At 39.7% G+C, this 68888-nt stretch overlaps 1 protein-coding gene across 1 annotated transcript; it reads right to left on the bottom strand.

Annotated features, from left to right (window-relative positions):
* Positions 1 to 9402: 9402 nt before the first annotated feature.
* LOC111231160 (netrin-G1-like) lies at positions 9403 to 64056 on the bottom strand. The gene is made up of 6 exons (XM_022758179.1): positions 63799 to 64056; positions 40715 to 41358; positions 21736 to 21908; positions 18098 to 18124; positions 16724 to 16768; positions 9403 to 9641 (listed from the first exon to the last, which is right to left on the bottom strand). Exons 1-6 carry the CDS (start codon positions 64042 to 64044, stop codon positions 9403 to 9405), a joined length of 1374 nt encoding a protein of 457 aa, XP_022613900.1. The 5' UTR covers positions 64045 to 64056.
* Between the last annotated feature and the right edge of the window lie 4832 nt (positions 64057 to 68888).

Raw genomic sequence — 68888 nt, 5'->3', positions numbered from 1 at the left:
AATACGGTGAGCTCTCAGTTCCTCTCAAAAGGGCTCGACTCTCCGAAAGACTTTATCTGTAAGATTTATATTCAGCTGCTGACTTGTGACCATCAACCTCCTTACAAAATCATAAAACTACAGCTCCAGAGTTTTTCTGTATTCAGACATGCGACATAAAAAGCTGCCTTGCAGAAGAAAAGAGGAATATAGAAAAAGGTAACTCGCTCTGTCACAAAACCCACAGCAGCTGTTGACAGTGACATTCAGTATCTAACGGCCACAATAAGATAAAATCAGGATTTGACTTGAGAGAAAACACCTTAAAACTACCTGCGCGTACAGCTGTCCACTCCTGCAGAACACAGTCAATTGTTTCAACAATGTATTTACACAGTGCTGTTACTTTGCTGAAAATAGTCTTGCTGGATGGAGGATATATTTTAACTATAAAGACAATATTTCTCTCACCTTCACCATGCCTTTCCCTTAATCTAACTTAATTGAACAGTTATTCCAATGCGGAGAAATCATTTAGAAATACATACAATTTTTCTTGAGATGGCAAGAGATAACATCGATGATCAATGAGCTGAGCAACGGATCGGCAAGATATTTCAAAAAGCAGCATCCAACAATTGATTAGCTCATGGAATGTGCAAAGAATGATGATTGGCCAGACACAGTGATGTGAGAAAATGTGAATAAGAGGAGCAGAAATGCTGAAAAAGATGGAAATGCAGGTTGGGACAGGCAGAAAAAATAGTCACCCCCGGACTGCTCATCTTGTTTAGATGTAAGGACTTGTTGGGAAAATGTGAGCGTAGTTTTTGGTTAATGTAAGGCGCCATTGCTATAGGACTGTCGACCACTTTGATCCAGAGCCAATGGATAGCCATTAAACTTCTTTATGAACATTTATTTCAGCATGAATGTTGAGTGGACTGTCATGAAATTTGGTAGATATTCAAGGTTCCCAGAGGATGAATTCTAAACAGAGAAAGTGTTATTTAGTGCAGCCAGTGGGTCAAATCTATCAAGTATCCACATCTGATCAATAAATAAACTAGAATTTAAAGGTCAAAATTCAACTTTTTCGAATACTTGCCAAATACCTGCAAAATCCATCAACCTCAACTGCCCTTTGTGTTTAGTGCACATGAGCAAATATTACATTGCGTACACAATAAACAAAGATAAACATACATGCACAAACTTGTTAGTATTGCCATTGTGAACATGTTAGCATGTCTGTTCCACTCAGAGCACCACTGAGCCTAAGTATGGCTGCAAACTCCTAATTTTGTTAGTTTTTGGATGTAAAGTCGCTGCATTATCATTAATAGAAATACAATCAAGCAGTATTGTCCAGGAATTGAGATGAGTTTATCCGGAGAAAGAAGGAATGAAGAAGAGAAGGCAAGGACATGACCACCCTCCCTCCTCGCCTGGATGGTGTTGCTAAGTCTCTGTGAGGACTCTATCAGTGCAACCCAGCAATTAAGATCTCACAGATCAAAGCAGACTAAATGAGCTAATCCTCAGAGAACCGCTGCTCTCTCCTCCTCTGTCTATCTCTCTCTTTTCCTTTCTAGCCCTCCCTCACCCTCGTTACTTCCTCTTGACTCATGGCTCCATGTGCTGACTGTGCTTTGATGCTTGACAGTGGTGGGTCCCCTAAATGTAAAATGGTGAATAAATGTGCATTAATGGGTAACACTTTCATATCCTTAATGCCAATTTGCACAGGCTGGGGAGCATATTTTCAAAGGTCTTAAGACATAATTTGTGATCATGAATCTGTAGCCACGTTATCTGATGCCCACATGCAGCGCAGCTGAGCAGAGAAGCCTCACACAGACTCAGGGAGCCCATATCAGCAGAGAGACTTTTTGTACAGCGTTTGATACCAAGCAATATTAACACATCTAGGCCTGCATTAAAACCCACAGTGCAACAAGCCCCGTCTGAGTGTGGCGAGTCGGAACCGGCACTGGTGTGAAAGCGAGTGACAGCTTTGAGCTCCATAGTTGTTCAAAGGAGCGTGACACCGCTAGCTACTTAACAGGTCAGTCATTATCACAGAAAAAAAGTCGAGCATCTGCCTGTGACTCCCGGGGACGGGTTTAACGAGGTGGCGCTGCTCGTAGTGGCGGCTGCGTTGGCAAGGTCTGACTGTCTCTCACCCCTCCTGCTCCTTCTTTCTCCCCCTCTGTCTCTCTCCTTTTCACCAATCCCTTCCTCCAGGTCTGCCAAACAGGGGGTGTTTATGTTTACTGCTGCCTCTTCCCATCAGGGAACCATTGTTTCATGGCGGGCTTTGTAATGAAAGCGTCTGTCTTCCCCCCTTTATTTCCCCCTACTGTAACTTGAATCTCGTTCCTTTTGTTGTCTGCCTCTAAACTACCTCTCCTCACGTCCCTGTCAGTCTGTCTCTCTGGCTATCTTTCTGTCTGTCTGTGTCTTCTCTAACTGCTTCTTTGTGTCAGCTCTTTGTTTTGGGATTTTGGGCCACCACTGCCACCTGTGCCTCTTTTTCCTGCAATACACGAGACAACAGTCCTTGTATTAATTAGTGTCTCAGTCACCACTGGTTTGTAACAAATGTGGAACATGTTCTTTGCCCAGCTATTGAGATATCCACTTCTGCTGCATACAAGTGAGGTGAGTAGTTTTTACCGAAACAGTGAGGACTGTGGAGCATCCAGATGAATGGGATGAAATTTACTTTTGTATTTTGTAGATAAAGGGCAACACACACCGGCACCATATGACGTGCATCAACACACGGGCACATGGTGTTACCTACTTATGTACTGATGAGTGGGCTGATGTGAGTGAACACATCAGGATACACCGCTGTCCTGTTTTGCTGTAGCTCTGTTGCATTGGCTCCTCAGAAAAGCAGCAATTGTGTCACATTCCCTCCACCAATCGACACATCTTGGCAACTTTGCCATGACAACTTCATTCCTCTTTGTGCCAGAGGCACCAAATGGCTAATGTGAGGTGCCCTGAATATTTCAATGTTTTGAGCACCACAAACAATATCCAATTTCACCTGCACTGCATCAGGGTGGAGGCAGAAATCTCACAGAAGTCACAGAAACAACTAGAGAAGTGATGCAGTGTTTTTTCTTTTTAGTAAATCCACTGGTTTAGGGCTGTGAAGAGAGAGTTAAAGGTGCTGTATCTGCAATGCAAAGTGTAATTAATTAACATGCCAAAATTAAGTGCAGCTTAACGACCTCTATATTCATTTCTTTTAATCAATAGTTTATACCTTGAACTCATCTCTTAACATTTTACTGAATCAAAATGTGAAGTTTATATTACCAATTCAAGCCTGAACTGAAATAAACAGCATCCTTTCTGGTGCTCTTGGTGTGGGCCTATCAAGCAAACCCAACCTCTCTGGTGCCTGCTGTAAGAATTATAGAGAAACAATATTATTTGTTAAAACTGGCCTAGATATGATTTTCAGGACACGTTCTATCTAGGAATTGATAGCAGTCTGCATGTGCTTGGGAACAGGTGATAATCTTTTACAGATTCTACAGGTTTGTTATTTTTCTTCTCCCATTCGGAGTTGTTTATGATGAAATCCAGGGACCAACATAAACCCCCACATCCCTCCCAGCATGTGAAAAAAATGAGGATAAACCATTTTCTTCCAAGCACCGGGAACTCTGGAACAGACTGTGAATGGTATCTTTTATTTATGGACGGCGTCGGTTTGATACATAAATAATTTCTTCAACAGGGTGTCAGGGGCTTGCAGTGCCAATCCCAGCCGGGGCTGATTTGCAATTTAGGTGTGGCACTGAAGGCCAGAAGTGCTGGATTTGGCATTGAGAAAAAATAGACAAGAGCTGTGATCGTGTGTGACACTGAATAGGATTACCATCTGTAGCCGAAGAGCCGATTGCTGCCCTAGATTGTATTGAAATGAGAGGACATCAGATTGGTTTGTGGTCGTGACAAGAAAGCAGATTTTTTTTTTTTTTTTTTTTTTTAGAGCTTTCGTTTAGTGCCAGAATCTAAACTGTCCTGCTTAAAGCTGCCTCTGAATTTTGAATGTATATTTTTTAATTCCATTTTTTTCGTCCAATAACTGACACTCACCTAGACTCCATCATATCCCACAAAAGTTTACAGTGGGAGTCCTCAGCAGTATAAGGATAGTCACAGATGGCATAGGTGACTTGTGCCTTGTGATTGTGATTTCAATAAGAGCCTTTTTCATGTTTCTTCAGCTAATGGCTTAGGGCAGAGTGGAAAGTTTGCTTCCTGTTAAGTCAGTTCCAAGAACTCTGAAAGAGCAGCAGGGACAAAGGTATTTCCATCATGTTCCAGCAGAGGCAGCTTAACTTCCTCTTTGTTCTGTCTATTGATTCTAGTGTACTCTGGCTATGTGCGCCAAGCCAGCGAACCACCCACCAGCTGTCCTTGCGATGTCAGGGATGTGAATAGGAGTTTGATAAAGCCACAGATGGCGTGCTGCTCCCACCCCTCCATAAGTGCCATTCCTGATGTGTTGCTACATAAATACACATAAAAGCACATGAGGTGCACTTTTAAATGTGTGTGTTCTTCTTATATGTTGTCAACCTCTTTTTTTACTGGTCCAAAGAACTCTTATTGAATACACATCTATTTTAAAAAAGTGAATCACAATTCTTGCTTCTCTCTCAAAAGCAGCACTGATGCCAATATTTCTATTCATGTCCTTGTAAATTTTAATTTGATCTTTTTATTGAAAAATAGTGCTGATGCTGTATTTGGAATAAGATGAACTGTTATATCATATTTCAATTCAATTCAACATTTAAAAATCTGTCCCATTGCTTTCTAACTGACTTAACAGAAATTAGTTTTAACTCGGTGCAGCAAGGACTAGGTGTAACTTTGTCTTCAAATGGTGGATATCTCTTGCAAGGAAACTTTCTGAACAAACAAACAAACAAACAAAAACAAAAAAACACCAAACTGACACACAAATAAATAAATAAAATAACTTCCACTGTCAAGCAGCAGGCAGCTTTCACTCTGAGAATACTGCTGCTGCTCAAAGGAAAAGGTCTTTTTGCAAACTGCAACTCTCCATATGGAGCCACACTTGTAGTTTTATTTCTTTAGTTTTTTCTCTTATACAGTGACAGTTGAGCCAGAAAACTTATAGCTAAATTGTACATGTGAAAAGTATAAGGGCCTGCAACCTCCAACTTTAGATCCTTAGCTGTAAATCATTGTTCAAAACATCCCTGAAATTCATGATTTAAATAGAAGGTATATGTAATTTCTTTTTAACATTTGATTTGAAAACAGCCGGGGGAAGAAATGTGAACCTTCATATTCTCATTTTTAGCATAAGAATTATTGATATTCAAATGGTTAAAAAAAAAAAAAAAAGCGAAGCTGGTGATTCTATATAGCAACGCTCATCATATATGCACTGCAGTAGTATTACTCACAACATTGACTGACAGAAAAGTTTAGCTTTCTGTCCCTGAACACCACAGAGTTGTGCTTTGAGTTCTACCGCTGGGCATTTCAAAGAGTGTCTATTGATGAGCTGAATATGGATATTGGATTTCTAATAAGCTGAGTGCTCCAGTCATGTTGCTGAGCCACTTCTTTCCCAGATACTGAATACCCCTTGTCTTATGTAACTTTCTGTTGGTGCCACCAGTGCTGACTGTGGCAGAACACAAGGACTGCTCATGTCTAAAAATGTCCTCCTAATACCCCCTCCTGAGTCTTAGAAGTGAAAGGGGGAAGGACAAGGAGTTGCTGCAACACAGAACAGCAGGGAACATAACTAGAGAACAAAATCCTCAGGTCTTTGTGCACTGAATAAAAATAAAAAAAAACCCAAAAAAGAGTCATTTTCATAAAATGTTCCACTGCTGCCATGTTTAGGTTTAAATATCAGTAGTTTTTAGCTATTTATATATTGAAAAATGCATTCATGCAAGTGTTCAATACCAATGTGTATATAGTTGCTAGCTTTGCTTTTTCTGTCTCTAATTCTGGTGTCAATAAAAGGCAAGTTATATATTACCATGCTCATATTCCCACTGTTAGCGGGCCATGTAGAGGAATTATGGTGCTCATTTTCCCTCCGTTGCTAAGAATATCAATGTTGGCAGTGTGTTGCACCTGCTCTTGAGGCAGAGCAATGGTCTCCATCGAGTTGTTCATCAGCCCCTTGTGCCATAATCTGCATTTAAGTGCAAAAGACTTGGATTTAACCTTAAAACTTTTTTTTTGCTGATGGCTAAATACAGCCCAAAGCCAGGAGCAAGTGTCATAAAATACCAGTTTTATTGCACTAACATGTCGTAAAGGTAATTGTCTTTACACGCACACACGCACGCAGGGCACGCGCACACGCACACACGCACACACACACACACACACACACACACACACACACACACACACACACACACACACACACACACACAAGGGCCCTAAAACTCTGCTCTAAAATTTGTTTTAGTCCAACTGTCACCACAAACAGTCTCAAGTGTGCCACTTCACATTCTGCAGAGCAAGTTCAGAGAAAGCTCAACCTTGAACAAAACTATTAAATCACAGATGGTGGTACAAACTGTAATAAAAACCGAAAAAAACAGCTTAGCTAGCAAGCTATTTAAGCTAAGGTTAGATACATTAGCTGATCAAAAGCACTGTCTCTGGCTGACTTTTCTTCTGTCAAGGACCATGTAGAAGAGTCTCAAATATACACTTGAAATATATAATATATAAATATATAATATATATTAATATTATATTGATGGTTACATGATAATATGCCAAAAGATGAAAATGAAACATGAAAATAAAGAAACAGTATTGCAGTGTAACTCTAGCCTAACCCGGTTTAGCTGATTTGCTTTTATACTTATTAGCTATGTACTTGGACAAGCAAGACAGAGGTCACAAGCTTTATTGGTGGTATTTTTAAACAGTATGTTTCACTCTACACATTACAAGACAGAATGACTATGGTCTGTTTTTGGTGAACTTAACTATTGCGGGTTGCTGGCGCATAGACTTCCCCCAACGCAATCGAGAGCCACTAAACGTTGCCCTAAACTGTGATAGCATCCCGGACTGGGTTTACTCAGTAGCGAGTGGAAATGCTACAGCGAATGTGTTATTGTGAACTGAGCTTAAATACGAAATGTTCCTTGGCTTTGAAAGTAATGCTTAGTTATATTAAGCGAATTAGCTGGACATGCTAACCTTTGTTGTGTTAGGACAGATAAACATGGTATTACTGAATTCCTCAGACTTGTTCTGTGCTTTTGGTTTTTGATTCATAAACACAACTTCAACGTGAAATCCATAGCTTGACAGTTCTGCTGTACCCAGTTATGATTGCTAAGTTTCATTAGACATTTACCATTTGGTGGAGAAGCTTAATAAATGGAAGTTTTCAAGGATTTAATGATGTTGTTGATTTATTTTGTAATTGAAATTAATTGACAATCATATTTGTGTTTTTGTGTTTTCTCCAGCAGATTTATGTTGACCATGAGCTTTTGTTTTTTTCTTCCAAAAATGTATTATTTTCTGAATAACTAACATCCATTCCTGTCCAATTATCATGCACAGTGTATTAACCCGTTTCAAATACCTCCTCTCAGTTTCCAAAAGTTGCTTTGCAAGGAAATCGTCTCTCTCAAAAAAGCCATTCGCTACTTTTTTCATTGACAGTGTCGTTTAATGAGAGGCACTTACAGTAGACTCTAACACAATTAGGTGTTTCATGACAACCTCGGGAGGAAAATTAATCTCTCAAATGAAATTGGTCTCAGTGCTCAATATGTCACCCAGTGGGATGCGACTTCATTTCTATTCATTGACCCTCCATGAATTAAAGCTCATTTCCCGAATGTGTCGCTTCGCTGAGGCTCCCGCAGCAGGATGCAGGCTTTCAACCGTACCAGCTCAGAAAACCTTCCCCTCTTCCCATTTGATTCAGGGATTAGATCTGATTACAGATTTGAGCTGGACAACCTCTGCGACAGCCGCGCAATCTCCTTTTTTTCCAAGTCTTCTTCTTGTTAAATTTACATAAAGCTGATGGGATTTTGGCTTGAGATTCTTCTGGTTTCTCCCACGTTTCATGAGCACAAGAAGGATGGTGTTACAGCACATTAGAAAAAAAAAAACAAACAACCTTAGTCATTGCACCAGGAAGTTATTTGTTGACTGATATATTGTTACCAGCAACTGTTGCTTCAGTGAGTTGGTCAAAGATTGGCATTGATAGCTTTCATAAATCTTTTGAAATGACATTCAGCTATTGTCATTGGCTTATACCTATCTACAAACAATACACTGTTTCACATGTTGTCTCAAATGTCATGTAACTACTTAATAAAATTTCTACTTTTCAACAACAAGACAAAGACATGTTTTTCTTTTTCCCTTTGGTGGAAGTGTATTGTGTAGGTGTGTATGTAAACATAGTTTTGACAGCAGCTCTCAAATGAAGAGAACCATGTGCCACACAAGCAAAGAAATAATACAACCAAACTCCTTACGCACTCATAGTCCACATCTAGGACAGGTCGGCAGCAATAGAAAACAAGTAATACATCTTTTTGTTTTGCGTAGTCATGAAAATATCTGTTTTTATACAAAAATTAAATACAGTTACAGTATGTTACAACTTTTTTTTTCCCGTACAGGTGAGCTCAAGCATGACTACAAAGCCTCTGAGAAAGAAAAAAAAAGTACTAGATTGGTACTTGTCAAAGGGCTTGATAATAATACATGTGCAGCATTTGGCAAAACAACAGACACCCTTCAGCAAAGGAAAATCACCAGAGTCACCAAAGCACAGGAAGGAGACAGTGAGGGCCGGGGGAAGGGACGAGTGAGGGAAGGGGAGAGAGGAGAGGAGAGAAGAAGAACAAGAAGAAGGTAACAAGTAAGGAAGGAGGCAGTGAGGCAAGATGTTCTAAGATGTCCCCGTCCACATTATTATTTTTTCATAACTTCAGATGATAACTTAGAAATCATGTGTCTAGTTTTGTACAGTTTGCTCTCAGAGTGTGGGGTAGCTCTATCTGAGTCTCCAGTCTGCCTTTAATGAAGTATCAGCCAATGACATAATCACAAAGTGAGGGCTCCAACCGTTTCCTCTGTGACATTATAAGACAGCAGTGACTTCACCAAGCCTTTCACAAATCCCTCTATCATTCAGTATAACAGATCAGTGCACAACCTGTTCGTAACTCTGTCACCCACCACTGTGGCCTTGGATATACAAAAGAGTTGCTTATATTGTATACTGAGCAAATTATCCATGCCCTTTGTCCTTCATGTCCTTAAGGTTGAGAATTCAGTCTCATCATGTGTGGTCTAAGGGTTTGGTTGAGGATGGGAGGCTGTTCAGGTCTCTCAGCAAAGGGAAACAATCAGCAGCGGGAGCACTACGAGGGTGAGGGCGAGCTGGCAGCCGATGGGGGGATGATGGAAGGAGGCCCGTCCAGACAATTGGTCATCACACTCCCCGGGGCCCTGGCAGCGAGCTCTCTCGCACAGGACGCCCGTGAAGCCAGGGGAACAATGGCACCGCTGATGGTGGTGGCACGTGCCACCGTTCTGACAGCGTTGCATCGCGTTGTCACACACTCGAGCTGCAGAGACAAAGCAGAGAGGGCAGGGGAGACAGGAGGGGGTGATTAATAGATCACTCAGTGATAGGGCGGCAGAGAACATCAACGGGCAGGTTCACAGGGCACAAGCTGCCTCTTCTTGTCCTGTCTGCATCGCTCTGTGTCCTTAGAGCACAGCTGACACATTAGGGAGGGTGAAGCCAAGGACTTTTGCGAACAAGTGCAGAGAGGAAGAGGAGACGAATAACCAGGACGCATACTGTATGAATACCAACATGCAGCTCGCAGCCTGTGAAAACCCTTTCCATGAATGATTGTTTATGACAAAAGAAAACAGACAGACATTTTATGGATTTATGGATATTTTTAGGAGCACTGAAGGGACTTCAGAGCAAATAATCCTGGCAAAACAAAAGAGCAAACAAACCATGGCAGTGATGAGGTGAAATTAATGATTAGTGAATCAAAGGATGCCAGAGTATTATGAAACAGCCCCTCAGTGCAGGACAGTAGAATAAAATGTTGTTTCCCTCTGGCACAATGACACTCAAAGAACAGAAAGAGGAGAAGACATGGGACGGATACCTGGCTCCACCACACCGACGCTTTGATATGCAAATAGGCATTTCCAGGTAATTCGACAACTGCTGTTATTTTCTTCTCTGCAGTTAACATTATGACAAACAATAGAACTCTGTCAGAAGAAATGGATGTAATATCCAGGACTGCATTGTTCTAGTGTCCACTGAACATTTCTTTGTTTTGATATAGACTGATTAAGACTACATAAGCTAATATTCACATTTCCAGACAAAAACTCACGACTCAATTATCCCAGGAAGCCTCTCTGCTGGCAGAGGTGAAATCCTGGAAGAGGTAATATTTGCCAAGAGATTTCAGTGTAATTGGATATCTCTCCCTGCATAAATAGTAATCACATTCTTGGTTTTCAGTAATGTGGCTCATGCATCAGAATAAACTCAACAAATAATCATCGCTGCTGCCAAAACTGATTAAAAACGCGTTGGTATTACATTTAACTTCATAATATTCCCACCCACTTCACACAGACACCACTGCTGCTTTAAATGGAAATTCCACCAGGGTTTTCTATCATCATTTTGGGATTTTCAATAATTTAGTTTCGTACTGTAATTTACTCTTTTGGTGGATCCGCTTTCCACGCCTCTTTACTTTTTGACCAGCCTGAGAAGATTTGGTGTGATAGCTTTGTTGTGTTCAACTATTCTTGTGTGTTTATGGAAAGATCAATAATGATAGTACTATAAGAAAAAATATCACAATCATTCAAACTCCTCACTTAAAATGCAGCTGTGGCTGTGGCTGTGTTGCATGATAGATTTCTCCCTGTATGATTGTTGAACACTGGTGCAAAATAATGAGACTGGCAAGAAGCCACTTCTCTTTGATTCGGAGACTGACATCGAAACCTGACATTTACCACTGATGTTTTAGATAGATTAAAAATTTTCTGCCACGAAACTTCCTTGAATCGATGCAGGGAATATGATATTGTGATGTTTATATTTAGCTGAAACACACACACACACACACACACACACACACACACACACACACACACACACACACACACACACACACAAACGCACACAGACACTCACACAACAGACTCTGATATGCAAATTATATCATGAATAAGCTGTTTGTTTACATCCTTTTTCCTTTAAAGGGCAAATCAAATCAATACTAAACAAGAAAAATAATTATGGTGCAGATGTATTTGAGCATAAGGAACAGATTTTTGGTAATTTTCATAATGAGAGGCAGTATTGCAGATGTAAAAGGGGTTGGATTAGAATGACTATTATTATTGGATGTTTAAGAAGCTGGTATCAGCCATTGCTGAAAAAGTAAACTCCTGTCATTCCCTTAAAAGGCAGTGTCCTCCCTGCCATGATCACTGTACTGTACTGATATTTTGGGGGTTTGCAGAAAAGCACAACATTTTGTGTACATGTTTTTGATGTACAGTAAGAATGTAATACTTAAAATGAATCAATATTTTCATCATAAAATGGATTATGAAGTGAACCTCTGCAACTACCCTCAGCACTATGGAGCATTATCGCATCTTTCAGCTCTTTGTTTTAGTTTTGTGACTGGAAACCTGACTGTTTGGTTCACTTTTGCAGGTCTCATGGTGTTATTTTCAGCAACAGCAGGAGGCAGCAGCAGGAAAGCTTTAAAAACCCACTTTACACTACCTGCTCAGCACCAAACAGGAGACAGACAAAATTAGCAACTAGCTGGTGAATGCAGTGCAGCATTCGGCTGCTCAGGAGATATTAGAGGCTAAAAACAAGCTAGAAGGAGAAGGAACGTTGCATTTTGCCAGGTGGCCAGACACATGACTACAAATAAATGCTAATGTTGCTCCATAACTGCTGGATGTGTAAATAAACAACTGTTTACCATATCAGCTTAAAGGAACTATTTTAAAGTTTTGCTACTGCTACATAGCCATCGTTAGCAGTAACAGCTGTTTCCTCACCCATCTTGGCAAGAGCTTCAGCGTTTACAAGATAAGAGGTTATAATACGCCCTCTGGGCAGTGGGCAGGGCTAGTTCTTCAGAGCAGACTAGATGCTACATTGACTCGGTATCGGAAAGTGACAAGACACACCAACTGGGCCAGGGCTAGATGGTTAGCATACTGACATCAGTACAAGAAAGGAAGTGATAGAAATTGATGCAAAACAAGAAGGTTACTTTCCACTGCTTGGAGAGTAATGGAATGAAGTTTGATGCTGAACTTACAACGTTTCAACCAGACCTGTAAGTAAACAGCTGTTGATGCTAATGTTGGCCATGTAGCAAAAGCAAAACTTACAAATAGCCCCTTCTCTTAATCCTCTTAAGCTTGTTTCTGCTGCTCCCTAAAAAAAACGGTGATTGCACGACTTAACTAGAAGAGTACTCAGCCAGCACAGACTGTCTTTGTCAAACAACACACCAGACTTCATAGAATTTTTTTTTAAATTCACAACAAATTATCCAGATCTGTCCCAGAATTTGATGGATTCATCCCTGGCCCATGCCCCATCCCGCCATCAAATTTGGTGCAAATCGGCTAAGTACTTTTTGCGTAATCCTGCTGACAAATAAACAAAATGGTCTTTGACTTTTGGACCCCACTTAAGCCCAGTTGAAATGTCTCAGCTGTCTCATACCCACCAAAATGTTCACTTTACCAGTGGAAAAGTGTCTGTACTGAAACTTTGTATTCATGTAAACAGACTCCTGAATCACTGCTGCTCTGTCCTCAGTGGGTTCAAACATTAATGGCCTCCTGGCTACACCCCAAAAAATCAGGTTTTCTTATTTTACAGCTAATGGAAAACACCTGCGCTGTGTGTTTTGGTAATCATTTCCATGGGATCAACTGAGTCTCCATTGTCTAGTCTACACATTAAATTTGTGCCTGTGGCTGAGGGATAATCTGTGTCCTCCAGCAGACCCTCAGGACCACTGTCTTTCTAAAAGCATCTGTAGCCCAATTAGTTTGCTTATGCAGAGGCTTAAGCCTGGGGTGTCTTAGTGGAACCACACAGTCTGCTGCCATGGCAAAATACAGTGTAAAATAAATCAATTATTCTCTGTCACTCACTTTGTGAGACATAATAAAAAGTTTATCAATTGGTATCGTTAATTGCTATCTTTTATGGATGAAGTGAACATGTCTGTAAAACTTTGTGATGTATGCTCTATAATATTATGCATTTATACTTCAAATACTTGCAATTATCAGCATAGCTAATTTAAATGTATACCTTTTCATCTAATTGCAACTGTAAAATATAAAATTTCATTATTATCAGATATACAGTTTATGGAGTCATAAAGACTGTCTGATAATTTAGTATTGCACTTCCATAAAATTGATTGAGGACTTACCATGGATGAATCTGAAAACGAATCTTCAAAATTAAAGCAACAGAGCCTGAAGTATCCTTACATTTGGTGCTAAATATAGGTCAAGCCACCAAAACGCTGGATACTACATTTCCCATAATGCAAATAATGCTAATAGTGTATTTTGTTTGACACTCCTTGTGAAAAATACCCATGTTTTTTTAAAATCGATGTCTCCAGTTTGTAACACAGGCTTTCTGCTAAAAATATAAATGACCTTGATGACATCATTAGGGGTTATTATTCCAGACTTTGGGAGAAGTCCCTCCAGAGACACAGAAAACATTATACAACTGTTTTGCAGGCTGAATAGTACACTGAACTAAGCTTGATATGGGATGTCGGTGGGATGTCCCTTTAATAATATATAATGATAAAATACAAGATCATGCATATTATCATATTTTGAATGATTTTCCACACACAACTTCATCTTATATTGGGATGTCAACAACCTTGCCCCTGTAGGACATCAAAGACTGTAGAAATTGTGCTGGCTGCATGTGAGAACACAGCAATTCGAGTCCTGGCTAAGCACTAGCTTACTCTCTCTGAAACATATGTGCACCTCACACCTCCGTCAGATGTGTGACATTTAGCAGTATAACTGTTATGACAGATCCATCCCTGGGCCTTGGTGTTGCACGAAGCAACATGGAGAAAATTCACCATAACAACAGTATAACAGTGATAGACAGTGAAGACAAAGAACTGAATTACATTTCACTGCTGCTTGTGTGACTTGAAGTGTGATGTAATTGTTTTTTTTTAACCTTTGTTTTTTAAAAACTTAATTTTGTCTTGACCTACTGTACCACAACAATTATTGTGTCAATTTCATGTTTCTGGAATATTGGACATACTGCTCCTTCTATTGTGACTTTTGTATAGGATCTAACAGTCTGTTTATGTCCTAAACATACTCAGGCAGTTCTCTAATCCTCTCATCTCAGATGAGAGGATGTCCTCACATACTCTGATGTCTCTTGATGTCCTCAGATACTCTGCAACTGAAGTCTCTGAGATACAGAAAATCACAGTGTGATAACAAGCTGAAAGTCACAAATCGATGTCCTGTACTATAGCTCCTGTCTCTCCTTTTTGTGGAAGATCTGGATTTTATGAGGTGAAAAAAAGAGCTTATCGAATGTCCAACTTTTTTAAATATGTCTGTTCATATTTACAGATCTCATATTACCTAAATCAATCAACTCAGTTGTGTTGCAGTCACAAATTATATTTTAGAATTTAAGATCCCCTTTTTACAAGAAAGACCATACAGTGACAGCAGCACCTTCATTTAATTACAAACAGGGAAAAAAAAATCATGTTTATAGTGATTTATTTCATATTTTTAAAGGGCCTTTATAACTATAGATTCACCAGTGCAATTAAGTATAAATGGAGACAGTTTTCAGATACAGGATCTGCTAATTATATGCTCTGAGACAGAATAGTGTTGCTTCAATTACATTGGATCAATACCTTTTGCCATGATGTCAGGGTAAGCTGAAACCTGCATTCAGCAATGCCTCCTGTTATCATATTAACATGAAGGCTTCATCATTAGTCATGACTCGAAGCTCTGAAGTTCAGTATAAATTGTCAGCTGCATAGTAGCACTTGACAGTGGCAGGGAATAGGTCTGCATCTAAAGATGGAAAGTGTAGGATTTTTCTTTTTATTCACGAACAACCCCTGTGTTCAGAACTGCTCGTCAACTCAGAATTGGAAGATTAAATGTTAAATTAATGTTAGTTTAGCACAACGACTTGAAAAAGGGAAACTGTTTAGTGTGCCTCTCCAGAGCTCCAACACCAATTAAGATTACTAATCAACACGCTGAAGCTTGATGGTTCAATCTGTATATGAACAAATACGAAAACAAGTTGCGGTTTTACTGGGTTGTATGTGTTGTATGTGTTGTGTGTTCTTGGCAGGGCACAATAACTTCCTGGAGTTTCTGCTAATTGCTTGGCTCATCATGCCATTCATGCTTTCAGTCTTTATGCTAAACTAAGCTAGGCAAGAACGCTAATAAAGGTATTTCACAAAATATCTCACTTTTCTTTTAAACTGCTAGTTTTTAAGATAATTTCAATATACTTTCAATTTATCATTATTGGTGTGCACACAGGTTTACTTAAATTTTACATGTTACTGCCAGAGGTAACTGATTACTTTTTTCTCCACTGTCACAAATCAAGAGGTGTCACAAGGTGGTTTTGTTTGCATTTCCCAGCAGTCATATTTACAATGAGACCTTGTCCAGGTTGATTTTCAAAGATTGTTATTCAGCCATGGTACTAAAGTGGAAACAAATAGTTGATTAGTTGTGGTTGACAGACAGAAAATTAATTGGCAAACACTCCAAACATTATCTGCTTCCAGAGCTACTTTTCTCTATTTCATATTTTCCTTTTCTCTGTTGCATTTTTCCTCCAAAGACACCTACTGACATGGGACCTTTAGAAAGCTTTTGGAAGACTGGTATAGGTTAGATTGATCAGTACCTGGTTTCTTTTCACCTCTGACTGCAGCAAACATTGAATTATTTTCATAGATGCATCCCGTCCCCAGCTTTATGTGTCCGGGAAAGAGAGGGAAACGCCTTTCCTTGAACGTGGAAAACCCTGAAAGTCCTCTTTTTTGCGACTTAACACTCACTACACAGGATATCTGGGCCTGAGGATTAGCTGGAGATAGCTGGAGATCAATCTACATAACCCCCCCCTGGAGCCTCTTCTCTCCTTCCCTCTCCTTCTCCTCTTTCCTTTTTTCCTTGTGAACATGGCAGAAAGGGTGTACCCCCAGAGAGCATTCTGGGTAATTAAAAAGAGGGCATGATCAAAGAGGTTAGGAGGCTGTGGACTCAGTGATCACGAGGCATGTGGTCCGTTCCCTACAGTGTTCTCACAACAAAAGAGCTACCTTGTAAGGACCAGCGTGTGTTTGTGTGCATGCAGGATGAAAGCATCTGGGCTTTGGGAAAACAACCTACCGCATAGGCCAATTTGAATATTCTACATTACACCCACCCCCCACCCCCCACCCCCACCTCCACACCCCCAAACTGCCAATCAATAAGCAATCAATTCTTTCTTTGTATTGTTAATGTCATGCTGAAGTTACAAAGCCTATAAGCCTACCTTGGTTACGATTTGCAACACCAAGAGATGAGGCATTTGCTCGATCTGTGTAAAAATGGGAAAGGTTATATATTACACTGAGTAGTCATATAATTCATGCTGTTATGTTGTTAAAGCACAGGGACAGCATGCATAGATGCTTGTTTTTTTTTTTTGTTTTTTGTTTTTTCTTTACAATAATTGGTTTGTTATCTGGGCTGATTTGCCTCAGAATTATTGGAAACATTCGGACAGTGTTTGGAGCACTGAATGGGTTAATGTAGAATAGTGTGCATGCAGCTTAAATAAGTGATTTTTCCACAAGACAAAGGCAGAGTATGTACATGTGGTAGCTGCTTTTGTTATCCCGTATGAGAAGTCACCTTCAGGCATCAGCATGCGTGGGGATGCATGGTGGGAACCACATCTTCATAAAAGATTTTTTTTCTTTTTTTCCTCTGGCTTAGGGCAAATATCTGTCTGTGCGCTTAGAGCAAATATTCTAGTGTGGAAGGGAGAAATCATTCTCAGGAGTGCCTGCTGATACACTGGCCCAAACATGAAGGACTTATGAATGTGATGTACGATATGAACTAGCAAGTCATTTAACCTTAAACCATACTAGTGTTTGAGGAAGTTTTAGTTCATGTACATCAATACTCAAAGTAACTGCTGGCCATTTTGCAAACCATGCTGCGCAGTTTTTTCTCCCCTAAAACAATGGATGGTTGGAAAGTTTCCCTCCTCTGCATTCATTACTTTACAATATGAAAATCAAAAAGCCTCTTAAGACCTGCATGTGGTGTGTAATACAACATAGAATTTTCATAGTTCAATCATATTAAGTTACCTGCCCCTTGATTTTAATACTGTATGGAAATGATGGAAATCAGCTTATGGTTTCCATTTATTTTCTAGAAACGGACATCAATAACATTTCCAAAAATATGAAACAGTACCACATGGCTTGTAAAACTGTTAGCAGGAATGTGAAGTATATATGAATTGTCATAACTGGCTAAAACTTGAAAAATTTGGTATAATTCTTTATAGTTGTATTTTGTTTCTCAAAACTGGATAGACATTTGGTCTAGTCTCAAGAATATTCTAGGAACAATTATCACTATTAAAAATGCACTGGAGAAACTTTTTTTCACACCATGCACTGGTTCACTTCCATTCATAAAAACTGGATTTTAAGATGTAATTCTACATTAATTATTTGTTAGGATTCTTTTTTTTTTTCTCACACTATGTAAAACATACTGATGAACGATAATGGTAATGTCAGGCACAATTTCTCACAGCAACACCATCAGTCAAACAGGAGTTAGTCATCACTGAGGGAGGAAACCATTCATCAGCATGCCAATTTAAAAAGCGTGATCAACTTACGCACTGGTCCGTGATTGCTGGGAATACCTGCAGAAAGAGCAAAGACACAATGTTTCATTAAAGTGTGGCTCTATTTCATTTTACTCCTAAAACTTCAGTCGTGAAACTACAAGAGAAAGCATCTTTGTTTGTAGCTTTTTTTCATTGGATAATTAAAGCCAACCAACACTTATCCAATTGGTCTCTGCTGTGTCCACTGATTAGCAGCAGCCATGGCTTCCCAGAGAACCTGACAAATGCATGGTCCAACACCCGCCTTCCTCTGATGATAATAACAGGTCTGCCAGTGATGAAATGTCAACAGAATCAAAACTCCAAATATGGACAAAGTCTTTTTTTTTTTTTTTAATCAGCGTTTTCACTGTTTGGAATAAATATTTTGTCAACACTCCGTTTTCTTTATCTGCTATTGGCTTCTCTTCAAAGGTAGATTATAGTGATTTTCCTGTATTGTCCTTGAAACATTGAATCTCTGTGTGAAATGAGTCAAACAGAATCTGAAAATAATTTAGTGTTCATTGTAATCGTCTTAGTTAGTGGGATTTCCAGTAGAAAACAGTGATAAAGTAACAAAAATATGTTAAAACCTTTACATATGGTTGTCCTAACACTCACCTGTGTGTTGAAGAAAAATGAATATGCATATTCTCAGGAAGTGAACTAGGTCCTTTTCTGTGGCCTGGAGCTGACTGATGCAGCCTTTGTCTGAATCACATATGTTATCAGTATCTGGCTGTGGATCCACCATCTTTGTGCCATGTTAATGTCATCAGCAGGCAAATCCTACCCCACTATTAGTGCAATTTCCGATCCTTTTCATGAGCTTTATCGCTTTGTCCTTCTGTGATTATGTTTCTGTGGGCCTTTCATATTGTTTGCACCCCATTCATCACTTCATTACCAGTTTGGGGGCTGTCACAGCAACTGTTGGCAAGAGCGCAACACTGCAGCAGCAGGAAAAGCACAGATTTTTAAGCTCCAATTTGCAAGAAACCAAGCAAGCTACAATTCTCAACCAATAGCTGTTCTGTGTGAGAAATGGAGGGCAAACAATATTGCCCTTTGAAGCCAAAACACATTCTTCAGTCTGATCAAACTCTCAGCCCTAACCCCTCTTAACCTGTGAACCTGCTTTGGAACACAAGATGAGTTGTGTTCCCTGCAAAGTGGACTGTCAACATAATTCTCCAAGTGATTCCTCTTCTGCTCTGCCGGCAACTTACAGATTTTTATTACACACCTCCTTTTTTTTAAGGGAAGCTTGGATTTGAATCACTCTCACTCACTCTCTGCTGGTGACAGCTATGGCCCATAGAAACACCGGGCTCCATTTTGGGCTCTAATTTATTAGACGAAGGGTCACGTATGTCCATATATCTACATGTGAAGGGATTTGAATATGTAATAGACCTTGCCCTCTTTTTACCTATGAGATAAATGACTTTCATGATTAAAGAGGAAGACTTGATGACAGATGAAAGCTATTAAACCATAATTACATTTTGCACGTTCAGCATATTTGTCTTGATACGAGGGGCTGTATGTTTAATATCCTCATAGGAAATATGAGCTTCACATAATGGATAAAGGCATGTTACAAGGCCTGGGCTTTACTTATGAGAGAAATAAGAATAATTCAAGACAAAAATTGTGTTCATTCAACACCTGGGGGACCAATATCCTTACGTCACTTCCATGTGCAACATTATTGCATTTTATGCCACTGCCAAACAAGTGCTAATATTGCTTTTGATATGGCTAGACCTTGGTTTCATCGGTTCAGTGCAGATGCGGCCAAGTGTTGGATTTTTTAATAACGGCCTGTCAATCTGACATTGAGCACCACATTACATGGGGACTCATAACACAGGAGAGGTGCAAGGGCAAATCCAGCAATATCTCCTTAGAGTTCGCAAACGTTCCCACAAACAAACCCCCACACACACACAATTGAAATGCGTTGCATGAGCGCAGCGGCAGACACACGCTGTTATGTGCACATACATGCACAGACCGCCACAGACTCATGAGACGCGTACTCATGCCAATCCTCCAATTCATCATCGAACAATCAGCCCAAAGAAAAGCAAGAAAAGGCACTGTTACTGCACAGATTTACTCATACCAAATCAGTGGATCAATAGCAATATCATATCTCTGTATAAATCTAATCAGAGCACCACGTCTGAGAATTCAAGTCAGCCAATCAAACTGAGCATCTGAAAAACCTGCTGTCAATCCCAGCAGACTGCTACCATGAGAGTTCCTGACTGCAAGGCTGAATCAGTGAGAAAGGAGGACCAGAGGGCTAGATCTTCCACCATCTGGCCTCGCCTGGCCGTCCACCACCACATCCCTGAGTGGCTGTATTAGATTTATTGAGGCAATGAGCCCCCTGCCTCAGGCATGGGATTTGATAAATGTGACTCAACTCCCGTCCAAGATTATAATGGGGATAATGCAAAAGAGCACCTTCTGCCTCAGAGATAGCATGCGAACAGGCAGAAAAATATCCAGCATTAGTGCACACTTGTCATGGAGTTGAAGAAGGAATGTTAAGTTCAGTGTTAAAGTATCAGAAGGGATGCTGTTCACGTTACTTTATCACTGAATGAGCAGAGATCCTTATAGCTAAATAACAAAACAGGTCATTTTACCTTTTTGTGCCTTTTACTCAATATGTGACTGAAAAGGGTTTTTTTTCTAAACTTCCAATCTTATTGTCAAGAATGTGTTAAGATGAAGTAGCTAAAACAACTTGGTTAGTTGAGTTTGAAGGTTCATTCTCAACCTGATGAAAAAAAAAAAAAAAAAAATTCTCAACACAAGGTCCAACATTATTATTCCCAAAGCGTTCAATGAAAATCAATACTTAGGTCATGTGATGACAGCTAGCAACTACATGACAGCTGAGCAACTCCATTCACTGAGGAAGGTCTGGAGATGACATTGAAAGCTTTGGAAACAACAAGAAGGTTTGGACTTTGTGCCTCAGAAGTGTTTCTTTAGCTACTTGGTTAAAGTAAAAAAAAAAAAAAGATTCTGGTTTTGGTTAAAATGTTGGCATGAATTTGCTCCTAATTAAGTTTTTCCAATTAACTGCAGCCACATTGCATCTGAAAATGTTGCTTTGTGTTTGTCTGAATACACAGTAGGAGACTTTGTGACAGCTGAACTCCACTCTGCTCCTGAGAGAGGATGGCATTATTTGCATGATTGGAAGAGGTAGCCTCACGTGACAACTGCAACATTGTTCATCCTGAGAGCCAATTGAGAGGCTTCTTACACAGCGGGACGATTGTTAAGTCTGCCACCCAAAAGGAAGCACTCCTTGGTTATATGGTTATATGTAGCAGGCTGGCTCCACCAAACCACAGACTGTGCTCAGAGCTGCATTTGGGAAAGATGCAGCTCAGAGCCAGAGAACTGATGAGAGGTGCAATAATCCCTTAAGGGCAAACAAAACTAAAATAAATAATTAAAGAAATGGTGTTTCAGCCTTTGTCAGATACCAGTGACTGCTGTGATCAGATGGGAAATACAGCGGTGTGTTGCTACCAGCATCAACACTACCGCTTGTACATTAGCTGCATGTCCAGTCTATATCTACTGAACAGTAGAAATACTGACATACTTACAAATATTTGCAGTTCCTTTGGGGATGGGGAGGTAGGAGCCCACACTCCAGGCTCTTCCGTGGTAGTGCCTCTTACAGCGGCTGCAGTCTGGCCCTGTAGTATTGTGTTCACACTCACAGCCCAGCTTCCCCTTGTCAAACACACAGCTGTTGGCATGCAGGTTGCACTTGCACCTGAGACAGAAAGATAACAACAAAAGACAGAGACATGAATAGGCATCATTCTGCACCCATTGAATCAATACCTTCTGGAGGGATTACACAAAGTCCGCCCTTGCTGCGACGTTTATTTGAGCCTTTCAAATTTTTTTGTCTGGGGTAAATTGAAATCCTGGTGGGTTATCTGTCTTGGATTGCGCCTCCACAAAGATTCATTAGGCTCTCCTTTAAAAAAACAAGGCTTCATTTGTCGCTGCCCCTGTGGAGAGAACAGCGATGAGAACAAGGTCACTTTTGCCACTCCGTGAGCTAAATGAATGGCACTCTGTAAGATTTGCTAATTGAGCACAAAGCAGGGATCTGATAGAGAGATGATAGCACAAAGAGAAGCAGCGTAGCCTGAGAATTCTCTTTTTTCTCTTTCTTCAAAGTTACTTTGTTATTTGGCAAGGGAGCCTTCAGGCAGGAAACCCTACCGGTCGGCGGAGCTGGTTTATTAGACAGAACTGTGGCAGAGTTGACAGATGCTCCTGACAGGAGAGGAGAGAAAGCCTGACGGCTGTCAACACTCCACCGAACCCACCCCCCGTTTGACCACATGGAACAAACGTGCTTGTATTTCCAAGCCTGTGGAAAAAGAACAAATTGGTTGCAGTTTGAGTCAGACTTGTGTGGGTCTAACAACCTGAAGGAGCAGAGAGTCAACTGCATGCTTGTAGAATTTGTTTACTCCCAGAGAAGAGCTCGATCAGAGGAAGAACAGGCTATGTTTGGTGTCACATGAGATATTACAGTTTCATATTCCAGTTGTATTCCAAATATATTTCTCCATATTTGATTTTAATCCTAAGAGGGTAAAAGGTTACAATCAGTGACCTCAGCTTCTTGGGAGGTTGGGGGGATTGATACAGAACCAGTTGGGGTGGGAGCCATGAAGAGGAGCTGACACAGAAGACCTCCCCCGGGGTTTGGGTGGCTCACGGTTTCACATCATGCCTATGTTTGTTTTTACAAAGTGCTTCCGAGGGAAGATTTCTCCTATTTGAGGCAGGGGAGCTGGGTATCTGCCTACAATCACCAGTGAACATGAGACAGAGAAATGACAGCAGCAGTCAGAAATACATCCATTCTAATTGACTTCCTGGCCTTACGGTGACATCTCACATTAATGATAGATAACTGCGGGAAACAAGGGAAACTATACCTCATTCTGCATAGCTAATAAGCAGCTGTAGAAAGTCACCGAATAAAGTCTAAAGTAATGTTGGTGTCTGGTAACAACACTATATGAGTAGCACTTTATTTTAATCCTCCTATTCAGCAGTTATAAACACTGTACACACAATTACTAAATGCTTATAAGGGTTATTGTAGGGTATTGTAAAAACGTCTTTCTAAAAAGTGCTTAGCTAAAAATGAGAGAATAAATAAATGGATATGAATAGAAACACATGCACATATAAACATGAATATTTAAATAAATGGCACAAATACATACAGGTACAGATCCTTTCTGCTGTAACTTTAGGGTTCAAAATAGTCAATGTGTAACAATTAGATTAATACAAGATATATATTGGCTTATAACAATTTTTGAGTGAATTAGCATTTAATTCCTGTTCAAACACATAAAGATTGTTTTAAGCTGTTAATAAATGTATTTAAAACTACTAAAGACATATGATCACACTGTACATTATTCCAAATATTTATGTTGTCTTATCAATCATTTATTAATCATTATTTCCACAGTAGTTATGAATGTGTCAAGTAAAGGTTGTTAATAAATACATTTGTATACAGTAGAAATGTCGATTATACTTTTTTACAGCTATGTAACAGTGTGTTATAAACATTTAAATGTATGGTAGAGATAAGAAGAGAGAGAGATTAGAAATCTTTAATAGGGGATTTAAAAAAGTTATGATCCAAAAGGCAAAATCAGTTCATTGGAAATGTAAGTAAAAATCCATATTCTTGAAGGGACATTGTGAGCAATACGATACGAGAAATATCTTTGATTTGAGGTGCTCACTTGGTAACAAAAGCACCTTAAATAGCACAAGAGATAGTAACACCAAAACCAGTGTATAACTGCTGCCCATGCATCTTAGAAATTATACATTTGGATTTTGACTATTTTCAGTAACTCAAAGTTAATAAAACTCAATATAACGTGAGGGGATCATAGAGGAATTCACATGAACCTTTGGTGATCATGTAAACCTTTAGGTTCATACCAGAAAAGAGTAATCGTCATTTGCAAATCCATGGGTTTTCCTCAGCAGCAGAAATATTAAAGTTGAAAAGAACTCCTAAAGTCTATTTATAAAGGAAAATCAACATCTTTCCTCAGGTTGAATGCTGTCTGACAATATTAGCAGCCACATCACAGCAAGTAAATGCTGGTGCCTCTTACCACACATTCCCCATAGTCTTTAACTTTTTAATCAATTAAAGTCCCTGCTCCATAAAATTAATGACTGGGTGTAGCTCTTCTGCCATGCAGACAGCAGCAGCTCCCTGAAGTCAAGAGCGATGAGATTTGACCTTCCACTTAATTAAAAACCAGCAAAATCTGGATCATCGGGCCCAACCGGTGTGGGTAGCACGCCGATAGAGTAGAGGATGTGGGCTCAGGGGACCTCTGGGATGTGATGCTTTTGCCGCTGGCATTGTCATATTGAAATCAGAGAGTTTCTCTGTCCCTGGCTTGGGTCACAAGAGGAAAGAGATCCCCTATATGTCCAGCCTTTTGAACTGGCACCATTACAAAGACACATTTCATAAAGTTTTAATGACCTTTTATCCCGTGTTCAGCCCGGTAGCAATTGGTATTATCCATTATCCAAACAAGTGACCCTCCCCTAGGAGACACTAGAAATCATCTAGCTTCTCTGTCCTTCCCATCAACTGCACTCCTTCAGCTGGGGGTAAAAATGCTCTTAGAGACGATGAAATCAATGCTGTGGTGGTATACATGTAAATGTGTATTTCTGTGCAAGAATAGCAATATCTATTTCCAGACAAAATGACTCATTTATACTGAATAATCCATCAAACATGTTTTTCAGTTACTATGGGGACTGCTCCTTTGATATTAAGTAGTTTTAATAAAAAGCCATTAATCTGAAACTGAGATAAAAAATTTAACCAAGGTCCCTTTTACGCTGGTCAGAGAACCCATTAACACCCACTAACATCTGGCTTTTTTCTGCCGTGGGAAAGGGTTACCCACTCCCGGGTCAAATGACTCTGCAGTAGTCACGGGTATTTATCCACTCCAGCTCTGATCTACAGTGACGAGAACATGACACCCAGGTGAACAAGCTAAGTTTTGTGTAACAATAAAGATTGAAGTTTGGTCAATATTGACATGCTAGGGGCGTCGTGTGGCATAGTGGTCTAAGCAGGCGCCCCATGTGTAGAGGCTGCAGTCCTCGCTGCAGTCGGCCCCGGTTCGAGTCCCGCATCAGACGGCCTTTACTGCATGTCATTCCCCATTTCCTGTCTCTCTACTGTCCTGTCAAATAAAGGCATAAAAAGCCCAAAAAAATATATATAAACAAAAAATATTGACATGCTACACATCGGTAGCTCAGATAGATTTTCCACAATTAAACTGTTCAGTTCATTTGACAGAAACCATGAGTAAAAAAGTTAATTCAGATTTACCGGCATCGTAAACCAGCAAGACTGTGAAACAGTGGTTATTCTCTACTTTTGAAGCAACTGTGAAGTCCGAACATCTGTCTATTCCTCAATTATTTATATTCCTTTAGTCCGTAAGGGTCCACTGATCCAAAAAATCTAAGGGTTTTTCATGAAAGTGTTCCATGTTGTGAATATTGTCATGTGAAATCCATTGCTGACTTTTGGGCAACTTCTTCTTCACTTCTTTCAACATGAAAGATAATTTTTCACGTTCTGGCTCGTGGTCCTTTGGGTATCCTTGTTTTTGTTCTGTCACTTTGCCAACTGCGCTGTAAATGTGCTGTCTGACTGACTGACTGAAGTCAATGATCTAGCTTAAACCCCTGGACAGAAAAAGGTAAACCTGTGTGATGGCTCTGGCCTTGAGCCTCAAAGACCTAGGGCAATGATTTTTGGTCCCACCCACTATAAATCAAAATGCAATTGGTTAATTCACCTGCTACTTTCTAAACAAACACATGCAGCTGTGGAGGCTTCAGGCCTTCTGTCCCAGTTATGAAGTCCCAACCAATGTGAGTGAGCCAGCTATCCCTTTCTCTGGCTAGGCAACAGAAGATAAAATCTGATTGGATAACTGTTCAGTAACCCCTTTATTTCTGAAGCACACTTGATAGAAAATGAGTCTAAAATTTGAATTAGAAGAGAATAATTACTAAATAAAAGAGATTTAAAACCCTTAGATGTTTGGCCTTCTCTGAAGGCATAGAATGCCCTGAGGGTTCCTCACTGGTTGAATTTTATAAATGAAATTTTCTAATACTGTGTGTACATACACACACAACTCAAAACCTGAGCAGATGAAGCCAAAAGTATCTGCAGACTTAAATCCCATTTTAGATAGGTAAGAAAATATAAATGTTGTTTTTTTATTTTGCAATTCGAATGGACCGACCCTTTAACCTTAAACAGGGCGACATTAATGCTTCATCCAATTATGAGTATTATCATGCCCTCCTTAAAAAAAGACATTATAAAGCACTGTATTTGATATTTGCCTCACCTGGTTTGTAATGTGATACAGATACTGGTTTTGATTCTGACTATGTTTTGGCCTGCGAATGTGAATGCTACAACTGCAACAATGAACGAATCTCTGCAATGAAGGAAGATGAGGTGGGGGTCTAGTTTATATTGATATTCTGGGGTAGACAGCCGCAATGCCCTGTGTCTTCTCCTCTAGCTGCTGCTGAACCTTGGCTTCTCTTGGCTGCTTGGCACTGTGTTGACAGGCTCACTGTGTCTAACACAGCTTTTCTTCCTTGTGACAGCTCCTGGCATCTCTGATTCAAGACAAGAGAGGTGCACAGAACTTGTTAAATAAGAACCTCAAAGTAGAGGAGCCTGAACTGACAAGTAAGGGAAACTTTCATTTGGGGGAAACTTTCATTTGCTAATTTGCAAGTTCAACCTTACAGCGACTTTCAAGAAAAAAAATCACCAATTCAATTAAGTGCAAGTCTTGCTTAAGATAAATGACTGTAAATCTATAAATACATTTTTGCAGTGTTATAATCTTTGACACTGCAAAACTTATACCCACGAGGTAATTGTGGAACAATAAAGAGTGTGATATAACAATTTGTGGCAATTTCCCTTTCAGACAAATTCACAGCCAATAAATTACAGTGATCTTGATATCAAGCACTATTAATGTTTGAATAGTGAGAAATGATGGTTATGAAGGTCATAATGAGTCTAACAGTCAAAAGAGCAGATAATGAATGTAATAGAATTAAAGTTATGAAAATGAGATGTCCTGTTAACTGGGGCCATTCAGTAGAAAAATCATTATTGGAAAATTTGCATGAAAATAGTAAGGAGACATTTTAAATTTAAACCTGTTTATTTTAGCCACTATCTCCCTCCAGCTTTTGTTAAATACCTTGCAAGTCCACCCACAGGTGTTTACACTGATTTGCCTTAATTAAAAACTCTCAAGATGGTGTGGGCGTGTAAAGACTGGGCTTGATTGACATGTCACTTACTCTCCAGTTGTAAGGTTGAACAAATCACATTGTTTTTGTTTGTATAGGCTGTTTTCATGGATAATATTTCAATATGCCACAGGTATTAATAATAAAATTCATGATGGCTGAATTACATTTAGCTGCTTTAGTTTCAGGGTCCTAGCCTTGTGCATGCTGACTCACTGTCAAACTAAATGCATTGCTGTCCACCTGTTTTTATGACACTGTCCTCCTATAAACAATGACCCCTGTAGGTTGTTTGTGCAGTTTATTATGACCCATAGTTTTATTGTTAAGCAAGCAGTCGTGTGAGGCAAAGCCTCAAAATTATATGTTTACATTAAAGTGACAAAGCCCTCTAGTGGGTGCAGTAAGTATGAAAGGTTCAATGAAGGAAATCAGGTGACGTTAAAGGTTCTCACTACACTTTATATAGTGAAAATTTCCATTTAGGAGAGACTGCTGTTCTTTTCCATTTCCAACTGATATTCAACATTGTTTCTTTTAACCATGTTCGTTCCATAACCTTAACCACGTGCTTATTACTGTAACCATGATGATGAACATCCTCTAATGTTAACAAAGAACTTATTCTAACCCAAACCATGATCTTTCCCCAAACCTAACCAAGTTTTTTTTTTTGTTGCTAAACATAACCAAACCATTAGTATAGCATGGTCACATCAGAAGAACATAAGAAGAAAAATGGTGGCCAGCGAAAACATCACATCTGTGTGGACCAATGTGGAGACTTTAATGTTCCTCCACTTAATACACGAAACAAACATTTTTCACACACAGGCTTAAGCGCTGTTTGAGGTTTCACTGGTGCTCTTTTAATAATGTGACCTTGTTGTGGTGTCTTGTTCTGCAGTGGTTTAACAGCACATGACTGCACAATCATCTAGATGAACCAACTCCTAATGTTTGCATAACGATAGTAGATGGAAATGTGCATTAATTCACATTTTCTTTTGATGATTTTCTGTAAATTCAGTTAAAAAAAGCATTATATTTGGATAGAAACCTGTCAGCTGTCATGGCTTACAGAATATAGAATATAATATAGAATAATAATATAGAATGGAGCCATTGTTAATGCATTACTAACAAGTGTTTTGAAAATATCTATTTGTTCAATGAGTTTGGTGGCCTTCCATAATTAACCAGTTTAATTTTGCCCAACTTCAACCCAACCAGACTAAATAATCAGAATAACTGAAAACACCTGTGTGGGTGAACATACATGTGTGCAGCCCATTGGGATTAAAGAGAAGAAGAAGAATGTAAGTTCTTATAGCTTCTGCTGTTACTACAGGGCTAATGTTAGATGAAAAGTTGTTTTGACATCTTGGTTATAAATAATAATTCATTGATTTTAGTGACTATATTTCAATGCAGCAAATGTAGTCCCTGATACGCTGCCGAAACAATGGGTGTATGTTACTGAGATGTCGCCTGAAAAGTTTACTATTCACAGAATTTTAATCCAGTCTCAGAACAAAATGCCTCAATTGCTTTTGACCTGCAAGTCACCACAACGGCGCTTATGAGGTCAGCACTCTATTTTCTGCTCCTCTGCTCATTTTTTGCTTCTATAAATCTGCTGATGCTATATGTGCCTGGTGTGTCACATTAGCTCCCATGGTTCAGCCTCTTGAATTGTTTTTCCCTTTGTGGAGGCAACGATGTGATTGACCTAATTGTTTGCACCTGTGACAGGGTATAAATGCTGAGACTCCCACAGGGCCAGGCCACATACTGATGAAGGGGCTGGCTGCTAAACTGTTTGTCTGTGAATTGTTCTGTTACTGTGAAGATAAGGAAAATACAGATAGCAACTTGTACAAAATAGTTTCTGAAATGGAAATGCAACTTCTCCATGGACCATTGCAAAATGGAAGGCTCCCTTTCTTTCTTTTTCTTCCATTAGAGATTTGACCCGTGACCGCTGTTCTGAATGATAAGACTGACTGAGAAAACCAGTCTCCCTCAGCCCTATACCTCACCTGTTCCTCACACAAGTTGGCCATGGTCAGAAGCTGTAATGTGCCTCCATGCTGAATAAATACATACTGAGGTTTCCTGAAACTTTCCTTGACAAGACACTCGGAGAGGCTCACATATCCTGACCAGTGATAGCTCTGACAGATATGGAGAGATCAAGGCTGTTGAGGGAAACTTTGGCCTTGCTGAAATTTTTAGATGAATGTCAATGTGTTATCTGGCCAAACCAGAGTAACCTGCCAACAACCGTGCAGGAGAGGCTGTCTGATTCTTTGACATGAAGGGATCAGGACATTGGTCCCGCTTCCTGTCCCTTTCTGTATTACCCTTCAGTCAGTGTGTAAGACAGTGTGGTGGTGTGTTTTCTTTGTTTTTGTTTTTCTTTTCTTTTGTTTTTCTTAAGTGATGCATTGTAGAGACTTTCATGGTGATAATAACTTGGTCAAGAAAAATCCCTCCCTGGTATACCAAAATTTCCCAAAAATAAGAAAACAATAAACTTAATTGCTTTTTGGAGCCAAAGAAGAGTGATTAAGATCAGTGGTTGGCTTGATTCCCTTAAATTTTGAACACCACAAACCAAGCCAGAAATCTAGGTGTAGTACACTCCCATCTAGATTTTAACATCCAAATTAATTACAAAACCATCACCATAAGAATATATCAAGAATGAAAGCATGTATGCGGGCAGGATTTAGAAAGTTAGAAACTCAACAGAATTGATCACATCAGTCCAGTTCTTAGGCCTTTTTGTGTTGACCTCCTGTGTCTCAGACTTATATAGATTGTTACAGCAGTGACTGCTGTACTAAACATGGAGGAGCAGCATTCAATTTTTATGTACCACATATCTGGAACAAAATTTAAACTGGCATATTTTCTTAAATCAAGGGTTAAAACTTTTAAATCCTTGGCTTTTATTTATTCTGAGTTTGGACTGTTCATTCATATCTTGCATTTTGCACTGTAATTTATATTCTCCTGTTTAATCAGGAAACAAGACTTTTACTTTAACAGTATGGAAACTACTTGGGATCATGATGTTGTTTTCTTGTAGAAATGTAGTAATCTTGGAGTTTACAATACAAAAGCACAAGTGTGTGTGTGTGTTTTTTGTTTTTTTTGTGCCATAAAAATAAACTTGCCTGTCCTTGCCTTACCTTTTTGGAGTTTTCATGTGGGGAAAACATTCAGTGTTATGTGGTTCACTTAATATGTTTACTCTTTTGGAAAAAAATTAATTATTCATGTATATCAAATTAATAATATAGCTTCATAATGTTATCTAAAAATAAAGAGTTAATGCAGCTGAAGACCTGCAAAGCCATAAAATTTAAAAAAGGATGTTCACTGTAATATGCAACCTGACTTGATGCAGGTAAACTCCAAAAGAAAACAAAGTTTCCTACTTCAACACCAGTCATTTGAGCAGGGACAAAGCAAATCGAGCTCATATAATGAGTTTGACAACCCTTCTTTACATCGTCTCGGTTTATATTTCAGCTGCGTTGAACTTTTCCATGAGGAGAGGGGAGAGTCACAGAGTCACCTCATTACACCAGGCTGTGTCACCGTGAAATTGAAGAGTCCGATTAGGCTTGTTTTCGTCGCTCTGTGCTGTGGCCAATTTTGTCATTCTTCGGGGTGTAATGTAATACATCTCAAGCAAATTGTTTGCGTCCCCTATCGAAATATAAAGCAGCCCCGCCAGGGCTCCCCAAATTGTTGGAGAAATATTAGGAATGGATCACAAGTTAATTCCCCCTGCTCCAATTTTCTGCAGAAGCGAAATGAAATTTGAATTTGCGTGGCTTGGACCACTGCCACTGAAGGCCTGTGATTTGTTTCAATGACAGGGCCTATTATTGAGGTTGTGCATTGATGTAGGCATACAGTATGGTAATGTCTGCCCCCCTTGTCCCACCTCAGCCCTCATGGTGGAGGGCCGTCTCATTCATGTGATGTAAGCCGCTGAGACAAGGAGGAAGCTGTGAAGAAATCGGCAATGGAAGGACATATTAATATGGAAATTAGAGGCGGTGTGTGTGTGTGTGTGTGTGTGTGTGTGTGTGTGTGTGTGAAAGCACAGAGACATTCAAGTGTTGCTTACTGCAAGCACTCATGTACAGTATGAAGGGTGAATGTACAAATAAAAAATTGTGTTCACAAAGGTATTAACACTTTAATGAGGAGAAAACATTCTTTGCCACTGTATCACTCAGGTGAGGACACACATGCATATAAACGTATCCACCATTTGAACACAAAGCCACAACAACCTCTGTTCCACAACTAGTAAAGCTTTATTGTACAATAGGTGTGGCAAAAAGGACGTGTTGATGATTTTACTATTCATGGCTGCTGCCCCTCCAGAGAGGGCTTATGTTGATGTGCTTTCTCTGGCACCCATATATTATTTACAAAGAGAGCCTGGGCCATAATGAGCACTAATTAAACGCCGGAGACTGGGAGATGACTGGCAGAAAACATCGCAGCATGTGACAGACATCTGGTGGAAGATAAGTGAGCAGGCGTTGGCAGAGCCGGAGAGAACCTTACCGTGGTAGCACAGTAACGCTGGGGGTCGTGTGAACCTGCACTTGAACCTGACTTTCAAACTCTGTCAATCAAGCTGGCTACAGCTGTCATGGTTCACAGGGCACGGGCTTGGTGGATTGGAAGCGTGTGTGTGTGTGTGTTCTGTATGTGAGAGACTGGATAAGAGCCAGTCAGTTTGTGTGTATGTGTGTGTGCAGTTTGTTTTGGCTCGTGTGGTTATGTCAAGGGCAAGACTGCAGTGTAGCCATTTAAAGGGGCAACAAGAAAAATCCCAGTACTAAAAAAATAAATGGGCTTGACTCGGTCTTCACTTTGGCTTTTCCGCCATATAAATGCATCTCTTCCCAACTAACATTTTCAAGTGTTCAAAAAAATGCACACTCTAAGACACCCTCTTCAGTAAATAATTCTGTTGGATCTCAGATGTCATTAGCAGGATTTTAGAAATGTTAAAATTTACATTTTCTGTTAATCTTATCTCAGTAAATGGTCTAAAAACTGTTTCAGCGGCCTCTGAGAAATACAAAATCTTTTTCTTTTTTTTCTTTTTTTTCTCTCTTTAAGCTCAATTGGAGAGCTTTAGTCTAAAAGTTGGGCAGATTTAGTGTAAAAGATATTAAAGCTACCTTAAAAGTCACCATGTGTATTTATGGGATGTAAACTACTCAGGTGGTCAAACCGCCACATTTCCATAAACTGTTCCTCCTATATCCTTAATGACATAAGCTATTTACGGAGATATTTGAATTTGAGTTACAGTCCATTGTAACTCAGCATGATAAGTTGCAGTATCTCTTTGCCACCTGTAGAGGTTGACGCAAAGGCTCTTGCTGTACTGCACTACTTTAGCATGTAAATTTAGCATGTATGATGCGTTTTTTTTTTTTTTTTTTTTTTGTATATTTTTTTTGTATATTTTTTTTTTTTTTTAGAACAACAAATCACAGATCAACAAGTAAAAAGGGCTTTGTCACAGTTTAAGCATACATGAAGAAAAAGATCATCAGCAAATGTCCTAAAAACGAGACAAATTGCTCAAAGATGAGGGTTCAAAAACCTTTGGGGGGGGGGGGCAGGCAATAACTCTTACATCCATCTAGATAGCTGTTTACAAACACTGTTCGACTATGGATGCTCTTTTTTGTCTTGTAGTTAGGACATCATTCAGTTACCAATCCCCCCTGGAGAGGGCGACAGCCCACAGAAACATATGGACTTACTGTATTCGCACAAATTACTGTCTTGAGGTACGATAGGTTGAGCTTTCTGATGGAGGGATGTGATGTGACAGGTCTGATTATGGGTATAGATAAAAATTAGAGTGATTCCAGATTGTAAACAGTGTTTGAGAGTGGTATGGTAATACTGTACAAAACGAAGAATGGCACACTGCGGGAATAATGACTTCTCCATTTTCATTTCAGTCAGTCAGAGTCAGTATTAGAAGAAGGTGCAAGGTTGACAAAGGTGAACCTTGATTTGCTAGTGTGGAATTCTTAAATCTGTTAGTTGGTGTGTATTGGACCTTTTTTTTCTTTATCTCAGAAATGATTATGAACTTTGTTGGTTTTTAACATTTTTACTTTGGACAACATTTAGCTGGTGCAACCACTGAACTAAGAATCAACAACAAATTCCATCAAGCTACGCAACAACATCCTTTACTCAAACACTGAGGAGTTATATTGATTTTGCTCCTGCTGCACTCTGTCCTACCTTATAAAGTTACAAGCTAGAAACACTCACAAATCTCTCTCTCTCTCTCTCTCTCTCTCTCTCTCTCTCTCTCTCTCTCTTCAGGATAGAAGGATATTCAAATGCCAGTAGTTTAAATGAGGGAGGGAAATGTCCTGGCACATTACACAGCAGATGATATGGTGCAGCATCATTATTACTTTTCTCTTGAATTTGTGTGCGTGACCACACGAGAGCACTTGCTGTAGATATCCTCCGGGTTTAGATCTTCAGTGTGTGTTTGGTTCAGCAGGGTGCGATGCCCGTCATGTGAATGCACTGTAGAGGAGCTACAAATTTAGACTCCTTTTTTTTTTTTTTTTTTTTTTTTTAAGTGCAAGATACAGTGAAAGTGTGTGTGATACGGCACTTATGAGCTCAGGATTCCCACGGAGAGAGGGAGATACAGAGTTTGTCTGTGGCTCGAGGGAACCACTGGGGAGCATAAAATAAGAGTAAGATGTTTCATACTTTATCTGAAACTATTATTCTTTTGTCTCCAAATTGCCTTTTGAATAATTCTCATGTATACCTCAGTGGGAAGGTTCAGGATAAAATGTTGTGAAATTTGCTTTTGTCTTAACATTTGTCAGCATATACAGTCAGTAGGGAATGAAACAATCTCACACATCATTTTCCATGAGCCTGCAGTCATGTTGTCGATGTTAGATACTCTAAAGTCCTTTTTTGTGTAATAAAGCAGAATTGCAACAGACAAACTTACAATGATTAATGACCAAAAATGACATAATGACTTAAATGTTCTTCTTTTATGATCAACAATAAGTCAGGCCTTTTCTCGGGATGCAATGTGTTAGAGTACATCATGATATAGATGTTACATTAGATAATTTAAGCCTCTGATCCTCAACATCTGTCTTTGCCAGTAGTAATCCTGCAGCCAGTTGCACCATCTGTTCTTAAATTCAAACTTCTTATGCCTCATCATAACGTAACATTAGGTGTAACCTGGATATTTATGACTCACTGACTTCAAGCAAGTTGCACTACACAAACAAGTTCTTACATAGATATTAGCTGCTACAAAATTTCATTGCCTTGTCCAAGTGTTGCATAGCTAACTGAACCAGCTAATTCTTCTTGCTCATTCAGAGATTTAAAAGTGCTTTTTATGTAAAACATTTTTGTTTTTTGAAAGTTGCCAAACAAATAAGCTTGCTTTGCTTTTGACCTTTTGTAACTCATTTAAATACGGTTGATGTATCTGACTGGACACTTGATCCAAAACGCTTTAGAGTGAAGATACAAGCTGAGAAGATTTTAGATTTACATTTCACAAAAAATCTCAAATTACAAAATGGAATGCCAATAATATCACACTAAATAGCCAGTTAGGTTGGCATATTCCCTAAATGTCATGATGCATATGCATAAATAGTCATACCAACGTTTACAAAAGAGTTTAAAACTTGGTTGGCTATCCTTAAAAACAACAGAACTGGCAATTATGTTACAGCTCATAATGCAACAATAACTTCTTTCTGACTCATGTATGGCGCTACAGATGTTTTCTAGCAACTGGCTGACACCTTACAAAGTCTTTAATGGATAAAAAATAATTTAGTTTTAATGCAACACAATTAAGTAAATCACTAGTTTGAAACTAGCTGGCTGTTAAGGACTTAGGAAGGACACGCAGACTGGTTAATAGATTTATGAAGAGCTGTTGCTGGAAATCATCAGAAGACAGGGAGGTTATCAATCAAACAACCAAGGACGTGATCTAATGAATTCGGCCTATGCGTCGCACAAGATGCCCACATGGGTTATGTAATGTAATGCTAACAATAATTTTTGCAGTTGAGTGAAAAATGAAACCGACACTTATACATGTATTCACACAGCAGCCCAACTAAGTGGTTAGAGAGGCCATAGTGTGAAGTCTGAGGTCTGTCAAAGTGCATATCTCTGAATTTAATGTCAGCATTCGTTGATTCATTCAGGTCAATTTCTCTTGCATGAAAAACAAATGCCTGGCACACTTGTATTCACAAGGCAGTTGGGGAGTTGAATTCCTTACAAGTTAATATGTATTCAATAAATAAGTAAATTTACCATAAACAAATAAACTTCATTTACAGTCATTAATGCTTTTGCACCACAGCTCTTTACAATGTGCCTCTGGGCCTCACCCACACAAACACACCATGATAGTGGAGATGCCATTGGCCATTATGAGCAATAGGAGTTCACTGTCTTGTTCAAGGACACTTGAACTTGTGATCAAACCACCAACCCAGTGGTAAAGTTTTAAGAATATATCAATATTTATATTTTCTGTTTACTTGTGAATTCTGTTTTACTGTACTTTATAGCAGGAGATTATAGCGGACAAACAGTGATGGTGAATTGCCCAGTCCACACCGTGAAGGGCCTAGCCATGTTGGATAGTTGTTAGTTTTAAGGTTACTTGAACACAATCCTTGAATACTGGGTAAAAGGGGAAGTGAAAGAGAAAGAAACAGTGAAGTAAGGAAAAAAAAACCAAGAGAAAAGGTTAGAGAAAAATAGAGAATGACATGGGAGATGAGAGAAATAGCACATTAGCACTTATGGATTAGCTGCCTCTCATTCCCAGGCCCTGCTGCGGCCCTGCAGATGTGCAGCTCTGACCGTGCAGCCAGCCAGTAGCGGTCATGTCTTAATTAACAAGCAGACATCTGATCAATAAGTGAGGAACGATGGAGAGGGAGACGTGAAAGGTGGGACAGCCTGCACAGTTCAAGGTTTTTGTTTCCCGTTGATGTGGAATAACATTAGAAATCAATAGCATGGCTAGCCTCACAACACACTCTGACTCTACTCAGGAGAGGTGAAAAAAAAAAATCCCCCTTTTTACCTTTTTTCCTCAGGTTTTCTTTTGCCCATCACTTTTCTATCATACAAGATCATTGTTCAGGGAGATTTGTCAAAGCATTTTCAGTGCAATGTGATTTCTAGCTTTGTAAAGTCAGTTTTATAAACTCCTGTTCTGCAACAATTCTTGGATTATTAAAAGAAAAATCTATTCTGGTTCTTTTTATATTGTCTTGTGCAGCATCTGAAGTTTCCCAGGATTTATTTCTGAGTGAAATGTTATTTACTTTTATTAGTGTGCTGGCTTTGTTTCAACCTGCCTCAGGCACTTAAGTTCAGGATTTCTCTCAATGACTTCCAAGAGTCTACAGCTAATGAGCCTCATTCACCAAAGATTTCTACACACAACTTGTGCAAAGCCACCAATGAACCTTAATGATGATGCTGTTTTATTTACTTCCACACATTTGTACTAATTCACTGTTTTTATGTGGGGATGGTGATGACATCAACTAAAGCTTTTTCACTTCTTCACATTACCAATATTGCTATATGCCATTGCTGCTGCTTTAGAGGGGAGTAGTAGTAAAAGTAGTACCATTACTCCCCCATTACTCCCATCCAAACTCAAGATTTGTCAAAGACTGGTTAAAAAGGCAAACTTTACTGTGTGAAAGTCAGACTCACTACGCCCTATCCACCACCTACATCTCCATGCTCTTTCTGCCTTGCTACACATTGGGCACACTACTTTCTTCATTTGTACTGAATGGTGACATTGGACGTAAATTGTGAGGCACGCAATCGTCCAATATGAAGTAAGCTGGAAACTGGGCTGAAATACTGGTGGACGAACTGGTATCTCTTCTACTGCTGATATTTTAAGTTGCTGCAGATTTTCTGTTATCCAGCTTTATTGTATTTTTGTATGTAAATGTGACAACAAGTTCTCTGTTTGTTTGCATATTTTTTTCTTTAGAATATAACAACATTAATGCGCAAGTTACAAAATGAGCATAAAAATGTACATAAATAACAAATGGATTCCAAAGGATTTAAATTTTTTTCATTGGCTCATTTATTTGAGTAGTTTTTTTTATATAATCTCATTAGGAGTTGTCTATTATCTTCATGAACCTTTTTTAGAATGTAATTTGACATTTTTGCAGTTTTCCAGGATCCATTCAGAGCCTTGACATTCATGAACATATTTGCAAGTTACCTGGCGTTGCACATATTCAGCTGTGTGGTGTGTGTGTGTGTATGTGTGTGTGTGTAAGTTTATCAGTGTTTATGAAGTATTCTGGGTATTCTCGGACAGGATGGCCATTCTGTGATAAGGCTTTCACATTTGGTTGTAGCCAGGAGGCTGCTGAAGCCGGTGGGAACTCCAATCAGTCTCTCCCCACCCACTTCCATCACCCTCTTTCAAGTGAGTTACTGATCCACCTCTGGACAGAAATCGTATGTTTATTTTCTTTTCTTTTCTCACTGCAAACTTTTGCTGGAAAATTGAATTTGATGCCCAGGGGCAGGATGGAAAATTGGGCAAAATAGCTTATTTTCCCCCCCATCCAACCTTTTGCTACTCTTTCTAATGAATGGTAAAATAAGATATCTGTGGGAGATGCTAGTCTGTGCTGGGTAGCAGGTCTTGCAATTTAGAACTTATCAATTCATGTTTACAGTATGAGTGTGGATATTGGAAGAGTGTGTCTGACTACAGAACATGTATATCTCTCTGATAGGGCTGAAATGGGAATATCACACACCAACATTATGAAAAATGTGTTGTGGCATGTGATCAAAGACATCACACATCATGAAATTATGTCAAACTTTTTGCCAGTTATAACAGCGGATGTTCAGTGACTGATTTGTTTTACGGTTTTGCAACCAGCAGTCAAAGATGATTAAGAAAAGAGACCTAGATATCTTTGAAAATGTGAGTTATTTAAAGCAAAAACTGTATCTTGCTCAGAAAGGAAACCTCATAGATTAAACCATAAATCTACTCATTATTAAACAGGCCAAGGCTAAATTTGGAACCAAAGCCTGGCAATTCTGAATGTCTCCACGTTTCACTGATGTGTCCCTGATGATTACCATTTAATCAGCTGCAAATGCTCTTAATTACAAGATTAGTCTCCTACCAATTACCCAACATGCTAATGGTTCTAATCTGCCATTGAAGTCGACTGAATTCTAATTAGGGACTAACTGTTTCAATTCACCTAGGGCCCATCTGATGGGTCATTACCAACCTAGTTATCCTCATATAAACCAACTGCAGCAAGCGACACGGGTCTCATTTGGAGAGCAGCTGTAGAGGCTTTACGACCACCATGTGGGCCATTTCCATGTATCATGAAACAACAATGTCTCCACTCCCTGATATTTGCAGTGACATTCTGATGACTCACTGAAGATATTATATGCTGCAAAACTGCAAGCTGTGTTAATGAAACAGGCATTGGAAATCTTCTTAGTCTTACTGAAAATGTAGGTTTTAAAACTGGAAAATCTGGAGTAACTAAATTTAAACAGGTTAGATAAAAAATTCTAATTTCACATATGACTCGTTTTAAAGGTGCCCTAATCGATATATATATGTATTTTTTTATAATAACAATGGCTCACATTAGTTTGTAATGTGAGGGGGGTTGCTTGTAATGATGAACCAACACAGAATTATCACACAACTCTGCAGTCCCCCGCAGCTCCATAAACCTATTTCTAAATGTATTTTTGGATTGTTGTTGTTCTGACCTGCAGTTGCATGTTTTCATTATCCTTGTTCCCTGCAAAACTACACTACACTGCCTCACTGCCCCACCTACACTGTTCAGCAACAAATGGCAGACAGGCAAAGTTAACTAGCTGGTGAACATAGTGGAGCAGGTAGCAGCTGAATTAGCATCCGGAAAATGCTAATGTTGCTACATTTCGACTGGAATAAGCAACTGTTTTCTACCAAGAAAGACTACCAGTTTATCAGACACAAGACTTCTGCTTGTGTTAATAGTAAATGAAAATGTGTTCCTTAATTGTGATAATCTGTACGGCTAATATGACCCTGGAAAAGTGAATTAATTATAATAAGAAACCATGTACAATCAAGTTTTGTAATGGTATAAAAACATTCATAGTCATCAAAAGAAAAGTTCTTTCCCCCCAATTCAGACATATTTTAAAGACAGAATTTTGGGCCGTGTTGAATTTAGTGTTAGCCCACCTTAACACTTTTCAATTGTAAACACTGAGCGACTAAATAGTTGGCTTTATAGGCCAAAAGAAGGGAGGTATTGATGCTCCTTTCCTTTGCATTTTGAAAATTCAACAAGTTGTAATCGTGGCTTCCTCTTAAAAACTTCTTTCCACAGTTAGGAAACTTCCCATTCAAAAAAGACCCATAGACTTCCATTCATTCATCTGGTCTGTGGAAGTAAAATCTGCTGGTCAGTTGATATTGGTGCCACTAGTGGTCCACCAGAACTCCACTTGGAAGATAAATTTAAACAAAACTTTATAGTATTACACAGAAAAGGTTGGTTTATACCAGGGGCAGCTAACCATATGCCATGGAGAAGAAACAGTCTGTAGGTTTTCATGCCTACTGATCCCCCTCAGCAGGTGATTTCCCTGAGTTATTCCTCTCTACTTGAAGGAGTGCTAATCAGTGTGTGGTGTCTTTGTTTGGAATAACAAACTGCCGACTGCTGGCTCTTCATGGCACATGGTTGGCCAGTCCTTGGTTTATACTGATGCTGTGTGATAATTATAATTCCACAAAAATTCTCCCAACTTGTCTTCATTCATCGTCAGACAAGGATGGAAATTGACAAGTGCTGCAAGCTCATCACAGAGCTCCAGCCGTTTTGAAAAAAAAAAGAAAAGACTAAAGTGGTCCGTTTGAGATACACATTAAAATAACCTGGAGAAACACGAGAGTGAACAGTTGTACATTTTTGTACATTTGAAACCAGCCACATGATAGTTTTGACAAATGTAAATGACTCTTACCTGCCCTGCACCTTGATGTCGGAGATGGCGTAGAAATATCTGGACAGGTTGTTCTCATCCACCATGGTGGCACCAGTGGCTGGCTTCAGCAGCCTAATCCTCAGGTCAGTGATGGTGAAGAAGTCCCTCAGGTTCTTGGTGGTATCCAGCTGGCCGTACAGTGAGGCCATGTTGTGTAGTCGAGGCCCGGCAAACAGGGCAAAGCGGTCCTTGATCTCAAAACGTACCGTCTTGTCGTTCTTCCACACATAGCCTCTGGAGTAGTCCTCAGTGCAGATGATATCCAGCAGGGTGCGCTGGGTCAGATCGTTCACTGTCTTGGGCTCCATGGTGAAGGCGTCCAGGCAGTCAGTAGCGTAGAACTGGTACGGGGTCCAGGTCCGGCCGTAGTCGAGCGACTTTTCCAGGACCATCTGCTCTGGTCGACCTGACTCAAAGGTCAGCACGATGTCGTCAGTCAGCTCAATGGTCTTGTTCCATGACAGCGTGATGTTGACCTGCAGGGGCTTTGGATATTTCTTCCATGAGGAGGACTGCCAAAAAGTTGTGGGATTGCGACCTTCAAAGTCAAACATCAACTCGGGAGGATGAGCCAGCTCCTCAGTGGTGGCGTCACATTCATTGTTGCACATGTAAGGATTTTCCTATCAAGAAACAAACACATATATACACATGTAAGCGCACGTGGCAACAGGGTATAAAAATGTGCGTTATATTGTATAGTTATAATTTTTAATGACTAATTTTACTGAGTTGTTACAAAATAAAGAGTTTCAAAGAACAATGTCCTAAATGAAGAACTGAGTAATTTAAATTTAAATTTGGGGACACTGGCTTATATAACATAATAAAATAAGTGTGCCCCCTGTGAGGTTGTACATCATGCAAAAGGAATCATATCTTCATAATATTGCTATGCATTTGTTTCTTGTTGAACTTTGGTTATTGATCCATTTATATATAAAAATAGCAATTCTTTATCACACCATGAAAGACAAATGACATTTCCCAAATTTCCTTAATATAATAATACAAATGTTATGAGCAAAGATCTTTTTATTTTACTACTCCTTTTACTACTGTCCTTAATAGATTGTCAATTGTGAAATTATTTAAAATGTATGACATGTATGTGTTCGCTGTATTATATAAGCAAATATAATGGCAGCATCTGTTATAAAAAAGTAAAGAGAAAAATAAAACACATGCAGTTATTATACTTGAGAACCCGGTTATTAAATTGCGCTTTCACACATTGCAAGTGTGCTAGGGCATGACTTTAATTGTTTTTTGTGTTAAACTGCTTGAATTTCATGTGAGATCTTTTTGGTTAGTATCAGAACTGTTTCCCTGCTAGTGATAATAGTTTGAACCGACTGGCGGTGAGCCACATATATGAAATTCAACTCGTCAGTTTACCTTTGTGCAGGAGGAGTTTTGAACAATGACACTGACAATAGGTAGAAAAAAAAATTCTGGATGAGCTGCACTCTGTAGTTTGAGGAAGAGAAGTTAAGCAATTGAAATGTCAGAAAGGCAGTTAAATATTCAGTTTTGAATAAAATATTCAGAGGAAAAAAACACTTGTTAGTGAAGCAGCTCGCTGTAAGAGTCCCACCCTCACGATTCCAAACCATAAAGCATCTCTTAGGTTTGCTGTTGGTCTGCTTTTCCTTGAAGGGTTATTTACTTCTCCAGTGCCTTGCTGGCTTTCCATCCTATCATGATTCTACCACCGTACTCAATAGGATTTCTTTCACATTCAGGCCAACGTGTATTTTTATAATTTGCGCAAGCAATGTTGACCCTAGAGCTGCAGGAGACGGTGACCCTCTCATTAAGATGACACTGCGGATCCCATATTCTCGTTCAGTGCCATCCCTGCCTACACTGCCACCCAAATTGCCAGTGTAATTGATATTCCTGTGTGGTATTTCAGCTGAGATGGGAATGGAATCCCGATGAGTGTTTCTTATGAAACACGCAAAAGGACATGCATTTTTCATGGGCCTCTGTCTGCTCTGTACCATAGACATCCACAGAGTCTGGATATGTGTATGTGAGCATGTTGGTTGGGAGAAAGAGGAGCTCTTGATGTGTTTGTGTTTGTTTGTGAGAGTGAGAGGGGTAGAGAACTCTGACTGTGTGTGTGTGTGTGTGTGTGTGTGTGTGTGTGTGTGTGTGTGTGTGTGTGTGAATAGAAAAGAGAGGAAGAGTGAGAGAGAGAGAGGGAGAGAGAGAGCTGAAACAGAGCCAGAGAGCACAAGACACACTCCAATTGACATTCCTCTCACCTCTGCTCCAGGAACAATGAGGTTAAGTGCTGATGAGATTCAGATCAACTGTAAAGCGGTTCGATAATCAGCAATCATCCGACACTCTACACGCAAAATTATCTAAAGGTGAGAACAGTGCTATCTGCAACATTACCCGCTTATCTCTCCAGTATTGCAGTGCATTCAACCCAGACTGCCACTTTGCTGAGAGAAGATCACTGGCAGGAATACTGATAAGCAGACGCCATTAAATTTTATTTGAAAAGACCAATAGCTGCTTTTTGTCTTTGAGTTAGGACCCTAAATTTTACTCACCCAAAGAAAATTTTTATTTGTTGCTTTATCTTCCTCACAGGAAGATGTATGACTTCCCTGTTTTCAGATACAGATCTCCGTGGTCCGTTTTATTTCCTGTGGGACTGTGATATGCTATCAGCAAACCTGCTCCTCAGCTAGAAGTGATAACTATGCAATGTGGTAGAACAAGGCTGAGGGATTGTGGGTCACTAGGCCTGACTCAAAGGAGCGTTGCATTATCCAATTAGGAGGGTAATAAGGGTTATGCTGCTAAGACAGAGAGTGAGAGAGTAGGAAGAGAGAATGTAAAATAAGTATACCTTTTTTTTTTTTTTTGCTATGTGTGTGTGTTTTCTTTTGGGGGTTTTTTTTTTTTTGGTTTTTTTTTTTTTTTTAAAGGATAATCTTAGTTGCATTCTCCTCTCACGCCCATGCACACCCACACACATGCCGAGCCAACATGAAGCTTGAAAGGCCATACTGTAGGCTGAAAACAGAAACACGGAAAGAGAGAGAGATGTGAAAGAGGGAGTTAAGGGGTAATCGGGAGGATGGTGGCTGCCTGAGTATGGCCACGGGGACAATACATTGTACTTGTGTCAACTGTTTACCAATGATGTGTGCTGAGGCTCGTTACATTCCCTTCTTGTGCTTGAACAGCCTTGGAGGTCTGCTCAGAGCTCAGACCTTGACAGTACATGGAGAGGGAGGGAGGGAGGGAGGGAGGGAGACACAGACATTGAGAGATAGTGATTTCCCTGTTGTCATTCAAGAGCATGAATTTTCACTTATATTTGTTTCATTTGTTTTCACGGTTAGGTTCAGGGGAGCAGTGGGGTGGCTGCCTCTGCATCTTCCGAAATGGGAGCCTTATTCACAGACAATATAAAGAACTCAGACCGCAGCATCCGTGGCTAATGAGAAAAACGATTTCCCAGCTGAACAGTGAGAAGCAGAGTAAATAGAAGCTTTAAAGAGAGAGAAATTTGCTTCATCCCGCCAGCAGAAGAAGTGTTCAGAGACCAGTGGAAAGCAGTCATAAATTCAATCCATAATCATTCTCTCGCTGCCTACCCTGACTTCAGGCCTTCAGGGAACTGATCATTCTAACCGAGGAGCCCGTTCGCATATGGGAGCTGGCTGGCTGACCCTTCTGTCGTTAATAACACTCAATAATGCGAAGGCACTTTTCCAATCGAACAATAAGTGACATGTACGGTATTTACTCTCTCACAGTAAACCCCACCGTACTGGATAGCTACAGCCCCAGTGTAGGTGAAATGATAGAGAAAGGTCAGGACCTTTCATCGGATTTCCTGCGGTGGTTATTTAACAACAAAAACAGTGCCTTATGAAGATCAATACCTTCTGTGGTCATTTAAGACCCAGGGCTTCAGTACTATGCCGGAGGGAAGCTATTGAAAAACAATAAGCCCTCTCAGCTTGATCCTTTACCTGTGATCATGGCTGTGGGAGAGGGAGATAGTGAGAAAAGAATTAGAGAGAAACAAGAGTTTTGTACCAAAATGAGATATCGACCAACTGAAAAATGTAACCCATGCTTGAAAAAGAATTGCAGCCATGAAAGTATTAGTTATAGGTTATTCTAATGTCATATCTAACCAAAATGTAACATGTTGATGATGTAACCAGATTTTTGAGCATAACAGTATTTTTCACTCTGAAATGTTAAGATCATAGGCATACTGTTAATTATTATTATTAAAATAATTATCATTACACTTGTATAGTATTATATTACATAATTATCACAATTACCTAATTGTATAATACTATGTCATCAATAAACACTTTGCCCTGCTACTGTATTCAGTTGTGTTATCACATGTGTAATAAATAAATATATAAATATATATATGTGTGTATACTGTTTATGTATACGTATATGTATGTATGTGTGTGTCTATATATATATACATATACATATACATACACTTCATATGCAGGGTCACTCCAACGGTTGCTTTACACACAGTTGCAGAATATATTCTATGATGTCATGGTGATGTCAACATGGGCTTGGAGAAATTTATAACAGAAAGCTAGAGACACAGAGACTGAATGACATGGGCAATTAACCGGGCCATGGTAGTCTATCAACTGGTGAGCTGCATTGTGGGAGTTGTAGGATTCAGTATTTTTGGAGCTGGACCCATTCTAGGGAATAAAAGTCAGGATATCTTGGCCTCTGCTGCTTCAGTTTCGACCCCTCTTTTTAAAAATCTGTCTCCAAAAAATCCCCTAACTTTATGGAAGTGGAATACTAAATCAGTGGATTACCCTTTAATAACAGTTATTTCATATTGTATTTTATTATTCTGAATACATAAAGATATATATTTGCTCTGTTGCTTTCTTCTGGAACATTAGAACATTTATACTGTTTTAAAACCTACAGGATATTATATGTGTATAATTAATTAATTTTTGGTAACACTTTATTTTAAGTCTGTACAGTCCTAATTTCCAAAGTTTCCTGAAAATGAAACATGTAATTTCATACTAATTAGGTAAAACTGTTTGATTGGTCCAATTAATTCCAATGCTAAGAGAACATAACCTTGAGACTTTTAGTCAGCTAAATAGGCAGAAATGTGAAATTTGTCTACAGGTGAATAACAAAATCTCTAAGTATTTAAAGGGTTTAAACGAAGCAGTTCTTTCAAAGAAATTCCTCTGGAAATCAACACAGATAAATGAACTAATTAAAATACCTGTCTCGGAGCTATTTCTTTACTTTTCCTGTAACCTTACAGGAAACTTTCAGGACATTCAAAAATTGTTCTGAAATAACAGACTGAACAGAAATAAACTGTTACCGTGTTATCCTGTTCCGACATACAATGCCTCTCCAGTCTGTTTCATATGCTGCTGTAATACTTAATCCCCCTCCCAAGGATCAAAAGTGTTATGTAGCTTACACTGCTTTAAATGTTTCACCTTTTTTTAATAAACTGTTCACCGACACACAAAATGTATTTTATTTGTATGTTGAAAGGGTCCCCACCAGTTCCTGCCATAGCAGTCACATTGTCTTCCTAATTCAATTCAGCACCTACTTACATTACAGTACATAACCTACAGTACAGTGCTGCGGGGCTTCTAATGGCCTGTCTCTTATTGGTATGGCTGACATCTCTTTTGCCACCATGGCTGCTGTGTAACCAAGCCCAGCTGGTTTCTATCAATGCTATATGATCCGTCCGGGGGCAGTGGCTTAGTGCAGGAGGTCTGAGCAGCAAGTCTGCGGCTGGTCGCAGCTAATGATGTCCCAATCTCTGCAGCCTATAAGGTCAATCCAATATCAGGGTGTCACACACAGTAGGAGAGCAAGAGAACAAGGGAGACAGAGACAGCGAGAGACTTGAGCTGGGAATGTGAATCCAAATGTCATTCGCTGGAATATAAAGCAATCCGGACACTCAGCGCTTCAACTCTTCAACCATGAAGGCTTAGTGGATATTCATATGTAAATTCATGGTTATGTTCAATAGTTTATAGGAATCAATGAGCCATGACAGAACATATAGCACAAAAAAGAATATATATCTGTTCCACACCAATTAAATCAATAAAATCTTTGAAATGCTGTCACACAAATTCACAAAAAATACAGTGACTGATGTTTTCTCTCCTAACACCCACATAGAATATGTCAAAAAATTGTGGGAATGCACAGATCATACAAAAATCCATGCAAACACTAAACACACACACACACACTCACACACACACACAAACACACACACACAGGCACATGATGATATGATGTGAGGCAGATGTTTAAATGAGTGACATATGGCCTACGAGACTGACAGAGCGCAACCTCCTGTTGATGTGCCTTTTGACACGAGAGGTGGCTCGGCAGATAAATTCCCAGGGCCAGTGACAGCTGCTGTTGAAGGATGGGTCCAGGCAATCCAACCAATCAGTTTAGCTGACAGATTCCTGGACTTGAAGCTCAGATCACAGACTGAACTCACCTCATTCTCCCACTCCAGCCATCTCCTTTAATTCGAGCTTGTTATTATTTCTCATTACATTAATAGAAAATGTAATCCGATCGCAAGGCATATTTGCTGTTGCTTTAGTTGTATATAAATGTAATTTCTAGGAGACAGGGTTGCTCTGAGGCAGCTTTGCACAGTGCATGCTTTCTAAATTAATTGGCTTGACTTTATTTGAGTGATGACCACTTTTCAGGAAAAAATAAGAAATATTATGCTATCAATTACCAAACAGTCTAGGGGGGTAATTTATTTTATTTATTTGTGGGTATAAACAGAGACCCACAGCATATAAAGATATCATTCAGTGCACAAATTGCACAGCAGTTCAGTCCTATGCCACAATACTGGAAGGGTATAATAATGATATTTATATTGTCAGTTATAGTTGCAGCAATTATACTAAATCAAATTGTTAGACAATAAAATAACGACTCATTTAATCTGATTTTTTTTAACAGTTTCCTCCAATGTTCTCACCTACACAAAAGCAGCACAAGCAAACATACAGTAAATACTGTATGCAATGTTTATTTAAGATGAGAAAGAATGGCAGTGCATTTCCAATGCAGATTGTTGATGATGATGATGATGATGATGATGATAATAATGAAGATGAAAATGATGATCATCTGTACAACCATCCTCTCTCACTGTTTCTTTAACCTCTATTTCTCTCTTTCCATAAAGTTGTTGGGTTTTTTTCATTTGACACTGTTTATACGACATTAAATTTCTTTAGAACTTTTTAAAATCATGAATATGATTTGAATTACTAAATACTTGACTTTGAAGGATAATCCTCGTTTTTGTATAACTTCTTCAGGTCTTCTTTATGGTAATTTCAACACTGTACACAACAAAGTAACCACTGAGATCTATGGAAACGCTGATGTTGGTACAAGGGAGCTAAAAACATGTGTGGTGAGACGAAAGTTGTTTACCACTTTCGTTTATCCAGATGATCTAAACCACTTTCTTTGGAGATATAAGCAAATGTGAGAGAAACCGAAATGTCTAACAACCCCTTGAGGTGAAGGAATTCAAGTCATTTCACAGGTCAACATTGGAATTAGAAAAGTTGGTCTCTTAACTGTGATGGATGTTTACAGACAGTCTGGGTAATTATTTTACCATTCACCTCCATTTTGTCATCCAAATAAGTTAATCTCTTGGTGACATGACCATCTTTGATTTTCTTATAGCAATGTCACTGCATTCCCCAATCTCAGCAATCATTTGGTAATAAACTTTAATTACCTTTTTGTTTCTATTTACCTGTTTACCATTCAAGGTAAAGCTACAATGTAAAACATACAGTAATATGACATCAGTGAGTCTGTGACCTGTGTGTGCTTTGCTAGTTTTATGCTGAGCCCTCAGTAACTGCCTCACTACAAAGGCTCTGTGGCTGTGAGAAGTCTCTCCCACTGGACCTGAGGTGTTGCTGGATTAATCAGCCCATGATCCTACTTGGCCTTACACCTCCTAACCTTTTTGCATCACACCTGCAGACCTGTCGCTGGCCCAAACCCCCTCTATCACACCTCCGGATGTCCATCCTCATTCACGTGGCGCACCAGAGGAGGAGAAAATTGACAAATGTCAGCTTGGTGATTTCACTCAGCTGTGATTCAGTGTTCGGGGAGTTGATTTAGGACAACAAAAATAACGATGATTTGAGCTGATGCACTACTTGACAAAATCACACGATGCCCATCAGAGACCACAATAAATTCTCAACTTCCAGTCAGTGGAAAAGGCAAGCTCTCTTTGCCGCGCACTCGCACAGTACCTTGATATAACTGAGGATCATATGTTTGTGGTGATACACAGAAGACAGGCCAAAATGGATGATATCAAAGTAGATCTAGGTCGACTTTTCAGCGGAGGGAATGCTCAAGTGTATAGTGAACACTCAGACTGGGTGTTGATCCTTTCAGGGCTTGGTATAAACCCTGACGGAAGAGACAGCTGAGATGAGCCATGGTGAGATATTGGGAGAGTCAGAGCTTTGGCAGAAACTCAATAGAGCTTTAATGACCTGCAGTCAGGGCCAGAAGTGGCTCACAACAGAGCCAGGCTTTTCATTGCTCTGACCTTCAGAGGAATGAAGGACAAGAGGATTGCACATCTGACCTGTGAGTGCTCCATCATATCATATCTGAGGTTGGAGGGTTATGAATGTCAGAGACCTGACAACAGATAATGGCAATTCAATATCATGCACATCCAAGAAATACCATCGTACATGATTATCTTGATAGCCTAAATGGCCAGAACATGTGAGTGTTAGTCTCAAAATAATTGACGTCCATGCATTTTCAAAGGCTATGCCTGTGGTTATGGGTGTTTTAAGCCATGTACTACAAATCATATACACTTAACAGAAATTGAGATGTGCTTTTCCTGCCATTCCAGAAAACCACTGCATATTTAGAAAATTAAGTAGCCCAACCTTCCTGATGTAATCCAATGATTGTCAACCTGGCGGTCCCAGGATAATTTTGAAGGGTCTCAAGGTGATTAAAAATAAAATCTCTCTTACACAAGGTTCTTTATTTTTTTCTCACCTTTTTTTCTTTTTATTTTGATATAGCGTCATCCCTTCATTTATCCAAAAAATTCAATGATCAGGAAAGGCATAAACACAGGTTGAACTGCTCATATACAGTTGTAACCTGTGAAGATGTTTCATAATGAAATTTTGCTCCATTTTAAGGTGTCAGAAGTTATTTTGGTCAAAAAAAGTTAATTCAGTACAGACTTTTCAAGTCAATCTGCACTCCATCAATTTAGTATTGCACTTCACAAAGTATGGAGATTTGCAACAGACAAATTAAAAAAACAGCAGAGGCTGAGAGATCCTGATATTTAGTGTCTGGTATAAGTCAAACTTTGATCCTGTGGAGCTAGACCACAATACCAATAACGCTAGACTTGTAGGTCTGAGTCATATCGGCTTTAGCTATGCTAAACATATATGTAAAATGAGTGAAGTGCCCCTTTTGATGCTCACTGTGACTGATTACACAAGCAAGTGACATATGTGATTTATTTCTGTGGAGGTTTATTTTGTAGATCAACTTCTCCTGTTTGTGGATTAGCTGTTTATTTAAAATGTCCATTTTGTATTTAGATGGCAAATACTGTACATAATACTTTGCAAAATGCCTGTAGACATAGTACTATAACTATTTAGGTTGGCAGAGTGATATGCCAAATTGTACAGAAATGAACACAGACCATGTGGTTGCTTGGCATAATCACAGAATAATCTAAGACTGTACTAAATGCATTCAAAAATTGTTAACAAAATGTAGAGTATTCATGAGTTGTAGTTAAGGAGGTAAAACTCGCAAAGACATCAGTATCTTCCATTTAAGTGTCATGTGCGAGGCTGCACGCAGCAAACAAAATGAAAACATTTGCATCAGGTGGGTGAAGTGAGCAGCACATCAGAGGGTGCAGAGGTGACGGCTGTAACTTGCTATTGGCGCAGATGTCTGATCAAAACAAAAACACAAACTTCTCCCGGCGCTCATGTTTCGATTTGCCACATGCCAAGCACTCCGCCCTTTGGAATGTAGCCCTTGCCAAAGCAGTCCCTTTTGAGGACTGCAGCACAGCCAGTCTGGCCTTTTGAAGTACACTGCTTGGCAAATCAAACGCGCCGCAATCCACGGACGCAGCCTTGATTGGGATTCATAGGGCGTCAGCAGACAAGGGGAAACGTACTCCACATTAATTAACACCTGGCCTCATTATCTGTCCCATGTGGCAGAGTCCCACTGGGGTAAATTTAACACCACCTTATTATCATGGGGGATGGTGGTAGTGAGCTTTCATGAGTGTGTGCATTTGGGTTTGTGTGTGAATCTGTGTGTGTTTGTAAAGAGAGCTGCATCAAAGTGATTTGTACATGTGTATTTGTTGTTTTTGTGTATTTATGTATACCTGTATATTTTTCCTGTGTATTAGTGTGAGTGTGTGTGTGAGTGCGTGTGTGTGTGCGTGTGTGTATGTGTGAGAGAGAGCTTGGTCGTGTGAGGGATTAGATTCCCTCTGATGTCAGGATTCAATAAAAAGCTTTAACATTGCTATAATGAGAGGATGTTTAATTCTCTTTGCTTGGTCTCTCTCTTTGCGGCACTCTGTATTCCAAAGCAGCCTGTGGATAAAACACCGCCTGCTTGTGTGGTAAAAATTGATATCTTTCTTCTCAAGATACTTTAGACGGAATACTTAACACAGGCAGATATGTGTGTGTGTCAAACAAACACATCAGATGAATTTACAGGCTTCTCTTTTGATCCTGTACAAATAGGGCACGACACTAACAATGCCAGAGGTTGATAGTTTGATTCTCATTGGCGTTAGCTGTGCTAAAAATATTCACACTCTGGATAAAGTTGATCTCATCCATTTGACAAGATTCATATGCTGTAAGATGTGTAATTGGTAGGCTACCCATATGTCAGTGTCGTCCCCCATTTACTGTATGTTCAGTGTCATGTACGTATGTCATGTATGCAACAAAAATGAGGTTTTGAACTTATAACAAATGTACTTTTATACAATATTATACTAGCCATAAGTTGACAAAATACTACAGAACAATATGTTCGTATATAAAGTTTATGGGTTATCAATTTAATTTCGACACAGTTTGAAAATCAAACATTACCAGTTAATTCCAGTTGGTGGCGGTAATGGGCAATTTTTGTGTTTTTGTGTTGTTTGACAACCGCCAATAAACCTCAGAAGAAGAAGAAAGTTACGTAGCAGAAGTTGGGGTAATTTCAGTTGGAAAGAAATCATGGCTGACAAAACGTAATTGTTTTGCATGCTTTTTTATAAATCTAGTCATTACATCTTGCAGCGCTGTTGCTGCTTTTGCTTATATTTTCCCAAAATGGTGAAGAGTGTCTTGCTTTTCCCTCCTCCCATAGTCACTGACATCAGTGGTTCAAGCTATTTTGTGACTTTTTTTTGGTGGAAACATGTGAAACCGGTTTTAGATTAGACACTGGCACCATGTTGGTGGAAAACATCTATCTGTTGCACTCCTATTGATCCATATAGTTTGAAACAATTTAAAACCAAAATAAAAATGAAAGTGTTATCCATTTGTTACCACATGTCCATCCTAACAATACACTGATAAACTGTACTAAAATCATTGCATTATTGATTTTGACTCTTGCTAGCTTCATATAAGGGAGGGATTCCAATTGCTAAGGACACAGTCTCAGTTCTCAGCCATTTAAAATGAGATGCAGGGGTCATCGCAGAGAAATTCATAGAAACTGGGATGAAATTGAGAGTGGAAAAAAAAAGAGCGAGAGTGAAATTGCTGCATTGTTCATCAGTGTGTTAGCTCATAGCGTGTCAACTCCTCCTCCATCTTTTTCAATCTGCATAGTTATTAGAGGCTTTTATTAATTTGAAATGCCAAAGTGAGGAATAAAGCATTACTGAAATGTCACCCTTTCACTGAGCATGATAAAATCACACCAGCCACTTTTGTAAACGACCATTTTTCCCTTCTGTACTTTCATCCCTACCTCTCTCCACACCTCTCTCTCTCTCTCTCTCTCTCTCTACAGCACAGTCTCTTTCACTCTTTCTCGGAGATCGATATGGCCTGACAATATGATGGCTGGGTTTCCTAAGGGGAGGTGGGTCGCAACAGTTGCCTGTCATCTCGCCACTGTTTCTCTATTTCATTTCTTGCCCCTTCAACATAGTTCATGAATTCTCAAAATCAAAAACAAACAAAAAAAACCCCATAAAACTCTCCATTGAAAGGCTTGACCTTTTCAAAAATAAATAAATAAAAAAAACACAGCTTGCGTTTTGACTTCCTTGGATTTTAGAGGTAACACAATTGGTGCACTGTATATATTAACACCTTGAACGAATAGTTCAACATTTTGAGAAATATGCTTATTTGTTTTCTTTTGCAAGGAGTAAGATGAAAACATAGATATCAGTCTCATGTCTGTCTAGTAAGAACAGAGTTGTACTGGTGATGTTTTTAGCCTAGCTTAGTATAATGACCGGAGGGACAGGGAAACAGCTTGCCTGCCTGTCCAAAGTTAGAAAACACCTCTACCAGCATCTGTAAAGCTTAAAAATCAACACAGCGTAGCTTGTTGCTTTTAAGGATGAGTTGTACATGTTGATAAATACACTTGCTGTCTTGCTGAGTAAGATGAGAAGATTGATGCCTCTCTCGTATCTGTATGTAAAATATGTACCAAGACTCAGCAGGGTGATTAGCTTAGCAGGGGGAAGACTAGCTTGGCTCTGTCCAGAGGTTAAAAAAAAAAAAGAAAAAAAGACTGCACTCCTGAAAGTCAGTGGCCTTGTCAAGACATGTAAGCATGTAACTCCTCGTAAAACCCACAACTTATAGTTTCCTAATTTCTGTTTGTTAAAGGGTTAAACCAACACAATATATTGTAACAGTGAGCTTTAAAGATGCTAGCAGACAGATTTTTTAAAGTTTTGGATAGAGCCAGGCTAGCTGTCTCCCTCTGTTTCCAGTATATATGCTAAGCTAAGCTAACTATGGTTCCAGCTCCATATGCAAAGTCATGACAGTGGTAGCAGTCTTCTTATTTAACTTCTAATCAACACAAGAAGTAATTTTAGGGGAAATTACATGCCCAAGCTTTAGCCAGAGATGCTACAGAGAAGCACTGGGAAAAGAGAAATGGCTCATAGTCTAAACTCTGAAATCACGAATTGTCATTCTTACATTTCTGTTTTTGTAAGGATTAAATAGACATCATAAAGAAGAGTTGTATTTGAAGAAATCCACAGCCTATGGTAGTTGTGTGTGCTTCCAGTCTTTGAGCTAAGCTAGGCCAACCACGTTTTGACTGTAGCTCTGTACTTAACTCGAAGACATGAGAATAATATATATTTTCTTAATTGACTCTTGGAAAGAAAGCAGTTTAGCATCATACTTGCTGATAGCTAATGCACATTGGAACCATATCCAAAATGTGTTTCCACAAGGGCACTACAATAGAAACTACAATTTTGTCTTAATGTATAATATTATAATTGTATAATTCAAGATGTTATGTTATTATGTTAAATAGGTGAAAGAGACATTTTTTTTTAAATGTCTGAATTTGTAGCACAGCTGTATTCCTAGCAACACATATTTTTCAGGTTAAAGCTTTCAAAGCGTCCCTCTCCCATGAGAGCACTGCTTGATTGCTTGACACTCCTCAGTCTGGCTAAAATTACAGACAGTGTCTTGAGGGAGGGGAAGTCCTTCACACGCACATGCACTTTCCTGCAAAAAAAAAAAAAACTTTGGCAAATGGGTGAGCCAAGTTGAATTTTTTTTGGGCAGCAACTGAGAGCTAGCCTGCCAAATAGTTTTTGAGTAATTCAATTACTGTATCTCCTACAAGAAGCCCATTCAGCTTGTCAAACATAAAAGGAAGCTGAATGGATGTACAAGCACTGAAGGCTGTGAGAGCAAAAAGAATTTCATTTAATGGTCATGGAATTCCTTTTATTTTTAAAATTACAATGTGGACAGTCCAGTTACCCTCTTATTTCATTATTGAAAAAGTAGAAGAGCTGAGATGGACATGGCAAAAACAGGAAGCACAGAAAGCTCTGAGGAGGGATTCAAACTAAAAGTAGCTTAAGTCCACTGGTCACCACAACAATATCATCTCTACGAAAGCACTTCCTTGAAAGCTCATGACTGTCGCTCTCTAAGAACTACTGTCTCATTGGTATTGACAGGCACCACACACTGATATAACAAATTGTTTCCTGTGTAGTGAGGTGTAAGACAAACACGGTGATTCACAGATGAAACATTCATGCTTGTAATATGCCTTTGCCAGGGAAGCGGAAAAAATGTGTTGCCATGTAAGTCTGCAGCAAATTAGTTAAATGTGGCTGAACTGTGGGAAGGAAGGAAGCTGAGTCATATCATGAGGTAATAGGATTTCCTTTGAATCATTCCAAAATACCATCTTATCTTCTGCGATTCACGTCCTCAAGCAAGGCCCAGTAAATGCTAACGAGATTGGTCTTTGTCACCCTGCTTTTAAATTCAAAACCTAGAGGGAACAAAGAAGATTTAATATTCTATGTAGAGTTTGTTGATGTTGAAGTTGAAGAGATGAGAAGTAGGGATGCAGTTGATTCACTTTCACTTTGTTTATTTCAAAACCTGGAGCAAGGTTAGGCAAACATTTTGTGTAAAAAATACAAATGTCCAAATCTCACAAAGAGTGTCCTAATTTTTTGTATTGTAAAATCTTTCTTCCACACATATCTTTTTACAGCTGATTAATAACCACCTCAGAATATCTAAAACACCAACTGACTCTGAAATAGCAAATACTCTGAAGACAGCTGGGTACAGACTGTGTTGGTTGGTAAAATAATTGCACTGGGCTTGGTTCACTGATTGAACACATTACATGATTTCTGGAGTTTGAGTTCAAAATTTCCAATCTGGTTCCCTTTCATGGCACGCGAGGCCACTAAAAAACAATTCTGCAATCTGCAAGAACTGCAATATTCAATTCAATATAAAAGATGCCAGGTGTTTATCTTAGCTGCATTTCTATATCTAATGGATCAGTCTGATCGCAGCCATTGATGAAACCAGATGATGGCGCTACATGAAAAGTCAGGATATCAAAGTTATTACAAGTCATCTTCTGGCAACCTTGAAAATAAGTAGTAAATTTCCTCTTTCCATCCTCTGAGGACCATGAATATCTTGTTTTAAATTCCATGAAAATACATCTAATAGCTGTCGAGGTATTAATCTTGGAACCACAACTGTCAACTTCATAGTGGCACTACCAACATCAGTAGGATTCATCCTCTGGGGACCACGGATGTCTGTACAACATTGCATAACAATACATTCTATAGTTTTTGAGATGATGCAAAAGGGTTCTTTGCACATCTTCCAGCAGCATGCAGCTAAATCAAATGCTTTGTTGCTTTTGATAGTGCGAACAGACTGTTTCAACACTACTGTGTCTTCATCAGAGTCAAAATAGACAAGGCACCATGTAGACATATAGATGCACAATTGTCACTGAGCAATTGGTTTAACAGGATTTCAAATCTATTGGATGATAGTAGTGATGATGATGATGATGATGATGATGATGATGATGATGATGATGATGATGATAATGGATCAAGAGATGTCGAAATATTTCAGTCTTGACCCAAAGTGGTGGACCAACCTCTCATGAATAAAATTCTAGTATTATATTTCATGAAAACTGAGTGGGAAACCCTGAGTGCTATAGATGTCCTGTGTACTATGAAAAACATGATTTCACATAGCTCAGCCTGACGTAGCTGATAAGATTGGAGGTGTAAGGATTTCCACAAGACTGAAAATAAAATTCTGTGGGTTGTAACACTGCTTGGCCATTTAATAATGATTTTGCCATGTCTTCAGATAGTTCTGCTGAATCTACTCCATGCGTTGTTTGAATTAAATGTGTCTCAAACCCAGCTGTGTTAAGTGGAAAAGTGTGTCACATTTCCACCTCATCATATCAAACACGGTGGGCAAACATAATCTCACAGAACATCGATGTTTGACAGTCTGCCATGCCAGGCAGCTTGGTTCCATCATATGTCAGTGAAAATACAATATGAGGACTGTACGATATGAGAGCTGCACAGAATTAGAACTGTTAATAAAGCTCTCTGTTTTCAATACAGACAATAGGTGACTTGAATGGGTAAGAGAATGTATGTAGATTTCAAACATTTGCATTACAAAGTCTGATGTTCTTGTAATTTCAGTTTATGGGCAACTAAAGGAAAACTGCAAATATTATTTTTTTCTGAGGAAACAAGAGTCCTGCAGACACCTATGAAAAAATATTCAAAACTGGCTTTTCAAGTATTATGTCTGCTTTGGAAAAAAATTAAAAAGAATGAAGCACTTATGCATATACTTATATGCACTCAATTCCAGACAGCAAACATGCATTCAAATGTTAAGCTGTCCAGAAAGACTGTATAGCCGAACCACAAAGCCCATCACTTTCTTTTATATCTCTATGCATAATTCATCCGTCTTTGTATTTACAACCCTCTAAGAATTAACCTGTCACAGATCCCAGGGAAGAATGCCAACATATCTCTATCTGTCAAGTGCTCACCTTATATGGAGCATCCAACTTCCACATGTTCAAACAAAGCATGGATATTATGCATCATCAGCTGACAGAAAACAAGTGACGAGGAAATTAAAAAGCCAGGAGACAAAAGAGGTGGCAGGCGAGTGAAAGAATAAATGATGACTCCCCCCCTCTCCTGGAGTCAGGGGACATGTTGCATGTCATCTCGGTGTCTTAGTACGCAGTGGTGCGGTGATGATGTGCTGGGCAGGGCCAGTTCAGAACAGAGTCAAGGGCACCGGGGTGACGGGAAGCTAAACGCTCCAACTGTTCCCTGTCTCCAAACAAATATATGGATGAGTGAATCCCCCCACCCCCAAGACGAAAGGGTGCAGAGATCAAAGAGGGGCAATGGCAGTTTCAGCTTTGACCTCTGAACTGGTGGGTTATTTCAGCAACTAGAAACTGACACTCTGTTCATGACATTGAGCCCCAGACTGGTTTGGCACAGATAGAGGCAGTGTCCAAAATCATATGTTATATACTAAATAGTGCACTATATACAGGATAATAACCATTTTATTTCTATATCCAAATTCTGAGTGTGAAATGTATACACTAAATTTAACAAATGAAAATATTTTCTGCTAACAATTCCAATTTATAATGCAACTTATTTTATGCTGTAGATGCAAAAATTACAGTTATGGGACACTACAGCTATCATTGATAATGCAAAATGATAACGATTCATGAGTGTCTCAAACCTCAGTTCACTGCTCCCTACAGCCTAACTGAGTGTGCATTATACTAGGACTCTAAAAGAATGAGTGAATGAGGAAGTGATTCTGGACATGGCCATAGGCTCAAAGAGGAGTTAGTCAGTTGGATGAAGATTTGATCAATCCTGATTTTTAGTCTGATCAGGGTAATCACTCAACCTTGTTATTATGTTCTTAGGCATGCAACTATTCTACAACAGCAAATAAATTTGGTTGGAAAATTAATGTCACCCAGAATACATTTCAAGAACTTTCCAGTATTGGACAAAAGATTTTGCCCATAATCCAACTGAATCCAGGCAGTGATTACATTTCTTCTAAATTTGACAAGCAAAACGAGTTGAAAGTTCATAAACACATTTTGTGGAGTTGAAGCACGAGATATTCTGCAGATTCACTATTTCTGTTCATGACCTCACAGCCTATGCAGCAAAGGTTACTTCCCTTTCTCTGGTCTATAATCTATTTCTCTTTCTAAAGTCGATTACGTCAGTTCTTGTGGGCATGTAAGACATAGATTGAAAGTTCACAATGGCTCCCATCATTGCCAGCAAAGATAAGTCTGCTGCACTGACTGTCAATAACGTGGCAGTCTCCGAGCAGCTTAGTGGGAGCTCTCAACTCGTCTTTCCTCCCTAAGCCTCCGAGGGGGCCGTGTGGTGAACTGGCAGCCAAAACTCCTTTCATCCATTCTGAGAGAACTGAATAAAGTTCAGAGGAATTACAAGAATCTACCCAGTTAAACTCAGAGTAGCTGGAATAAACGCCATTACTGAATCAGTCTCACAGATTATTCAATTGCCAACATGACGCAGATGAATCAGCATGGCAGCAGATACTGTGGACCATGTGGGCCGATGACACCTGACTCAAAGCTCGCATTCATTCATTTAGATCCAGAGCCAGATCACTAAAAATGCCGTGGGAGAACAGAGTGTCTCTCAACTTCTTCCTCCAAGATTTGCCCTGCCACGTTTCAAACGACCAAACCACTGGGTGAAAAGTTTCTATTATCAGCAGGGCACTATTTCAAATACTACTTCACCACGGCAGGCGCAGTTAGAAGTGCTTGACAGGGTGGTCTGCTTCACAAAACAGAAATTATTTACAAAGCACACTCAGATGGTGAAAATTTTAAGACACTGTGGCAGCCATCTGCCAAACGCTTATTTATTTTTTGTGGAATAAACATGTCCATGCCCATTACTTGGCAACTACAAATGATTTGGTTTGACTCTGAAGTGCGTGAAAATTAAACCTCTTCTCTCAATGAAGTCTATGTAATGGCCTGCCACTTTAGTGAATTGCCGTTAAATCCCCCAAAGCCAACCTGATTTGGACTTTAGAGAGTGAGAGAAGTGCTGTAATTAAAAACACTCTCGTGTCTGGTAACCATATCAAAAGTGATTATGAGAGCTTTTTAGATGCAGATGTTTTTCAGCAGGCGTTCTTCTGCATTAACAGCTATTGTTCATTAGGGCCCATGTGGTGCAATAGTTTAATAATTGTCTCGCCTACGAGCGTTCAAATGGGTCTAATTAGATAATTTGTGTTAATGCTGAATATTAAAAATGTCTTTTTTCCATGAATTAAAACAGGAATCATGACTAAGAAATTTTATACAAATTTGTAAAAGTAATAACAAGAATTATAACGTATCAATTAATACAACCTTGTCACTACTCTCTTAAATTGCAGCATAAGGATTACAACTATGCGATTATTCATACATGCTTGCACACTGCCTGTTAGAAAAAGACCATAAACTGGTGTCGAATGATAGTGAGTGACAGTGCCACAGTGCACCACAGGAGAACAGCCTTAATACCAACACATTCTGAAGAACCCCTGAAGGTCTGCAGCTAAAAATAAAAACAGGGCTAACTCCCTGATGCAGAACACCTGTCCTAGACACTGTTTATCCTGGACTCTCTTTATCACTTGTCCAGAACATTCAAGAGAAAACAGAGCTGAAATGTGAACCAAAACCAAAAAGGGTATCTTTGCCATTTCATCCAAAGAGGAAACAACCTCGAACCTTAAAATGTAAAATATCCACTCTTGAATGATTAATGCCCTTTTCATGAGCACAGACTCTGTCATAACTATATTTGGCAGAGCCCACTTTGGACAAAAAAAAAAAAAGTCCTTGAGTGATGAAGAAGGGATGGGAGGGGTGAGCTATCCAGGATTCCTTGACCATCCACTATGAGGCAAACCAACTCCTGAGGAAACTGATTAGACCAGGCTTGCAACTGCAGGCAACTTAGTGATTGGCTAAAAGAGCTCATTTGCATGCTCCTCTCATCTCCTACAAACTCTCAAGAAGCACCGGTGGATAAGGTCACCGGTGTCAGTCTGCCTGTGTGCCAGCTGAGAATGTAAACAGATCAAACGCACAACAGCCGTTTAAGTGAGTGCAGGAGAAGCCTGTGTTCTTGATCACCTGGACAATGGTGACCGCAAATCCATGTCAGAGGTGACAGACATCCTGGCAGTCAGGTGTAGGGAGATCTGAAAAGTCGCATTATCTTTTAGTCAAATCAATTTACAGCATGAGTGTACACATGTTTGGAGGCATTGGAGATTGCAAATATTCTTTATACCTCCTAAACCTGCAGTGATTATCTCAAATACATATTCTACATTTAATTTAATTTGGTGATTAAACTGCTTCTACTTATAATTGGATTATTTGACCATTTAGCTGACCAATTGTTGTCTTGGTGAAAACATATCTATAAAAGGGTGTAAGATGAATGAATTTCTGCTTCTTTGTAATTAAAAATGTAATTATTAGGTTGGTGAGTGCAGAAGGTCAGAGAATTTTGGCCAACCCATCCAAATCAACATGCTAACATGCTCACAATGGCAATGTTAATGTGCGGATGTTTAGCAGGAAATGTTTACCAGGTTCACCATTTCTTTTGAGCATTTCAGCACGCTAACATTTGCTAATTAGCACTAAATAGTTTAGCAGGTATTTGTTGATAAGCCAAAACTACTGGACTGAAACTGAAATATTGGCCTTAAGATGGCGCTAGTTGGAAAGTGAAGGCATCATCAAAGTTATTACAATTCAGGCCTAGGAGAACATGAATGTCTGTATCAAATTTCATGACATTCCATCTAATCAAGGAGGTGTTAGATGAAAAGTGAAAGGGTCGCCAAAGTTATCAAGAGTTATCATCTGGGAACCATGAACCATGTGCAAAATTTTATGCCAACCCATCTTGTAGATATTGATATATTTCACTGGATGTAAGTGAAATTTTTCACCTGCTATAGCGGCGGTTGAAGAAAATGCAGTGACTCATTGAAGTCAGGGCTCTGGGGAATATGAATGTCTTTATAAAATTTCATGGCAATCCATCCAATAGTTGTTGAGATATTCCAGTCTGCACCAAAGTGGTGGACCCACCAGCTGATGACCAACTGACCAAGAAACAGGCCGATATCCCAAGAACCACTCTGCTAGCATGGCTAAAACTTTCCAAATTTGCTCCCTTTGTTCAAGATGGAAACAAACACTCCAGCAACTCAGATGCTAAAGTCCTGCAACACTTAGCTGGGAATATAACTTCAGATATTGATCTGACATTATCCCTGTGCCTGAATTATAATCACATCATCCACTGTTGCCAAGAAGAACAGATACATGATTTGATAGTGCTGTGCTCCAGTACATTAGCTCTCTTTCAACATAAAGGCTAATCACTGTAGTTACAACTACACAGAGTAATACAAGCACTGGGTAAGGAAACATTATTCAGTGAAAAGTGACCAGTGAGTGACCAGTCTCCTTAGTCCTATAATACTGGTAAATAATCAAAATTCACTATTAGTCATTTTATCTCCACCTTCATGAATGAAAAATATACTGTATACTCTGAAAAAGAAAAATAATACCACAAAAGAAATATTGTCAGTGTAAATTATGAAAATACATGTTTGCAGTATACTGTATATGAAATTATATCTCCACGAAAACGAAAAGGGAAACATGGTCAAGATAATCACAAGGCATCTTTAACTACCGACAATTATTGTGGTGAAATGAAGTATCCGTCCAACCACTGTGCCTCTCTTTGTCTCTGTTTGGCTCTTTACACCCCCTGTGTTACGTTAATGTTGCGTATTCCAGATAATCTACTGGGCTGATAAAGGTTTTACAGTTTGTTTTGATATAAAGCTTTGCACAACGTCACACACGACTGGGGACCGGCTCTTTTTTTCATCCTACAGTGGCATTAAATGTCTCAATGCCATCTGGTGCCGCAAGAATTAAAAAAAACTCTCCTTTTCAAGATGCCCATTTTAATTGGTAAATATTTACTTGCAGGAGCTCTCAGCGGGCACGCACACAACTTCTAATAAAACACTTTAAAGCCTGTGGGTACTTGCTGCTTACTTTGAGTGTGACTCTAAACAAATGCAACCTGGGGTTGAACTGTTGATAATGGTTGATAAGGGCCAATGAAACACATCGCTGAAAACACTGCAGTAAGCATGCAGTGCATAATATCTCTGCCAGGACAATTACCTTGTCACTTTTAACACTGATCCTTCCTCTGTGTGTGTGTGTGTGTGTGTGTGTGTGTGTGTGTGTGTGTGTGTGCGTGCGTGCGTGCGTGCGTGCGTGCGTGTGTGTGTGTGTGTGTGTGCGTGTGTGTGTGTGTGCATGCGCGCACTTATTTGTGGGGTTTGAGGGATGAGGTGTGTCTGCAGTCATCTGTGTGTCTGTGCATTTGCATGTTTTTTGTATAGTGAAAAAATTTAACATGGCAGTATTTTTGGCCATTTTGACTTCAATATTGATATATTTGTATAGAAAAAAATACAAATTGGCAGTGGGTGCTTTTCTACTGTGTGAAAATATTTTGGAAACATTTTGGAGGAAGAAAAATAAGGTTCTATTTCTACAATTGTATGCAACTTTTTGCAAGCGAATACAAAAATCTTTCCAGGGAATGCAAAATTTTTTTGCAAAAGAATACAAAAATGAAAAAGTAGATGTTCTTTCCCTTGTATCTAAAATATTGTCCCATCCACAGAAGAAATATGTGACAAGAAAAACATCAGCACTGTGGAGAATATGACACACACACACACTCAGCTACACCAGTCAGATATGGTCAGAATTTTGTGTTAGTTCCCTCAAACTCAGCCTCTATAACCCGTTGTGTGTATACTTATGCATGTCTGTGCACATTCATGACTGTGAGTCCTGTGTTGTGTGTATGTGCATGCTCGTGTGCATCTGTCTGTCTCCACACCTGCTTGTGTATGTTTGTCTAAATGCATCCCCAGGATCTGATCTATTAATGCATGTCAGCATCCATTCGTGTGCGTATGTCAAGCATGCGTGTGTGATGCTGCATGTTAGCACTTGTATCCTAATACACACTGGATCTGTCTGTACATTAATCTCTGCTGCAGCGGCAGCACGTTGCCTTGTTATGTACTGCTCTCTATCCCTGACCCAGTATGCTGTGAGATCCTGTCTCCAGCCTCATTTGTCTCCATCAGGGGACAGGCGAGGTTACGACTCACCAAAGCGCAATACGTTTCTGGCGGATCTCCACACGTGATATTTGGGGGGTCGAGGGCCACTCGCAGGTACTTTGTCATGTCGGTGGCTTCCGGCTGACAGGCCATGTAGTCCCACGCCAGGCCCTCCTCTGTATAGATCTGGGACTTGCACACGTCATAGTGTCCCCAGGCCGCCGGGTAATGTTGCATGGCATGTGCCACGCTGGTGCAGACAGCTTGCAGAATGAACAATATGGGCCAAAGCATCGCTGATCTCGTTCTGTGTGGTTTCTGTGGAATTCTTCTTTTTCTTTTTTTTTGTGTGTTTACAGCCGCTGCTTTGTCACAGAGATGGCAATATCGCTGAGAAGTTTCTAAATGAACTGCAGCTTTGAACGGTGCAGTGGAGGATTTGGGAACTGTGGCAGCATGTTGCTACTTGTGTGTCAGCAGCTTCAGGCGACGATTAGCCCCCATTCAGTTATTTTGTCTTCGATTGCCGCCTCTTGTGCCTGGCTGATGAGGTGTGTCAACAAGTGAGCTTCTTCAGAAGTGTTGAACGTTGATGCAGGGGTCAACTGACGGTCAGACGTGATGAGCAGTGAGGAGTGACACTCCTCATAAGTCAGTGGCTGTCAGATGTCTTAGCTTGATCTCTTGTCGATTGTGTGTGTGTTTTTTTTTCTTACCACAAGCAGCATCCTAAAGGACAGAAGGAAAAAGACGGTGCAGTGAGTAAAGAGATCACATAAACACACAGAAAGCTTGAAACACTGTATTAAAATATTAACAGAGGCTCAACATGGTTTAAGGGCACTGAGGTGGATAAATAGTAGATCTCACTCCCGACTACCACACACATCCATAATGTACACACAAACACAATGCAGGGTCTCGCTGTTTATATGTATCCCTCAATAATAACCTTTCCAAAATCACTGTGTACAATTCAAATCAAGCCCGTTCTGCAAAGCCTAAGCTCCACTTGATTTTCATACAAAAAGGCTCATTTCCATGTGTCTTGTCACTGCATTTAAGTTATTGCTTTTTCCGACTCTTGCTCCTTTATAGCCGAAGGTGGAGCTGTGTTTGTCCCAGTGACTTCAGAGGCATTTGGGAAATATTAAAGCAGAATTGGGAGACAGAAATGGTCTATTTGAGGGATCGTACGTTTCTGAGAGCTATCACAAGCCATCAGTCAAATGGCCTAACTCGTCAGGTAATGGTGCCTGGCAGCAGTCAGCTGAGTCCCACACGATCTCAGCGTCTCAGGTAAAAATTGTATGTGGAAGTGGGGGAAATAAAATGGAGCAGCCATATACAGTGCTGAGATGGCCTGAGGTTTTACCTTAGTGGAAAGAAGTTAATGTTCCTGGGAGATGCGCATACATTTCAATTTAACCCTCTGCCTATTTATGACACAATTTTAACAACGATGTACCGTTTCGTGTTTACAGCTGCTAACAAGTTTGCAATATGGCATTTCATTAATTCTAACACCAGCCAGGACTTGAAAAATGCCTGGCACAACCACCATGATCACACAGAGCGTCTGCTCCAGCAGCAGGAGGTTAAACGCCTCGCTCAAGGGCACTTCAGCAGCACTTGTTGATGGGAAAGTGTTACTCATTCAATTTCTCTGCCCAGATTCCCCCCCATTCATACACGCAGCCATACCAGTAAGTTTCCAGTCAGCAGCTTTATTCTCTCCCCTTCTCTCCCACTCTCTGCTATAACAAAAATTTTCCAGGTATGCTGGGGTTTGAAGCATGTGGCGAGTCTTTTATGTTCAGAGGAAAGAGCTATTTTTGGATTTGTGTGGAAAGATTACAGTTTTGATCGAGAAGTTACCAAGTCAAATCAAATTAATCAATGAAGGGATTTTAATAAAACGTGTTATCATGTGACAAGGCAAAGATTGGGATCAAAATTTGGAAAACACAAACGCTCCTTAATGAGTTGTTGTGTCTGCATGTGTGCGCACACATGCAGGCAGGTTTCTGCGCTCCCTGCCAACACATTGAGGCTTCAAAATTTAGTATTTTAACTCAGCTGCCTTGTCTTGGGCTGAAAATTGAATGGGTTCTGACCACATCTAAGGCAATTACTGCTTTCCTTCTCCCAACCTAATGCCCCTTTTACAAAATGACTCCGGGCCTGAATACATCACAACTGTAATGAAAGATGTTCATCTGAGCCAGAGAAATTAAATGTGCTGCTTTTCAGACCCAACAGACCCTTCAAAGTGAGCCATGTCAGGAGGTGTGGATGGGAGGCTTCGTTTGACAGACCTCTAGCGGGAGAAGGGAAGAAACTAGTTGGGGGGATGAGAGAAGAAAAAAAAGTGAGAGGGGAGAATTTTGGCTCTTTAAATGTGCTCATGTCAATCAACAAGCCTCCTAAGAAGAGAGGCCAATTACAAATTTGATAACACGGCTGGAGCTCTGAGTGATGAATAAGCCATTTCTTTCATGGGGATGCGTGAATGAAATGTCATAAATATATATGTCGGTCCCTGATCAGAAATGTGTCGTGAGATGGACCGCTCTCATCTCACAAGCTCACACACACATGCACTCACACACACACACACGCACACTCTCTCTCTCTCACACACACACACACACACACACACACACACACACGCACGCAAACACCTAGATAAAACCCTATTTCATAATACCGAAGTTGACTTTCATTATAAAGACAGTCAAATTAGGTACCAGCAGCAGGGTGGTGGAGGTCACCTATCTTATTTTTATTTAATAGGGAACAGTCAAAGCTAATAAGCGACAGCAAATGGAGCTAACCACGGGAATATTGGTTTTAATTCATGGACACTTGGAGAAATGAAATCCATACAGATGAAAGGAAGGTGTCGGGATGCTCGGTGAACCTTGGAGGACAGGTATCATTCAGCATCAGAGCACTACTGAGGTGACAGTGAAGGAAAAAATGAAGAAGCTTAGAATATAAAATGTTTCAAACCTCAGTTATGCAGAAGAGATTATTTCTGCACACAATAAGCGTCCTGACACCATTTAGAAAGCCAGTTCATTCTTAAACATCACTCAAAGAGGTGTCCCATGTATGATTATATTATAATAACTGACTTGTGATCTCCCGTGGTGCTGTCCTGGTTACCAGTTCATATCTTATAACATCACATTCTTCACACAAAGCTAAAAATGCAATATACAGCATAATCCCCTCCTCACTTGTTTCCCCCGTCAATGCGTCTCTACCTCATCCTCAGGGGCACTCAGAATGCAAGGAAAAACTCCAGAATGTCATAATTTCACTGAGAAAAATATGAGGTCAGATTCTATATTAAAAGTCATCAATATTTGAGCAGCTCTCTGTGTGCAGGGATAGAGGGAGAGAGAGAGAGCTTAGAGCTTAGGTTGCCCCCCTCCCCTCTCTCTCTCTCTCTCTCTCTCTCTCTCTCTCGCTCTCTCTCTCTCTGTCTCTTTTCCCTCACTTGTTTTTGAAGCCTCTGAAACACCCCCTTGTGTCCGCTTGCATTCCATCCCCTGGGCAGCTCATGCATGGCAGAGTGTTTTAAAAGTCAGCAGGCAGCAGTGCCCCGTGGCTTATATTGGTTACAAACTCCCAGCCAGACTCTTAAAAACCGTGGCGGATGTATTCCATTCATTTTATAGTAATCCCGCTAAAGTGTGGCTTTGCTTTCTGTCTCTGAGTGTGGCTTCCTGATCGCCTCTTGGTTCCCACACAGGGCCAATGTGGAGGGGAGCTGTCCATGGTGCTGACGCATAGGACAGCAGATCTGCTCCTGTGCTCCACACTGAGTGTATAGACTGGCAGCACTGATTACAATATGCCACTTCTATTGGTTTAAAAATAAAAACCAATAAAAGAAATAGACACTAACAGGAAAGACTGACGTTCCCGCTGCAGTTTATCTCACAACAATTACTATTTTGTTGTCTTGCCTTTCTGTGTCGAGCACCTGGTCAGGATTTTGGCTGTGCGCACGTACAATACCGCCTTGTTGTGTTTATTGATTTTGCTGACTTCCAACCAATAACTTCTGATCCACGGCCAGTTTGAACAGACTGATGCTTTGTGGCTGGCTGATGAGTGCAACAATAACCGGGTTAATTCTTCCAACGTTCACCAAGCCAAGAACCAACCCTTCCATATGAGTCACAGTGGGATCGACTGGCAAACGGAAGCATGTCTGTACTGGCACACAATTGTCTTCTGATTGTCTTTTTCTCCTTCCCTCCCTCTCTCTGGATCCCTCATTCAGCCTTTCAGTCTTCCTCCCCTCACCATATCTGTACCTCTCTCTCAATAGCAACCTTCCTGCACTTGATCTGTAAGCACATAAAACATACAATTAATGTCCCAGGGCTGCACCTTTAACCTCTGCAACTGAAGTCACATTACCTTCCTTTCTATTTACAACAAAAGCTGGCTGTGCTTCCCTGCAAAGAGCCTTTTATCCCTGAGAGGATGTGGTTGATGTGGTGACAATGTGAGGGTCCCTCACTGTGGAGTCCAGCCAGCCAGCCAGCCTGCCTACACCACTGCCACATAAATCTGCTGCCATGCATTATTTAAAGTCCTTCCCCTGAACGACTAACATGCAAAAACGCAGAGAATGTTGCAAACATTTCAAAAATCCAGGACATGTAAAATTCATGCAACCAGAGTCCAACAATTTTTCTGGACAAAGACCCAATTTTAATTAAGATACAAAGAAAGCAACCGTTTGTCAGAGCTTGCGGTAGTTTAGATAATTAAGAGAGGCTGTGTCCAGTGCGTTCTGGGTCACATTTTGCGCAGAGGCGAGGCACACCTAGATCTGACTTTCCTGACCTGCTGCGCAACAGGTTAAAGTGACATTATTTCATTTATGAAACGACTGGTGCTAATGGGGGCGCAATTCAAGTTAACAGCAGCTTTACATAAAAGTGTATACGATGCACATTCCGATTTATAAGATATCAAATATCTCGTAAAACATAGAGGAGTCTCCTCAACATAGTAAAAGTCCTTCAAGAGGGAAAATGGTAAAACGCTGTGGATGTAAAACTGCAGTGTTTTTATATCAGCTGCTCATTCCTTATTCATTTAACCCACTT

This window comes from Seriola dumerili, unplaced genomic scaffold, assembly GCF_002260705.1.
Source record: "Seriola dumerili isolate Sdu_G_001 unplaced genomic scaffold, Sdu_1.0 BDQW01000291.1, whole genome shotgun sequence".
Taxonomy (NCBI): Eukaryota; Metazoa; Chordata; class Actinopteri; order Carangiformes; family Carangidae; genus Seriola; species Seriola dumerili.
The sequence above is the reverse complement of the archived record's forward strand: the minus strand, read 5'-3'. Positions and strand labels throughout refer to the sequence as shown.

Coding starts and splice junctions, on each gene's coding strand:
- LOC111231160 (XM_022758179.1), bottom strand. CDS start 64,044: ATGCTTTGGCCCATATTGTTCATTCTGCAAGCTGTCTGCACCAGCGTG. Junction 18,125..21,735: donor CAAAGGAACTGCAAATATTT/GTAAGTATGTCA, acceptor CTCTTTCTGCAG/GTATTCCCAGCAATCACGGA. Junction 9,642..16,723: donor TGTTGCAAATCGTAACCAAG/GTAGGCTTATAG, acceptor TTGTCTCTGCAG/CTCGAGTGTGTGACAACGCG.